The following is a 72,089-nucleotide window of genomic DNA, read 5'->3' as shown; positions in this document are numbered from 1 at the left end:
TTGGCATGTCTGTTTCCCTCTAGAAATGGTGTGTTTATTTGTAGGAGCATTTTTTCCCAGGAGTGGATCTGTATCTTTCATCAGACTCTCAAGGAATCTCTTAGGACCCCATGAAAATTAAGAATTGGGGGGCTTCCCTGGTGGCACAGTGGTTGAGAGTCCGCCTGCCGATGCAGGGGACGCGGGTTTGTGCCCCGGTCCGGGAAGATCCCACGTGCCGCAGAGTGGCTGGGCCCGTGAGCCATGGCCGCTGAGCCTGCGCGTCCGGAGCCTGTGCTCCGCAGCGGGAGAGGCCATGGCAGTGAGAGGCCCGCGTACCGCAAAAAAAAAAAAAAAAAAAAAGAATTGGGATTAGTTAGCACCATCTTAAGCTAATTCTCACGTTTCAGACATACCTGTCACACAGGTGCTGTGTGAGCGGGAGGCAAATATTTCTTTATAAAATTTTACTCAGAAGGGCCCTACACTACATGAAGGGAAGAAAATAAAAGCACAGTGGAAAAATGTAGGCTGACAGGTTAACAGTTTATTAATATTGTCCATTTTCTCCAGTGTTTCCTCCCACTTTTATTAATAATATTTGGGCAGATGAGGTTGTATGCATTGGCAAGCAGTTTGGTATATGGCATCATTTATATTTATAAATAAATGTGTATTTATCTTACTGTTTCAACCTTTGCTTTTTTTTTTTTTTGGCCGTGCTGCATGGCCTGTGGGTGGAATCTTAGTTCCCCGATCAGGGATCAAACCCATGCCCCCTGTAGTGGAAGCGTGGAGTCTTAACCACTGGACTGCCAGGGAAGTCCAGCCTTTGATTTAAAAAAAAAAAAAAAAAGTTTTTAGATTTCTTTGTTCCTAAGCTTTGGTGGACAATAAAATAGAAAAAAAGCTCTTCCTCTGGGATCAGAGTTAATAATCTGTTCCTGTAACCTAAGAGGTGACATAGAATTTGAACGGAGTGCTACTTCTTTTATAGTCTTAATACTACCTGCTTAGCTTGACAGGTAAGATGGGAGCCAAGATTAGAGGTACTTAGAAAATCTTGTCTGTATCTGTAACATTCCCTGTAGAAGTTATTTGCAGTAGCTGAAGCAAGTGCATCTCATCTCATCGCAGGTGCCAATGTTTTATTGTCAGGTACAAAAATGAGAGCTTTGCCAAGTTATTTTTTTATGGAAGATTTCTTTTTTTTTTTTTTTTTTTTTTTGCGGTACGCGGGCCTCTCACTGCTGTGGCCTCTCCCATTGCGGAGCACAGGCTCCAGACGCGCAGGCTCAGCGGTCATGGCTCACGGGCCCAGCCGCTCCGCGGCATGTGGGATCTTCCCGGACCGGGGCATGAGCCCGTGTCCCCTGCATCGGCAGGCAGACTCTCAACCACTGCGCCACCAGGGGAGCCCCTGGAAGATTTCTTTTTAAAAATGCTGAATCTTCAGAAAACATTATAGTGTGTAATAATCCGGTCGATTGGAATTCCAGGATGACATTTATAGAAGTACAATATCTTTTCTGATAGGAAAATATACTTTATTCCTCTTGCAAATGCTTAAGGAGGCAGGGCCTTGACCAGAGTGAGGGGCCTTGTGGAGCGGTTTCAGTGCTTTTACTAACCATGTTACATCTCACTTCATCCTCACAAAAATCCTAGGAGATGTGGGTACTGTTGTTCTCTTATGTTAAGTGAATAAAATATTAGTAAGATGCAATGATGAGGTTTGGATTCACATATTCTGACTTGAAACCCCATGCTTTTTCCACTGGACCACAAAGCTGGGAAAAGCGTTGAGGTGTCAGTTGACAGATGGCCCTAAATTCAAAGTTGAGCAGTTTAAATTCAGTCTTATGCTGAGTGGGAATTGTCAAATTAAAGTATTCTGGAAATTATGAGCTCATGCTCAGGAAGGGGTGATGAAGGCGTGGAGGCATGGAGACCAGTTTGAAGCATTTTCTGGTATGAGAGATTATGACTTGGGTGAGATATTGATGCGTGCCCAGGAAGCCACTTCTTTGTACCCCAGGAAAGTTGTTTGCTGAGCTCCTATCTTTCCATGGGGTGTATTGGGTGAAAGAGGGCAAAGAAGGTTAAGTCGGTTATAAAAGGAGTGTTTTTCTGCTACTGTATCCAGATGTAGTATCTCCTCCTCACCTTAGAGCTACTTCCCTGTCATACATTTGAATCAGGTGACACCTGGCAAGTTCCGACATAAATGGTTTATCACTTCAGCCATCCCCACTCAGTTTATACATAGGGTCATTCAGGCATTAGTTCTCATGCTAAGATGGTGGCTGTGGAAGTGCAGTAGAAGGGACCAGTTGAGAGGTATGTAGAAGAGGCAGGACCTGACAGTGAATCCACTGGCAAATACTTTCCGAGCACCTGCTGTGTAGTACACACTATATTTGGCATGTAGAAGAAAGGAAGAAGAGATTGGTGGATATTAGTGAGTGCTAAGTGATTTCTCAAAGAAGAAGCTTCTTGAAACAGCCAGAGAATGCTTTCTAGAAACATCACTTTACCTGGTCCTTGGGAAATAATCATAGATATTGAGGAAGTTGGAAAGTGTTGCTTACTTAGGGAAGCAGAGAGTGAATTCTTTTTTGATGTGTTAAATCTGAAGTATCAAAGGCATGGAAAGTGTGAGGTTTAGAAATCTTCTTCATGTAGGTGGTGGTTCACAGCCTAAGAGTATAAGAAACTCTTAAGGGACTGTATACAGACTGAATGAGTCTTAGGGGATCATTCAAGAGAAATGGTGGAGGAAAAAGGAAACAGTTACAGAGACTAGGATTCAGAAGACCTTGAGAAGCAGGGCAGCACCGTGAGGAGCTCTGGGCTTTGGAGTCAGGTGAGCCACGTGGGAAAACCAGGGTGGCCACTCACTATGTGGCCTTGGGCAAGTAACGGAACATCCACTGGTCTGGTCTGCTTTCTCCTTTGTCAGATGCAGATAATTATACCTGCCTGGTAAAGTTATGAGTACTAAGTAAAATAATTGTGTAAACTTCCTAGTATAAAGATGGCATGTAATAAATGGAAATTTTTATTATTAGCTGATAGACTCATGGAAAAAAAGGATCATTCCAAGGAGAAAGTTGACATCAGGGTCAGATACATTTTAAGGATTGAGAAGGATGCAGCCTGGGTTGCACTAGGGGATGTGAGAGATTTTTACCTTTAAGAATGGTGAATTCTGAATGGTGATTTTCCTTGTTCCCATGTAATTCTCTGCAGGTTTCCACATAGTTTCCTTTAGAAACAAATAATGCCTTACTTGATCTGCGTATTACTATTTTTTCTTAACTGAACTAGAAATTGGGAACATTGGCCACTCTGTTCATTTCCTGTGTCCTTAGTTAACATAACTTCTGCTCCCAATTCTCTGGTGATTCCATGGTTCAGGGAATTCTGGTTTTTCTTTAATATAGCCTGAATGCTTTTGGTTTTAAATTTTGAGGTATTTAAAGTGAAGCTTATTGAATAGTTTTATTTTTTGCTTTTGTTGACATTAGTCTGCTATGATTCATTACACCCTCAATTGCCTCAACAGATAAATAAGAATTGAATTTCAGTTATGTTAAGCTCTGTGTTTTCTAAAGCAATACCAAAGAGAAAGGCTTACGTTAGGGTCCGGAGTACAAAGGGAACTATTATGTAATGTTTGCCTCACTTTCTATTCAAGTGTGAAATAGGTAGGAATTCAGGAGAAGCAATTGGAATATCAGAACAGTTAGGAACAGAATATAATACATATATATTATATAAATATAATAAAATTTAACTGTTTTGTTTGTTGTTGTTGTTAGCCGTTAAAATAAGTGTTGAGCTCACGGACCCAGGGCCTTAACAAAATTAGGCACAAGCTGATGGAATAGTAGCCATCCCCAAATCTGCCCTTCAGGCTCTGGTGCCCAGCCCTGCCTACTTCCTTTCAGTTCCTTGAACATACTGTGTTTCTTCTTTTTATTTGTCTTTGGCACAAGCTGTTCCATGAGGCTGAAATACTCTTTATTCATCCTCTGGAATTCAGTTCACACCTCACTTCCTCAGGGAAGCCTCTGACCCTCCCCCCAGGAGGGTCACATTCCATTCTCCTGTACCCTGCACTTCTCCCTCTTAGAGAGCACTGATCACAACTGTATGCTCCACCAGGGCAGGGAACAAGTCTAGTTTATTCAGGGCTCTAAGCCAATCACTAAGAGCAGAGTACACAATAGGCACTCAGTAAATATTTGTCGAATGAAGTTCAGCATTTATTAAGCACCAAGTACCTCACTTCGTCAACTCCTCACAGTAACCCCTTTAGGTATTCTTATCCCCATTAACAGATGAGGCAAGTGACACTAGAAAAGTAACATGCCCCAGGTCACATAGTCAACGAATGGCACAGCCAGAACTTGACCCACGTCACTTTGATGCCAAAGCCAGTGTCCTTCTCTTCTTTTATTTCTCTCATTGCGTGCTATTATCCCACTGAAAAGCCAGTGTTCTAAGCGTGGCACTACGTGATGTTCCACAGAAAAGCCGGCAGAGGGTCTGATCAGAATGTAGCTTTGTACTTGTAATGCCCATTCGTAGTGTGCCTGCGTGCTTTCCCCAGTCGCAGGCTCTGCTTTCATTTGGAGGATATACAACTCTCCATGTCTCAGTCCACATGGTCTGGGTGAGCTCAGCCCTAGGGATGAAGCCCTGTGCCAATCAGCATGACCCATCCCGTTGAAATATGATGATTGATTCAGGGGTGGGCTTGTGACCTAATATTGTCAATAAGAGCCAATTGAGACTCAATCTAGAACTTTGGTTGGAGTCTTTGCAAAAGTGGACTTGATCTTTCCAACTGGCCATGGGCCCTGGAAGCATGAAGATTGGCATTACTTCAGAGACTCACCACCTGAAACAGAGAGGAGGGCAGATGTGACCCTAGACACTGTCTGGCTCCTGATAACATTATCTGAGCCTTGCTCAAGCTGTGCCTGAGGTTTTCTGCCTGAATACTTTTCACTAATTTAGTCAGTGGAGTCCTTTTTCTGCATAAGCCTTTTTGGATTGGAAGTTCTGTCACCTGCAGTCAAGGGAATCTAACCAACACAGGACCTAAAAGACACTGGACGTGTTTTGACTCTTTTCTGTTTCCATTTTGCACAGGCTTAGGTCACTTCCTTAGACTCTTTGAATGATCATAAATGTGTGTTTTCTGGGCCTGGGGAAGAAAGCAGTGAGAAGGTAGTACGGCAGCGATGCTTGTCAAAACAGGTGTTGTGGCTTTAGGAATTGTGGCCCTAGGACTTGCTCAGTAACTTGTGGAATGTAAGAAATTTCACTTACTTATTTTTCTGCATCTATAAAGAGTGAGGATAATATTTGCTACACTGGGGCTTCCCTGGTGGTCCAGTGGCTAAGACTCCACGCTCCCAATGCAGGGGGCCCAGGCTCGATCCCTGGTCAGGGAACTAGATCCTGCATGCCGCAACTAAGATCCCACATGCCAAAACTAAGACCCGGCGCAGCCAAATAAATAAATATTAAAAAAAAATTTGCTACCCTGTTTAAACGAGAGGGAGTTGATAAGAATGTGCCTAGTACTTTGTACTTTGGTATGACTCACCTTCCAATGTGGCAGTAACACTTCACCATGTCAACCTGTGGCTTTTCATATTTCTCAGTCCCTAGACTGACCTAACCAGTAGTGAGGTGGGTAAATAAGGAGGCTCCTACTTTTGGACGACCATAGAGGGAGGATATTCATGTTCCATAGCCCAGGAGGCCATAGATGCATGTCCTAACCTCACTGAAACATTAACTGTTTTCACGCTCAAGAGAGAATAGTAAGCTTTCTTTCTGCTCTATGGATTTCACAAATGCTGCGGAGCAACTAAGCCCATGCGCCACAACTACTGAGCCCTGGCGCGGCAACTACTGACGTCCATGCACCTAGAGCCTATGCTCCGCAACAAGAGAAGCCACCACAATGAGAAGTCTGTGCACTGCAATGAAGAGTAGCCCCTGCTCGCCGCAACTAGAGAAAGCCCACACGCAGCAACGAAGATCCAACGCAGCCAAATAATAAATAAATAAATAAATACATAAATAATATCTGCTAGCTGTATTTTAGAGTTACCTGGCTGTAGGAGGAAAAATCTGTGTGTTCAAATAGCTTAATTTTCCACAGTGAAGGAAAGCCCTCCCAGAGACACTAAGAAAAATGAAACCAGGCCAGCAAAGATATAAACCATTAATTTTATTTCCATTCCTAAAATGTAAGTGAATTTATTGATTTGATATTTAAAGTAGTCTCTTTGCAAAATCATCTCAGAAAATATTCTAAATTTATTAAAATGCATGCAAACTATTGCTGAAAATTCTAAGTCCTCTTATTGACCAACTTGTTTTCACAGCACTTGTGATGATTTCCCAAGGTTTCCATGGTTACAGGGAACAAAGAAATCATCTTGAGACCAGAGTGGAAATTTGATCAGACTAATCCGAACAGTATTTATCTACCTCTTTACAGACTCACAGCTTGACTATTTTGAGGCGGCTCTTACAAAGCGTATCTAGTTATTCAAGGTTTGTCTAATTACAGTGGGCCTTCTCTTTGCCTGCAATTTACTACATTCAGCAAAGTATACGTTAGATAATAAGGAAAATGAACCCAAGAACTCTAACTGCTTCATATAGTTTTATGGATATACTGAAGTGTCAAGTACAAACTTCATCTTAAGAATTGAAGACTGGAATGCAGGGAAACAAACTCTGGTGCAATACCAGAATAAACAACATAACAAAGCTGGGCAGAACTAGGTGTGGCATCCTGGTACATTAATGTTGAAAGCCAGCCCAATGATACTAAGGACAACAAATAGATTCAGATTTCTTTTTTTTTTTTGCGGTACGCGGGCCTCTCACTGTTGCGGCCTCTCCCGAAGCGGAGCACAGGCTCCGGACGGGCAGGCTCAGTGGCCACGGCTCACGGGCCCAGCCGCTCCGCAGCATGTGGGATCTTCCCGGACCGGGGCACGAACCCACGTCCCCTGCATCGGCAGGCGGACTCTCAACCACTGCGCCACCAGGGAGGCCCCGATTCAGATTTCTTTAAAAAAAAAATCTGTGCTGTTTAGGTTTGGAGTTTTCAACTAGTCAGTATTTCTTTATTTATTTTGTGAATTATTAAGATTTTTTTGGAATTTCCCTGCTGGCGCAGTGGTAAAGAATCCGCCTGACAATGCAGGGGACATGGATTCGAGCCCTGGTCCAGGAATATCCCACATGCTGCGGAGCAACTAAGCCTGTGCGCCACAACTACTGAGCCTGTGCTCTAGAGCCTGTGAGCCACAACTACTGAAGCCTGTGTACCTAGAGCTTGTGCTCCGCAACAAGAGAAGGCACCACAATGAGAAGCCCGTGTGCTGCAACTAGAGAAAACCCACGCACAGCAACGAAGACCCAACGCAGCCGAAGATAAAAAAATGAATTAATTTTATAGAAAAAGATCTTTTCACGTCTCCCTCTTCAAAGTCTTCTTTTGAGTGATTAACTGCTAATTAGCATCACCCTCTCAAAGAGAAGGTAAAATTAAAATCTGTTGGGTAATAATTTAAATAAGACAGAAAAAATTTGAAGTTACTGAATAAAGTAAGGTTTGAGGATAATGGTGGACTTCAATTATGAAAGCCCATTGTTTCCTTTAAGGGAGAGTTCAAAGCTGTTTTGTTTTGTTTTTGATTCTTTGGCAGACAATAGAAAATAGCTAAATAGGTTATAACATAAACTTTTAGTGATGAAATTCAAATTTACCTAAAAAAGGGGGTTCCCTTCTCCCAATTAGTTGTGTGTGTGTGTGTGTGTGTGTGTGTGTGTGTGTGTGTGTGTGTGTATGGCTATGTTGCGTCTTCATTGCTGTGTGCAGGCCCTCTCTAGCTGTGGTGAGCAGGGGCTCTAGGTACACGGGCCTCAGCAGTTGTATCCATGGCCTCAGTAGTTGTGGCTCGTGGGCTCCAGAGCACAGGCTCAACAGCCGTGGCACATGGGCTTAGTTGCCCCACGGCACGCGGGATCCTCCGGACCAGGGATCGAACCTGTGTTCCCCACATTGGCAGGCAGACTCTCAACCACTGCACCATGAGGGAAGTCCCCCAATTAGCATTTTAAGTGTAAAACCCAAACCTTAAATTATTCGAGCCCTTCAGGTTTCAACTTCTATTTCACAGCATATCCGTAGATGTGAGGGCGCAGGAGCTCCCAGGACAGGGGGGCCTGTAAGTGCTGCAGCTTCAGCTTGGAGAAGCGGGCCCACTCCAGGGCCTTCCAGCTCTCTCTGGTCAGGTTGCATCCATCAAACAGAAGGTACCAGACAGGAGTCAGGACCTGTTGCCAGAAGTAATTCCAGGTTGAAGGCTTAGCTGCTACATGCTCCATGAAATAAAAAGCTCCTCCCTGAGAAAGAAAAGAAAAGAAAAAAAAAAAAACACATCAAGGATTTTAGTTTGGGGGAAAAAATTTATAAGATGATTTTTTAAAAATTAATTAATTTTTTTATGGCTGCACTGGGTCTTTGTTGCTGTGCGCAGGCTTCCTCTAGTTGCGGTGAGCGGGGGCTACTCTTTGTTGTGTGCAGGGGCTTCTCATTGCGGTGGCTTCCTTTGTTGCGGAGCATGGGCTCTAGGCGCATGGGCTTCAATAGTTGTGGCTCATGGGCTTTAGAGCACAGGCTCAGTAGTGGTGGCGCATGGGCTTACTTGCTCTGAGGCATGTGGGATCTTCCCGGACCAGGGCTCAAACTCGTGTCCCCTGCATTGGCAGGCAGATTCTTAACCACTGGACCACCAGGGAAGTCCTATAAGATGATTAAATGTCAGATTTCAGTGGCCCCAAAGGCCAACTTCATGAGAAGACATGGAGAAATTCAAACTTACTACGATACTATTCTGGTTAATAGTGTCATCTTCTGTCAGATTTTATACAGAGTTGCCAATCTATATTTTCTGTTCATAAAGGTAATACATAATAATAGTTAGAATTTGAAGCAGTTACTGCATGCAAGACCCTGTCTGTAAGGCCTATCACATGTTAACTCAATCCTTACAATGTACTTATTTGGTAAGCATTATCATTCCTATGTTCTACAGATGAGGAAACAGAGTCACATAGAAAATAAACAACTTGCCCAAGGTCATACAGCTTACAAATGTCAGAATCAGGTTTTTACCTTGGGTGGTCTGGCTCCAGAGGCTGGCAATACTGTCTCACCAATATTATTTTAGAAAATTCAGAAAATACAGAAAAGTTTAAAAAGAAAAACAGTCAATCATCTTTCATCACCTCGAGACAACTACTGTTAAGATTTTGTGGAAGATGGTGGAGTAGAAGGACATGCACTCATTCCTTCTCGTGAGAGCACCGGAATCCCAACTAACAGTCATCGACAGGAAGACACTGGAATGCACCAAAAAAGATACCCCACATCCAAAGACAAAGGAGAAGCTGCAGTGAGATGGTAGGAGGGGTGCAATCAGAATAAAAGCAAATCCCATAACCACTGGGTACGGGTGACTCACAAACTGAAGAACACTTATACCACAGAAGTCCACCCACTGGAGTGAAGATTCTGAGCCCCACGTCAGGCTTCCCAGCCTGGGGTGTCCGGCAATGGGAGGAGGAATTTCCAGAGAATCAGACTTTGAAGGCTAGTGGGATTTGATTGCAGAACTTCGACAGGACTGGGGGAAACAGATTCCACTCTTGGAGGGCACACACAAAGTAGTATGCACATCAGGACCCAGGGGGAAGGAGCAGTGACCCCATAGGAGACTGAACCAGACCTACCTGCTAGTGTTGGAGGGTCTCCTGCAGAGGCAGGGGGTGGCTGTGGCTCACCACGGGGACAAGGACACTGGCAGCAGAAGTTCTGGGAAGTACTACTTGGCATGAGCCACCCCCTCCACCACAGTCTGCCATTAGCCCCACCAAAGAGCCTGTAGCCTCCAGTGCTGGGTTGCCTCAGTCCAAACAACCAACAGGGAGGGAACTCAGCCCCACCCATCAGCAGACAAGCGGATTAAAGTTTTACTGAGCTCTGCCCACCAGAGCAACACCCAGCTCTACCCACCACCAGTCCCTCCCATCAGGAAGCTTGCACAAGCCTCTGAGATAGACTTATCCACCAGAGGGCAGACAGCAGAAGCAAGAAGAACTACAGTCCTGCAGCCTGTGGAACAGAAACCACATTCAAAGAAAGATAGACAAGATGAAAAGGCAGAGGGCTATGTCCCAGATGAAGGAACAAGATAAAACCCCAGAAAAACAACTAAGTGAAGTGGAGATAGGCAACCTTCCAGAAAAAGAATTCAGAATAACGATAGTGAAGATGATCCAGGACCTCGGAAAAAGAATGGAGGCAAAGATCGAGAAGATGCAAGAAATGTTTATCAAAGACCTAGAAGAATTAAAGAACAAACACCTAGAAGAATTAAAGAACAAACAAACAGAGATGAACAATACAATAACTGAAATGAAAAATACCCTAGAGGAATCAACAGCAGAATAACTGAGGGAGAAGAACGGATAAGTGACATGGAAGACAGAGTGGTGGAATTCACTGCCACAGAACAGATTAAAGAAAAAAGAATGAAAAGAAATGAAGACAGCCTAAGAGACCTCTGGGACAGTATTAAATGCACCAATATTCACATTACAGGGGTCCCAGAAGGAGAAGAGAGAGAGAAAGGACCCAAGAAAATATTTGAAGAGATTATAGTCAAAAACTTCCCTAACATGGAAAAGAAATAGTAACCCAAGTCCAGGAAGTGCAGAGAGTCCCAGGCAGGATAAACCCAAGGAGAAACACGCCAAGACACATAGTAATCAAATTGACAAGAATTAAGGACAAAGAAAAATTATTAAAAGCAACAAGGGAAAAACAACGAATAACATACAAGGGAACTCCCATAAGATTAACGGCTGATTTCTCAAAAACTCTACAAGCCAGAAGGGAGTGGCATGGTATACTTAAAGTGATGAAAGGGAAGAACCTATAACCAAGATTACTCTACCCAGCAAGGATCTCATTCGGATTCGATGGAGAAATCAAAAGCTTTACAGACAAGCAAAAGCTAAGAGAATTCAGCACCACCAAACCAGCTCTACAACAAATGCTAGAGGAACTTTTCTACATGGGAAACACAAGAGAAGAAAAGGACCTGCAAAAACAAACCCAAAATAATTAAGAAAATGGTAATAGGAACATACATATCAATAATTACCTTAAATGTGAATGGATTAAATGCTCCAACCGAAAGACACAGACTTGCTGAATGGATACAAAAACAAGACCCATATATATGCTGTCTACAAGAGACCCACTTCAGGACACATACAGACTGAAAGTGAGGGGAAGGAAAAATATATTCCAGGTAAAAGGAAATCAAAAGAAAGCTGGAGTAGCAATACTCATATCAGATAAAATAGACTTTAAGATAAAGACTGTTACAAGAGATAAGGAAGGACACTACATAATGATCAAGGGATCAATCCAAGAAGAAGATACAACAATTATAAATATATATGCACCCAACATAGGAGCACCTCAATACGTAAGGCAAATGCTAACAGCTATAAAAGAGGAAATCAACAGGAAAACACAATAATAGTGGGGGCCTTTAACACCTCATTTACATCAATGGACAGATCATCCAGACAGAAAATTAGCAAGGAAGCACAAGCTTTAATTGACAATAGACCAGATAGATTTAATTGATATTTATAGGACATTCCATCCAAAAACAGCAGATTACACTTTCTTCTCAAGTGCACACAGAACATTCTCCAGGATAGATCACATCTTGGGTCACAAATCAAGCCTTGGTAAATTTAAGAAAACTGAAATCATATCAAGCGTCTTTTCCAAGCACAACACTATGAGATTAGAAATAAATTACAGGGAAAAAACGTAAAAAACACAAACACATGGAGACTAAACAGTACATTACTAAATAACCAACAGATCACTGAAGAAATCAAAGAGGAAACCAAAAAATACCTAGAGAAAAATGACAACGAAAACACGATGATCCCAAACCTATGGGATGCAGCAAAAGCAGTTCTAAGAGGGAAGTTTATAGCAATACAATCCTACCTCAAGAAACAAGAAAAACCTCAAATAGTCTAACTTTACACCTAAAGGAACTAGAGAAAGAAGAACACACAAAACCCAAAGTTAGTAGAAGGAAACAAATCATAAAGATCAGAGAAGACATAAATGAAATAGAAACAAAGAAAACAATAGCAAAGACCAATACAACTAAAAGCTTGTTCTTTGAGAAGATAAACAAAATTGATAAACCTTTAGCCAGACTCATCAAGAAAAAGAGGGAGAGGACTCAAATCAATAAAATTAGAAATGAAAAAGGAGAAGTTACAACGGACACTGCAGAAATACAAAGCATCCTAAGAGACTACTACAAGCAACTCTATGCCAATAAAATGGATAACCTGGAAGAAACAGACAAATTCTTACAAAGGTATAACCCTCCAAGACTGAACCAGGAAGAAATAGAAAGTACGAACAGACCAATCACAAGTAATGAAATTGAAACTGTGATTAAAAGTCTTCCAGCAAACAAAAGTCCAGGACTAGATGGCTTCACAGGTGAATTCTATCAAATATTTAGAGAAGAGCTAACACCCATCCTTCTCAAACTCTTCCAAAAAGTTGTAGAGGAACACTCCCAGACTCATTCTACGAGGCCACCATCACCCTGATACCAAAACCAGACAAAGATACTACAAAAAGAGAAAATTACAGACCAATATCACTGATGAATATAGATGCAAAAATCCTCAACAAAATACTAGCAAAGAGAATCCAACAACACATTAAAAGGATCATACACCATGATCAAGTGGGATTTATCCCAGGGATGCAAGGATTCTTCAATATATGCAAATCAATAAATGTGACACACCACATTAACAAATTGAAGAATAAAAACCATATGATCATGTAAATAGATGCAGAAAAAGCTTTTGACAAAATTCAACACCGATTATGATAGAGACTCTCCAGAAAGTGGGCATAGAGGGAACCTACCTCAACATAACAGAGGCCATATACCCACAGCAAACATCATTCTCAATGGTGAAAAACTGCAAGCATTTCTTCTAAGATCAGGAACAAGACAAGGATGTCCACTCTTGCCACTATTATTCAACATAGTGGCAAGGAACTCCTAGCCATGGCAATCAGAGACGAAAAAGAAATAAAAGGAATACAAATTTGAAAAGAAGTAAAACTGTCACTGTTTGCAGGTGACATGATGCTATCTATACATAGAGAATCCTAAAGATGCCACCAGAAAACTACTAGAGCTAATCAGTGCATTTGGAAAAGTTGCAGGATACAAAATTAATGCACAGAAATCTCTTGAATTCCTATACACTAACAACAAAAAAATCAGAAAGACAGATTAAGGAAACAATCCCATTTACCATTGCAACAAAAGGAATAAAATACATAGGAATAAACCTACCTAAGGAGGTAAAAAACCTGCACTCAGAAGACTGTAAGACACTGACGAAAGAAACGAAAGATGACACAAACAGATGGAGAGATATACCATGTTCTTGGCTTGGAAGAATCAATATTTTGAAAATGACTATACTACCCAAAGCAATATACAGATTCAATGCAATGCCTATCAAATTACCAATGGCACTTTTTACAGAGCTAAAACAAAAAATCTTAAAATTTGTATGGAGACACAAAAGACCCTGAATAGCCAAAGCAATCTTGAGGGAAAAAACCGGAGCTGGAGGAATCAGACTCCCTGACTTCAGACTATACTACAAAGCTGCAGTAATCGAGACACTATGGCACTGGCACAAAAACAGAAATATAGATCAATGGACAGAATAGAACGCTCAGAGAGAAACCCATGCACCTATGGTCAACTAATCTATGACAAAGGAGGCAAGAATATACAATGGAGAAAAGACAGTCTCTTCAGTAAGTGGTGCTTGGAAGACTGGGCAGCCACATGTAAAAGAATTAAATTAGAATACTCCCTAACACCATACACAAAAATAAACTCAAAATGGATTAAAGCCCTAAATGTAAGACCGGACACTATAAAACTCTTAGAGGAAAACGTAGGAAGAACACTCTTTGACATAAATCACAGCAAGATCTTTTTTGACCCACCTCCTAGAGTAATGGAAATAAAAACAAAAATAAACAAATGGGACCTGATGAAACTTAAAAGCTTTTGCACAGCAAAGGAAACTATAAACAAGACGAAAAGACAACCCTCAGAATGGGAGAAAATATTTGCAAATGAATCAACAGACAAAGGATTAATCTCCAAAATATATAAACAGCACATGCAGCTCAATATTAAAAACACAAACAACCCAATCAAAAAATGGGCAGAAGACCTAAATAGACATTTCTCCAAAGATGACATACAGATGGCCAAGGAGCACATGAAAAGCTGCTCAACATCACTAATTAGTAGAGAAATGCAAATCAAAACTACAATGAGGTATCATCTCATGCTGGTTAGAATGGGCATCATCAGAAAATCTACAAACAAAAAATGCTGGAGAGGGTATGGAGAAAAGGGAACCCTCTTGCACTGTTGGTGGGAATGTAAATTGATACAGCCACTATGGAGAACAGTATGGAGGTTCCTTAAAAAGCTAAAAATAGAATTACCATATCACCCAGCAGTTCCACTACTGGGCATATACCCAGAGAAAACCATAATTCAAAAAGACACATGCACCCCAATGTTCGTTGCAGTACTGTTTACAATAGCCAGGTCATGGAAGCAACCTATATGCCCATCGACAGACGAATGGTTAAAGAAGATGTGGTTCATATATACAATGGAATATTACCCAGCCATAGAAAGGAATGAAATTGGGTCATTTGTGGAGACGTGGATGGAGCTAGAGACTGTCATACAGAGTGAAGTAAGTCAGAAAGAGAAAAACAAATATTGTATATTAACGCATTTATGTGGAATCTAGAAAAGTGGTACAGATGAACCGGTTTGCAAGGCAGAAATAGAGACACAGATGTACAGAACAAACGTATGGACACCAAGGGGAGAAAGTGGGGGTGGGGGCGGTAGGATGAACTGGGAGATTGGGATTGACATATATACACTAGTATGTATACAATAGATAACTAATAAGAACCTGCTGTGTAAAAAAATAAAAAGCAAAAAAGCAAAAAAAAACAAAATAAAATTTTGTATATACATTTATATATTTTTTTTTCTAAAACTAGGATTGGAATATACATTCTGTTTTATAATCTGTTTTATTTTATTTATGTATTTGAGTATTATTCTAAAAGATGGTTTAAAAAACCTTTATGCAATATTTCACACCACTGAAGTTACCATCTCTTTTTTTTTTTTTTTTTTTTGCGGTACGCGGGCCTCTCACTGTTGTGGCCTTTCCCGTTGCGGAGCACAGGCTTCAGACGTGCAGGCTCAGCGGCCATGGCTCACGGGCCCAGCCGCTCCACGGCATGCGGGATCCTCCTGGACCGGGGCACGAACCCGTGTCCCCTCAACGGCAGGCGGACTCTCAACCACTGCGCCACCAGGGAAGCCCTACCATCTCTTATTTAACCATTCTCATTTAGGCTATTTCCAATTTTACATTGTTATAAATACTGTTACAGTGAACATCCTTATCCATAAATCTTTGTGACCATCTATAATTATTTCCAAATAAATAACTTGCTAAAAAGTGGAATTGCTGAATCAAACTTCTGTGCCTTTTTAAAGCTTTTGGTACAGGTTGTCAAATTGCCCTTTGGAAAAGTTGTAGCAGTTTGCATTCATGCTAGCAATAGATGTGAATGCCCATTTCCAATAAACTCTCATCAGTACTTTTTTCTCCTATATCTTTGTCAATTTGATGTGTAATATGGTATTTTTGATAACCTGCATAGCTTTAATATTCGTAATCGTAACATCTTTTACTAAACCTTATTGATTATTTGGATTTCTTGTTTTCTGATTTGTCTGTTAATGTCCATCCATTATCAGTTTTCTTCTTTTTTCTTTTCTTTATTTATTTGGTTGTGCTGGGTCTTAGTTGTGGCAGGTGAGCTCCTTAGTTGTGGCTCGCCGGCTCCTTAACTGTGGCATGCTCACTCTTAGTTGCGGCATGCATGTGGGATCTAGTTCCCTGACCAGGGATTGAACCTGTGCCCCCTGCGTTGCGAGTCTTAACCACTGTGCCACAGGGCAAGTCCCCACTATCGGTTTTCTAATAGGCCATTGGTTTTTTTCTTACTGATTAGTAAGGGCTTTTAGTATAATTAGACTACATAGACTACAGATGTTTTCCCTTGTTTGTTGTTTGCCTTTTAATTACAATTTTTTAAACTTCCCCTTTTATTAAAAAAAAAATCTTTAAATTCATCTGAGTATTGTTCTTAGGCTCTGCTTTGCAAACCTGTGGGTGTCTGAATCCATACCTAGTACTGCCTGGGACTAAATAACCATGTCTTATACTTTTTTTTTTTTTAGTTCATTAGTTCATGTCTTTTATTAACCAATATACAATAACCTGTCTTCTGGTTTGTTGAAACAATAGGTCAGACAACATTTGTCACAATAGGTTTGTCAAAGTGGCTGGCCATAAAAACTCCACACCACATTTATCTGAAGGGCACTCCCGATGAAGGTGACTGCTTTTGCCATTCTGATCCACCTTACAGTATTTCAGGACAGCCAGCTTAACCTTTCTCTCTCTCTCTCTCTTTTTTTTCTTTTGGCCATGTGGCTTGTGGGATCTTAGTTTCCCAATCAGGGATCGAACCTGGGCCCTCCGCAGTGAGAGTGCAGAGTCCTAACCACTGGACCGCCAGGGAATTCCCAACCCTCTTTCTCTTATGCTTGTTCTTCTTGGGAGTGGTGTAAGACTTCTTCCTTTTCTTAGTACCAGCACGAAGTCTCAACAGAAGATGAAAAGTAGACTCCTTTTGAATGTTGTAGTCAGACAAAGTACGTCCATCTTCCAGTTGCTTGCCAGCAAAGGTTAGTCTTCGCTGGTCAGAAGGAATTACTTCCTTATCTTGGATCTTGGCCTTTACATTTTCTATTGTATCTGAGGGTTCGACCTCGAGAGTGGTGGTCTTCCCTGTCCGGATCTTCATAAAAATCTGCATCCTGGTGGCGGCACCACCACAGGTGGTGGATCCAAAAAGCCTATGTCTTATACTTTTGTGCCATTGTCACAGGATGTAAACGATAGGATTTATTTTATTAAAATACTGAATCATCTAAAAGTGTTACTAAATTCATGGTTATATTTTGTCATTAGGTATTTTATTTGGTCAGTGGATGCTGTGTGTAAATTACTGTCATATAGGAGTTAGTAACTGCTGCTTTCATCTAGGACGGTCCTATACTTATGGGTCAAGTCTGGACACAGTAGAGGCTACACATTATTAAGGAGTCTTCAGAAGTTTTCTACTTATCTACCTCCGGGGTGAAGGGGGAAACGGACCAATGATTACCTCCCAGACCCAGGGTGACCATCCCACTCCTTAGCCTCTTCTAGCCTCCCTAGTGTTGGCTATCCCAGGCAGGGTTTAGAGATGGAGTTCCTCCAAATCTATGGGTAAGTGTAAGACCTGTGTTCAGGAATGGAAAACTTGACATTTCCTGATTGAAATATTTTTTTTCCATAGAAGAGGACAGGAGAGAAGAGGTGATCCAGGCCTGGGGAGGTTGCTGATGCCCTCTGGGTTACACAGGTTAAGCTAGAGATGCCTGTTACCCACTCAGGTGACTGTCGAGTAGACAGCTGGGTATGAAGATCTGGGGTTAGAAGAGAGATCTGAGCTTGATACTTAGATTTGGAAGCCATTTGTGTATGCGCGGTAATTGAAAACATTGGGGGTACATGAGATTGCACAGGGCGTGTATATAAGTGAAATGAGAGCTAAAAAAGAAACTCCAGCGTTTAGGGGATGGGCAGAGGAAGAAAAGCCAGCAAAAGTGGTAGAAATGTTGAAGTCAGATAAAAAGCCCCAGTGACAAGCACTGTGGTACAGTGATAAGAATATTTGCATTAAAGTCAGACATAGTGGCTGTGTAACTTGAGGCAAGTTTCTTAACTCCTCTGGGTCTGTTTCCCCAGTCCAACATGAAGGCAATACCTGCTTTAAAGGACTGTTTCCTACATGAGAATGTAGGAAAGCTCTTGGTTCTGTTCAGCAGAGAATGGGTGCTTCGGAGGAGCTAAGGAAGACCACCAAGAATATGATCCCCTAAGGGCACTCTCAGGGCTTAAACCAGAGATGACCGTTACTTGCTTTGCAGAGGTGTTGTGAGATTAGTAACACTGTAAGCAAAACCTCTAACTGTGCCCAGTCTTAGGACACAAGAACCCAGGATTTGAGTATCAGAATCAGACTTTTTTCAGTTACTACTTTGACGTTGGCCTATCCTTGAGCCAAAGACAGAATTACAGTTGGCCCTCAGTATCCGCAAGTTCTGCATCCTTGGATTCAACCAAATGCAGATCAAAAATGTTTGGAAAAAATCCAGAAAGTTCCAAAAAAGCAAAACTTGAATTTGCCACATGCTGGCACCTGTTTACATAGCGTTTACATCGTATTAGGTATTATAAGTAATCTAGAGATGATTTAAGGCATATGGGAGGATGTGCATAAGTTATATGCAGGTACTGCACCGTTTTATATAAGGGACTTAAGCTTCTGTAGATTTTGGTATCTGTGGAGGGGACAGGGAGGGACCCCGAGGAAATTGAGGGATGACTGTATATTAATTGCCTCTAAACACTATCTTCAAGTCCTTTTCTTCCTGAGGAACTTCCTCTGTTAGAAAATAAAACTGGGGATTACAGAACATCCATTTCCTCTAGTATAGTAAATTCAAATGTTAAGATACCCATACTTGAGACTCCCCTGGTGGCACAGAGGTTAAGAATCCGCCTGACAATGCGGGGGACATGGGTTCGAGTTCTGGTCTGGGAAGATCCCACATGCCGCGGAGCAACTAAGCCCGAGTGCCACAACTACTGAGCTTGTGCTCTAGAGCCTGTGAGCCACGACTGCTGAGCCCGCATGCCACAACTACCAAAGCCCACGCGCCTAGAGTCTGTGCTCCGCAACAAGAGGAGCCACCCCAATGAGAAGCCTTCACGCTGCAACTAGAGAAAGCCTGCGCACAGCAACAAAGACCCAACGCAGCCAAAAATTAACAATAAATAAATTAATTTAAAAAAGATATCCATACTTTATGTTCACCTATGTTTAGAATAAAACTATTTTAAGCTAGTTTTTAAACAAACAATAAAGGTAATATGTGAAAATTACATATAGGTATAAAGAATTTCAAACTATACAGAGAGGTATAATATGAAAAGTAATTCCTTCCCCTCATCCAATTCCCTTCCCAAGAGGTAACCACTGTTAATAGTTTCTTGTGTATCATTCCCATTAACATAAATACTTATATAGGTATATTCTCCCACACACACACAAATGGACTTATACTGTATATAATATTCTATGCTTTCATTGCTTTTTAATTTAACACTGTCTCTTGAGGAGATAGTTTTTTCATATCAACATAGGTAACTCTTCCTTGTTCTTTTAACAGCTGCACAGAAATCCTTTATACGATGCGACAATTTACTCAACAGCCTCCTACCTCCTATTGCTGGATGTTTAGGTTATTTCCAGTTTGTGGTATTACAAATACTGTAATGAATATTTTCTCATGTGAATGAGTTTTTGCACATTTGTGCAGTATAGCTATAGGATAAATTCCTGTTGGATGAAGGAGGAAGTGTCCTTGAAAATTTGATATTATCAAATTGCCCTCCAAAGAGGGCACTTCCTCCAACTGGGGTAATCCAGTCCCCCAGACTCACCCCAACACCATATTGAACTTAAAAGTCTCTGACAGTGTTAGGTAAAAATAGTATCTTGCTTTAATTTCTTCTTAATTGAAGTATAGTTGATTTATAATATTATATTAGTTTCAGGTGTATAACAGTGATTCAGAATTTTTATAGATTATACTTCATTTAAAGTTATTACAAAATAATGGCTATATTTCCCTGTGCTGTAGAATATATCCTTGTTGCTTATTTATTTTATACGTAGTAGTTTGTATCTCTTAATCCCACATCACTACCTTGCCCCTCCCCACTTTCCTCTCCCCTCTGGTAACCACAAGTTTGTTCTCTATATCTGTGAGTCTATTTCTGTTTGTTATATACATTCGTTTGTTATATTTTTAAGATTCCACGTATAAGTGATATCTTGCTTAAATTTGTTCTTTTATTGTAAGACAACATTTATATCATATATTGGCTATTTTTATTTATATTTCTGTTCCTGTGCTTTGCTTACTTTTCTCTTTTTTAAAAAACTGATTTAAGAATTCTATTGATCTTGACTTGTAATGTCTTTTATTTTTTTATTAAAATTTTTTTTATATTTATTTAGTTTTGGCTGCCCTGGGTCTTTGTAGCTGCACGCAGGCTTTCTCTAGTTGCTGCGAGCGGGGGATACTCTTCGTTGCAGTGCAAGGGATTCTCATTGCAGTGGCTTCTCTTGTTGCAGAGCATGGGCTCTAGGCGCACGGGCTTCCGTAGTTGTGGCACGTGGGCTCAATAGTTGCGGCTTGCGGGCTCTAGAGCGCAGGCTCAGTAGTTGTGGCACACGGGCTTAGTCACTCCGTGGCATGTGGGATCTTCCCGGACCAGGGATCGAACCCATGTCCTGCTTTGGCAGGCAGATTCTTAACCACTGGACCACCAGGGAAGTCCTGTAACGTCTTTTAATATGAAGTTAACGCATTATCTATCATCCTTGGCAAATACTTTTTACAAACTTTTTTGTACTTTAAGTTTTTTTACACTCCTTTTTTTTCTCTGCAGGAGTTCTAAAATTTTACATATTCATGTATTATCAATCTTTTCCTATATAGCTTCTTTTCCACTCTAAGATTTTTTAAAAAATTCGGCAGTGTCTTCTCTAGTAGTTGTACTTTTTATGTTAGGGTGTTTGATCTACCTGAAATTGATAGGGCTACCCTTGGTGATAGTGGTTACTACTAACCAGCCCTCACACCCTGTACTCACCGGCCTCAGCACCCTGCACACTTCCTGGAGGATCCGCTCCTGGTTCTTCACGGAGCACAGGACCAGTGTGCAGACCACCACATCCATGGAGTCGTCGGCCACCTGGTGCAGGTCCTCCCCGGCAGCCACCAGGAAGGGCTCAAACTGCAGGTGTCGGTTCTCAGCAATGCTCTTGATCAAGAACTTCTCAAAGTTGGGGTTGGGATCAATACAGGTCACCCGGCATCCAGGCGGGTAGAACTTGAAGTTGGGCCCTGTGCCGCAGCCCAGCTCCAGCAGGGAGAGCTTCCCGGAGGGGCCTGCGAACTCCTGTAGATTGCTGAAGAGCTCCTGCTTCTTGCTCGCCATCCGTTCGTTGTACATCACAGTAAACCTTGCCAAGAAGTAGGGGAGCGATTTTTTGCATATCCAGTTCCACAGGCCCAGGAAGTCCAGCAGGTACACGGGAAATGCCAGGATGCAGACGGCCAGCCGGAGGATAAAAATGGTCAGCGCCATCACTCAGAAGAGAAGAAAACAGATCAGCAGTTAGAGGCCTGACTCCTTTAATTGCAGGAAGTAGGTTTCTGGCCACATTCCAGAGCCAATCAGCTGCAGAGGAAAGAGCTGGTTGTGCTGGAGAGACGCAGCTGCAGTAAAATCTCGGGCGAGAGGCCCATTTCACCCAGTTAATAGATGTTTGCCAAAAGTTGCCTCATAGCTTACTTTTCATGAGGTAAAATGAGAAGGTTCTCAGCTTTTCCTTAGAAGGAAGGCTGATTACAACCCATTATTACAAATCTATTCCTGCTTGGAGACTACTGCAAGTTTCCTGCTGAAGTTTTAAATGCACAGCATACTTACAGCCTGTCTGGTTCTCCAGTGACCTCTGCTAAGAAAACAGAATCCGTGGGTGGAGCCTGGTTAACCCACACCAGAAAGCCACTGCCAAAGCCCATTTATTACGTGACCCCTCCTACTTCCCTTCCATTCCGCCCTCATGTTTTTTTAAACAAATTTTTTTTTCTGCTGATTTTATTTATTTTTTGTCTCTTGTGGATGCCTTTTTTTTGGCTGCATTGGGTCTTTGTTGCTGCATGTGGGTTTCTCATTCCAGTGGCTTCTCTTGTTGCAGAGCACGGGCTCTAGGCGCGTGGGCTTCAGCAGTTGTGGCACACGGGTTCAGTAGTTGTTATAGCAGCCTATATTTTGAAAAGCATTTCCCTCACCCCCTTTTTTTCTTCAGTCTCTGTAGGCAGTATTTTCGTTTTCTCCTGGGGTGTTTACATTTCAAAGACATTCACAACTTCAGGGACAGAGAAAGAATGACGTTTTTCTCCTAGGAGTTTTGGGGTGTATTTCTCTATTATCAGAAGTCTAGGGTGACTACTATTTAGATTTTTTCTTTGTATTAGGGGTTGGGCAACATGAGGCACTCTGTTTCAATCACCACAACATCTTCCCCTTTGCTCTCCTCACTTTCCCAGGGATTCTACCTCTTAGCATCCTAATCAGGCTTTCTCACAAGTACTTGGACCTTAATCTGCAGTAGCTTGTGCCCTCCTAGCTTTGCAAAATGGCACATGAAGGTCTCCAACTTATTATTCTGCTCTTGTACCTTGTCTGCCAGCCCCGAAGCTAGCAGAGTAGTGGACAACTGCATGTTCTTCTCTAACTTCAGCTCTTCTTCCAACTGTCTAACTCAAGCTTCAGCCTCTATTTGGGCATCAGTGGCCACAGAACTGCCCACAGTAGAGGACAGCCCACCGCAGCAGCCATTTGTTTCCCTTCTTTGCCACAGTGTGCTCTGCTCAGTTCCTCAAACAAATGCATCAACCCACCCGGCTTTTTCAGGGTGCCCCTGTACTCACACATTGGTCCACAAGCATCTAACATACAGGCCACCCCTCCTGACATAGAGGTTGATGTCTAACTCAGGATATTATCCTCAAATGCCTCTTGCCCAGGGCTTGTTTCTTCAGTCTCCTGGCTGCCTTATCAGTTGTTAGTTCACAACCTGGCTGCTGTACACCCTGAGCAAGGAGAGACTGAAGAAAGAAGCAGACCACTCCAGATTGGTAGCTGGCAGGTTTAATAAGAAGGGGGCTTCCTTATGAGGCTTGCCTTAGATGGCCACGAGATGAGTAGATCTCCACGCCCACCACCAGAATCATAAAAGTTTAGATAGAGGCCTTAACTGGGATCTGTCACCTCCACAGTCCAATGGTCTCAACACCTTACTCTCTCAAAGCTGTATCCTTGGAACAGCTCCCATTGTGGGGACAGTGGTAAGAATGGACATTTCAAGGGCAGTTGAGGGAATGAGGAACCTCTGATTGCCTGAGTCCAGCCCATCAGTCAATCACTGATTACGTCCTCTTGATGACCTCCTCCAATATACTTTGTGTCCTTTTTTTTTGACCACACCCCGGGGCATGCAGGATAATAGTTCCCCCACCAGGGATCGAACTTGGCCACCCCCACCCCCCGCCCCCCGCAGTGGAAGCACGGAGTCTTAACCACTGGACAGCCAGGGAAGTCCAGTTTGTGTCCCTTTTTTAGTCAGTTTATCTAGAGGTTTTTCACTTGTATTGATCTTTTCATAAAACTAGCTTTTAAGTTTTGTTAATTTTTCTCTAGTGTTTGTTTTCTATTTCATTATTTCTGGACTTTATTATGTTTTTTTCTACTTACATTGAATTTAATTTGATCATCTTTCACTTCTGAAGTTGAAAGCCTTAATAATTGATATAAGCCCCCCTTGCCTCTTCTAATGTAAGTATTTGAAGCTATAAGTTTTTCTTATAGCACTGTTTTAGGTGGATACACAAAGTCTGATGTACTGTGTTTTCATTTTCATTCAATTTAAAATGTTTTCTAATTTTCCTTGTGATTTTTTTCTTTGACCCCATGGATTATTTAGAAGTTGTTTAAATATTTGGGGCTTTCATAGGTATCTTTGTATATTGATTTCTAATTTAATTTTATTGTCACAGAACATACTATGTGGGCTTCAATCTTTTGAAGTCTATTTAAATTTGTTTTATGGCCCAGAATATATTTTTTCTCAGAAAGTGGTCCCTGTTCATTGAAAAGAATGTGTATTCTGAAGTTGTCAGGTGTAATGTTCTATAAATGTCAATTAAGTTAAGGTAGCTGAAAGTGTCATTCAGATCTTCTGTATTCTTATTATTTAGTTGCTCTGTCAATTATAGTGAGAGATGTCTTACATCTACAATTATGATTGTGAATTTGTTTTTCCCTTTAGTTATTTCAGTTTTTGCTTCATGTATTTTGAGACTCCATTATTAGGCACAAATACATTTATAATAGTTGTAGCTGCCTGATACATTTCCTTTTCATCATTATGAAGTGTCCTTCTTTGTTTTTAGTGTTTATTTTTGTCCTGAAGTCTATTTTGTCTGGTATGTATTTAGCCACTCCGTATGCTTTCTAATGTTTCCTCTTTCCAACTTTATTTTTTATTGGAGTATAATTGCTTTACAATGTTGTGTTGGTTTCTGCTGTACAATGAAGTGAATCAGCTATATGTATACATATGTCCCCTCCCTCTTGGACCTCCCTCCCACCCATCTAGGTCATCACAGAGCACCGAGCTGAGCTTCCTGTACTCTATAGCAGGTTCCCACTAGCTATCTGTTTTACACATGGTAGTGTATATGTATCAATCTTAATCTCCCAGTTCGTCCCACCCTCCCCTTCCCCCACTGTATCCACATGTCTGTTCTCTACGTCTGTGTCTCTATTCCTGCCCTGGAAATAGGTTCATCTGTACCATTTTTCTAGATTCCACATATATGCGTTAGTATACGATATTTGTTTTTCTCTTTCTGACTTACTTCACTCTGTATGACAGTCTCTGGGTCCATCCACATCTCTACAAATGACCCAATTTTGTTCCTTTTTATGGCTGAGTAATATTCCATTGTATATATATACCACAGCTTCTTTATCCATTCATCTGTTGATGGACACTTAGGTTGTTTCCATGTGCTGGCTATTGTAAATAGAGCTGCAATGAACATTGGGGTGCATGTGTCCTTTTGAATTATGGTTTTCTCAGGGTATATGCCCAGGAGTGGGATTGCTGGGTCATATGGTAGTTCTATTTTAGTTTTTTGAGGAACCTCCATACTGTTCTCCATAGTGGCTTTATCAGTTTACATTCCCACCAACAGTGCAAGAGGGTTCCCTTTTTTTCCATGCCCTCTCCAGCGTTTATTGTTTGTAGATTGATTACGGCCATTCTGACCGGTGTGAGGTATTACCTCACTGTAGTTTTGTTTTGCATCTCTCTAATAATTAGTGACGTTGAGCATCTTTACATGTGCCTCTTGGCCACCTGTCTGTTTTCTTTGGAGAGATGTCTATTTAGGTCTTCCATCCATTTTTTGATTGGGTTGTTTGTTTTTTTGATATTGAGCTGCTTGTATATTTTGGAGATTAATTCTTTGTCCATTGATTTGTTTGCAAATATTTTCTCCCATTCTGAGAGTTGTCTTTTTGTCTTGTTTATAGTTTTCCTTTGCTGTGCAAAAGCTTAAGTTTAATTAGGTCCCATTTGTTTATTTTTGTTTTTATTTTCATTACTCTAGGAGATGGGTCAGAAAAGATCTTGCTGTGGTTTATGTCACAGCGTGTTTTTCCTATGTTTTCATCTAAGAGTTTTATACTGTCTGGTCTTACATTTAGGCCTTTAATATATTTTGAGTTTATTTTTGTGTATGGTGTTAGGGAGTGTTCTAATTTAATTCTTTTACATGTAGCCGTCCAGTTTTCCCAGCACCATATATTGAAGAGGCTGTCCTTTCTCCATTTTATATTCTTGCCTCCTTTGTCATAGATTAGGTGACCATAGGTGTGTGGGTTTATCTCAGGGCTTTCTATCCTGTACCATTGATCTATATTTCTGTTTTTGTGCCAGTACCATATTGTCTTGATTACTGTAGCTTTGTAGTATAGTTTGAAGTTGGGGAGCCTCATTCCTCCAGCTTCATTTTTCTTTCTCAAGATTGCTTTGGCTATTCGGGGTCTTTTGTGTTTCCATACAAATTGTAAAATTTTTTCTTCTGATTCTGTGAAGAATGTCAGTGGTAATTTGATAGGGATTGCATTGAATCTGTAGATTGCTTTGGGTAGTTTAGTCATTTTCACAATGTCAATTCTTCCAATCCAAGAATATGGTATATTTCTCCATCTGTTTGTGTCACCTTTGATTTCTTTCATTAGTGTTTTATAGTTTTCTGAGTACAGGTCCTTTGCCTCCTTAGGTAGGTTTCTTCCTATATATTTTATTCTTTTTGTTGCAATAGTAAATGACATTTTTTCCTTAATTTCCCTTTCTGATCTTTCATTGTTATAGGAATGCAAGAGATTTCTGTGCATTAATTTTGTATCCTGAAACTTTACCAAATTCATTGATTAGATCTAGTAGTTTTCTGGTGGCATTTTTAGGATTTTCTGTGTATAGCATCATGTCGTCTGCAGACAGTGACAGTTTTACTTCTTTTCCAATTTGGTTTCCTTTTATTTCTTTTTCTTCTCTGATTGCTGTGGCTAGGACTTCCAAAACTGTGTTGAATAATTGAGGCGAGAGTGGACATCCTTGTTTTGTTCCTGGTCTTTGTGGAAATGCTTTTAGTTTTTCACCATTGAGAATGATTCTTGCTGTAGGCTTGTCATCTATGGCCTCTATTATGTTGAGGTAGGTTCCCTCTATGCCCATTTTCTGGAGAGTTTTTATCATAAATGGGTGTTGAATTTTGTCAAAAGCTTTTTCTGCACCTATTGAGATGAACATATGGTTTTTATTCTTTAATTTGGTAAAATCGTGTATCACATTGATTTGCATATATTGAAGAATCCTTGCATTCCTGGGATAAATCCCACTTGATCAGGGCGTATGATCCTTTTAGTGTGTTGTTGATTCTATTTGCTAGTATTTTGTTGAGGATTTTTGCATCTATGTTCATCAGTGATATTGGTATGTAATTTACTTTTTTTTGTGGTATCTTTGTCTGGTTTTTGGTATCAGGGTGATGGTGGCCTTGTAGAATGAATTTGGGAGGGTTCCTCCCTCTGCAGTTTTTTGGAAGAGTTTGGGAAGGATAGGGCAATACCAGCCCCCGCCAACTGGTAACCACTAGTTCTCTCTGTGACTCTGCTTCTTTTATGTTAAAAAATAATATAATTTAAAATTTGAGTTTATAAGTAGAATGAGTCCTTTGTTCTAGTAAGTTTTTCAGATGAAAGAAATAGGGTATTTATCTAATACATAATGATCTATATAATGAAAAGGGTCGTATGAATCATGGATGGGATAATAATAACAGTAAAAACAGTAACCAGTTATTGAACACCTTCAATATATCAAGAATTTCATATAATCAACTTATTTAATCATTCACAACAGTGGTGCCAAGGAGGTATTAATAATTGTCCAAACTCTTACAGTGACCAAGTTAACAGAAAGAAATTTGAAACAAAGTCTACCTTAGATTCCAAAGTCTTATCTCTTGTGGTGGAGAGAAATGTTACATAACTGAATTCTGGTTGGCTGAAATAAGTGAACTAAGCTGGGGGAAGAGGTAAGAGGTTACAGACAGTAGCTCCTGCCTGATTACAAAGGCAGACCCAAGCAGTAAGTAGGACGGACATACCTTTGAAGTGAAAAGCAAGGGTTTTTCCTCCAGTGCTGTCGATACATTTTAGAAGAGTTTCTTAATATCAACTAATATCCAGGGCTTATCAAGTGAATCTGAATGATAGTCAGGTAGAATAAACAGGAAATGACTAATGTATTATACTGATTGCTATGAAAGCATCACCAACTAATTCCTTATAAGACCTTGTTGGTGGATAAACTAGGGTCTCCTTCAAGAACGAACAGTCAGTATCCCCTCAGTGTTGCTCATAAGTCTATAAAAATCAGTTTTCTAGGGCTTCCCTGGTGGCGCAGTGGTTGAGGGTCCGCCTGCCGATGCAGGGGACACAGGTTCGTGCCCCGTCCGGGAAGATCCCACATGCCGCGGAGCGGCTGGGCCCGTGAGCCATGGCCGCTGAGCCTGCGTGTCCGGAGCCAGTGCTCCGCAACGGGAGAGGCCACAGCAGTGAAAGGCCCGCGTACCAAAAAAAAAAAAAAAATCAGTTTTCTACCCCTTGAATGTTAAACCAGTAATGATCCCCAAGGGAATTAATTGATGGAAAACTAATGCTTTCAGTTAAATCCTGAAATTAGGTTAAAGCCAAGCAAAACAAAACAAAACAACAACAAAAATACATGATCTTAGCTGGTTGAATGTAAAAAAGAAGGATGAGAAAATAATTATTTCTCCCTTACTACATGGGTTCTCCAAAGTTTAAGGGAGATGTGAGTTGATTAATAGTAGATACTAAACCAGTCAATTTTTTCTTTTGTTTTATATAATCCATATTAAAGATTAGTCATCATAAAGTTAATCCCAGGTTGGCATCCCTCCTTTCCCAGCATGCTCTTCTGTCACCTCTGCTCACAGTTAATTCCAGGGCCCAAGAAATACAGACCTTTCGCATGGGCTTCAAGAAAATAATGTTCAGAAAATAGGTTATAACGTTGCAAAAAAAAGTCACAGTATACACTTCTAAATAAAAAGTAAATTATTTGGGGATGTTTGCACCACAATTCTCTCTTGGCACAGGAAAGGAAGTATTAATATTAAATAGTTTTAATTAGAATTTGAAAAACAGGCAAATACTTACTTCTTCAAATATCCTTTGAGAACCAGAAACAAGATGATGATTCAAAAATATATATATCATACAAACAAATGTTTTTGAATAAAATAAAATCTAACTTAAAAATAAGGTTTGATTAATTTAACAAAAGAACATTTTTAAAATTGTTAACTCTTTATTTTGACATTTATATACATAAAGTATATATTTAACTGAATATTTTACACAAACTCTAGGAAGGTATTCCAAATGAAAAAGTATGATTATAAAGTACAACAAGATACCTCAAGGAAGCATGTGATTCAGTGCCAAATTTATAATCACTTATCTAATATGTCACAATCCTTTTATTCCAGAAAATGTCCACATGAGGACTCTAAAATGGGCAATTACTTGTCAAAAGAATAAATGATTTTCATTATGTAGAACACGGAAAGGGACACGAGGCAAAATAAAGATTCTTCAGAATTTCTTTATGGAGCTGCTAGTAAGACAACAGAACCTAAGGCTACAAGGACCTGTCCAAGCAGAATATTTATATTAAATATGCCTTCATTGCTTGCCTGGTAGAATTGATCTGTCAGCCACTTTTGGTAGAAGGATGGCCCACTATAGACACCAGGAAAATTTTTTCGCCCACAGCCATATCCGTAACTGGTAATTCCCATTACAAAATATCGTTCATGTTCTGGTAAGTAGCACATTAATGGTCCACCACTGTCACCCTATTAAAAAAGTCCCAAAATAGTATTAGTTACTTCCACTAGTCCTTAAACAACAGTAAAGCTGAAATAAATTAATCACATTAATCATACATTTATATATATATTTTCAAAATACCTCCAACTTACAAAGAACCATAGATTTTCAGTTTTATATTCTGACTAAAACAGGAGGTATTCAGTCTGGCCTGGTGTTTAGAGGCACCGTATAGCTGGTGGATAAACTTCGCACCTGCATAGTTTTGAACCAGAATACTATAAATCAAATTGTTTGAACTTTTTAGTGCAGTTACTCAGGAGAAATGTAATTTAGGAAGTGTGAAAAATACTGCAAATATTGTCTATTAGAATACTTCTGTTAATGCTGTGTGGGAAAGGTAGAACTAAGATATATAAAGGATTCATTTAGGGATGTGTGTGTGTGTCGTTTGCTAACTAGAGGACAGGAGTAAATTGGCATCTTGCAAGAGATGGCATCTTTCTAAGTGTTGACATTGGCTGGTGCAGGATAACAGGAATCAATGGCTAGTCCTCTTAATAGTATTACAAATAACAAATCTCTATCGTGGTTTATACAAGACTGTTAATGCACTGAAACACCTTTACTGAGGACTGTTAATCATTCAAAACAGTAAGGACGCTGAGATAACTGTTTCAGTGCCTAAAGTATAAGGACTGTGTTTCTAAGGTGTTTGCAAATTCTCTACATAAGGTAAGCATTGAATAATTATTTTTGAAGGTAAGAATGTTTCACTTAGGAATACAATTCATAAGTGAAAGTATGTAGATTGGATTCTTTCACTCAGCACGATTTTTAAGGAAAAGGACACAGGAAAGATAGACCCTGGATTGCAGAAATCAGAATGAGTAGGAAAAGATCAGAGCATGGGACACTGTTTGGGAGTGATGTGCTGGTAGATTTAGAAGCAGTGAAAAAAAGAGGAATAAAGAAAGATTCAAAAAGCACAAGGGACAAAACAAAAAATAGATAAATTGGACTCCATAAAAAATCAAAGACTTTTGTGCTACAAATGATAACACCAGGAAAGTGAAAAGACAGTCCACAGAATGGGAGGAAATATTTGCTAACCATACATGTGGTAAAGGACTTGTATCTGGAATATGCAAAGAATGTTTGTGACTCCATAATAAAAAGATAAATAACTCAATATACAAATGGGCAAAGGATCCGAATAGACCTTTCTCCAAAGACGATACACAAAAGACTAATAAGCACATGCAGAGATGCTCAACATCATTAGTCATTAAGTAAATACAAATTAGGGCTTCCCTGGTGGCGCAGTGGTTAAAAGTCCGCCTGCCGATGCAGGGGACACGGGTTCATGCCCCGGTCTGGGAAGATCCCACATGCCGCGGAGCGGCTGGGCCCGTGAGCAATGGCTGCTGAGCCTGCGCGTCTGGAGCCTGTGCTCCGCAGCGGGAGAGGCCACAACAGTGAGAGGCCCGCATACCGCAAAAAAAAAAAAAAAAAAAAGACATGGAAACAACCCAAGTGTCCCTCAAGAGATGGTTGGTTTAAGAAGATGTGGTATATATATGTACTATGGAATATTACTCAGCCATAAAAAAGAATGAAATATTGCCATTTGCAGCAACATGGATGGACCTAGAGAATATCATACTAAGTGAAGTAACTCGATAGAGAAAGACAAATATATATGTTATCACTTATATGTGGAATCTAAAAAAATAATACAAATAAATCTATATACAAAACAGAAACACGACTCACAGACATAGAAAATATATATAACTGAAAAAATATATATATAACTGAATCAATTTACTGTATACCTGAAACTAATACAATATTGTAAATCAACTATATTTCAATTAAAAAAAGATAGATTGTAAGAAATGCTGTAAAGGATGTGGAGAAATTAGAACTCTCATACATTGTTGAGATGGCCAAAAAGCACATGAAAAGATGCTCAACATCACTAATTACTAGAGAAATGCAAATCAGAACTACAATGAGGTATCACCTCACACTGGTCAGAATGGCCATCGTCAAAAAAATCTACAAACAATACATTCTGGAGAGGGTGTAGAGAAAAAGGAACCCTCCTACACTGTTGGTGGGAATGTAATTGGTACAGCCACTATGCAGAACAGTATGGAGGTTCCTTAAAAAACTAAAAATAGAACTACCCTATGACCCACCAATCCCACTCCTGGGCATATATCCAGAGAAAACCATAATTTGAAAAGATACATGCACCCCAATGTTCATTGATGCACTATTTACAATAGCCAGCACATGGAAGCAACCTAAGTGTCCATTGACAGATGAATGGATAAAGAAGATGTGGCACATACATACAACGGAATATTACTCAGCCATAAAAAAGAACAAAATAATGCCATTTGCAGCAACATGGATGGACCTAGAGATTGTCATGCTGAGTGAAGTAAGTCAGACACAGAAAGACAAATGTCATAGGATATCGCTTATATGTGGAATCTAAAAAAAGGCACAAATGAACTTATTTACAAAACAGAAATAGAGTCACAGATGTAGAAAACAAACTTATGGTTACCAGGGGATAAGGTGGGAAGAGATAAATTGGGAGATTGGGATTGACATATACACACTACTATATATAAAATAGGTAACTGATAAGAACCTGCTGTATAGCACTGTGAGCTCTATACTCTGTAATGGCCTATATGGGAAAATAATCTAAAAAAAAAAAAGAGTGGATATATGTATATGTATACTGATTCACTTTGCTGTACACCTGAAACTAACACAGCATTGTAAATCAACTGTACTCCAAAAAAAACAAACAAAAAAAGAAGTCTCATACATTGCTGGGTAAAAATGTAAAATGGTGCAGCCACTTGGGAATACAGTTTGGCAGTACTTCAAAATGTTAAACATTGACTCAGCAGTTCTACCCCTAGGTGAAATTTCCAAGAGAAATAAAAACATACCTACACATGGGCTTTCCTGGTGGCGCAGTGGTTGAGAGTCCGCCTGCCGCTGCAGGGGACACGGGTTTGTGCCCCAGATGGGGAAGATCCCACATGCCATGGAGCGGCTGGGCCCATGAGCCATGGCCGCTGAGCCTGCACGTCCGGAGCCTGTGCTCCGCAACAGGAGAGGCCACAACAGTGAGAGGCCCGCGTACCGCAAAAAACAAAAACAAAAACAAAAAAACCTACACATAAAAACGTACACAAATGTTTATAGCCACGTTATTCATAAAAGCCAAAAAGTAGAAATATCTCAAATGTCCATCAACGAATGAATGGATGAATAAAATGTGGCATATCCACACCATGGTATATTATTTGGCAATATATCAATGCATGCTGTAATAGAGATGAACCTTGAAAACATTATGCTAAGTAAAAGAAGCCAGTCACAAAAGACCACAAATTGAATGATTCCATTCATATGAGATTTCCGGAATAGGCAAATCTCTAGATATTAGTGGTTGCCTAGGGCTAGGGGTAGGTGAGAGGAGAATGGGGAGTGACTGCTAATGAGTAGAGTTTTTAGGGGCGGGGGGGTGACAAAAGTGATCTAAAAATTAGATTATGGTGATGGTTGCACTATTCTATAAATATACTAAAACCCCACTGGGTTGTACACTTTAAATGGGTGAATTGTATATATGTAAATTGTATCTCAATAAAAGTGGTAATGGAAAAAAAGATTCAAGGCAAATTTTGATTAAGGTTGACCATGATTGTAGAAACCAAGGAATCAGGCAAGCAAGACGATTTGGATTGTTGGAATAGTTAAAAAAGGAGAAAAACAATTTAGACTTGAGAATTAAGACTTCACCAGAAAGTGATCAAAGGACTTGTTCAAGTTCCGTTCTGTCTTTAGAAAGTATTTCTAAGGAAAATTATTTGGTCTTACCTTGCAAGTATCAACAACTCCATCTTCATCACCTGCACAAAATGAAGTGTAAGGGATTATATCCCCGTAACTCTTGTCAGAATTACAAAAACTTGGAGAAATATAATGCACTTCTGCTTCATGTAATTTTTTTGTAATATTACCTATTAACAAAAAAATACCAATAAATTATTTTGGAGAGCAGACATTTTGACAGCAATATAAAGTATTCCTGATGAACAAGTTTTCTTTCCATAGTGCCTGATTGAACAATTATGTAAAATTGTATCCATGTATGTATGTATGTATGTATGCCTAGAAAGACTGTGAAAGAAAGTTCACCAAATCTTAATGACAGTTATCTCTAGATAGTAGGAATTTCAGGTTACTTTTGTTACCTTTGCTGTCTTGTATTTCCTGGAGGTCTCACAGCAGGATCTATAGCTTTTTTTTTTTTTTTTAAAAAGGGTATTTATTTATTTATATTTTATTTTGGGCTGCATTGGGTCTTTGTTCCTGCAGACGGGCTGTCTCTAGTTGCAGCGAGTGGAGATGCTCTTCATTGTGGTGTGCAGGCTTCTCATTGTGGTGGCTTCTCTTGTTGCAGATCACGGTCCTAGGTGCGTGGGCTTCAGTAGTTGTGGCACGCGGGCTCAGTAGTTGTGGTTCGCAGACGCTAGAGTGCAGGCTCAGTAGTTGTGGCGAACAGGCTTAGTTGCTCCGCGGCATGTGGGATCTTCCTGGACCAGGGCTCGAACCCATGTCCCCTGCATTGGCAGGTGGATTCTTAACCACTGCGCCACCAGTATTTATAGCTTTTACAAAGTAAAACTATATAAAAATTGTCAAGGGTGAAAGAGGTAAATGCTGAGGTCTATCTTTCTTATGTTGTAAGCTGTGAATAATTTTAATTAAATTTTTAATGATGCTAAAGTCTTGAAGGATGTTGAATATGAAAATAAAACATTTTTAATTCATGCACTCCCCTAAATTCCCTGCTAATTCCTGAACATAAAGTGGTTCTTTGCTACAGAAAAGATAGGAAAATATAAGAACACTTCAGGTACTATTAAAGGACAGATCATTTTAAGGTTTATCCATAGAAAAGCTACTGTAACAGCAGCATCTCTTCTCATCAGCCTGTCTCAGAGTTACAGGTGTCACATGTGGTAGCTGAATATTTTGTGTGCCCCACATTCTTCCCTAGCTTTTCAAGTAATAGACATTTTACCCTTAGCTGCAAGTGGGTAAATGACCCAACTGTTCCATTCACAGAATTCCATTCTCCTGGTTGTGCTGATTGGTCTAGAGGTGACTATATTTGGTATAAAGCTAGCCAATTGGAATACTTATCCAGCATTTTAATTTTATTTTATTTTAGCAATATAGAAATACCTTTAATATCGTAAGTGAAAAATAAGTACATGAAATAGAATGCAGGCTATTATGACAGCTATATACAATTATGTAGAGAAGACCGAAAGGAAGCATATAAAATCATTTGTAACTTATTTAATGATAGTGGGATTATATATTTCCCCATCTATTTTTCAAATATTCTGCACTATTGTTATAATGTTTTAATAAAAATGTTAAATCAAAGATTATTAATAATATTCTTCACTTATTTCCAGTATGGCTGTAATGTTGGCTGTAAATATGAAACTTTCTTCCACACACCAATATTTTCAAGAATGGCATATTCTCACGCAGTATGTTTATCCAGCATTTTTAAACTGGAGCTTCCAGAGAAGAATCTGTTTCACCCTAGTCACATGACTGTTTAGCTATAAATTCAAATCAGTCTGCAGCCATAGTTCCAGACTTAAGAGGACAGGCAGCCTGAGAAAGTAAAGTCAACATACAGAGAGAATAGCAATAGGAAATAGAAATTAAATATGTCTAATGGCATCCAGATTCCTGGATCAAGGCTCCTAGAGGCCAGCCTTTCTGCGCTTTATTTATTTATTTATTTATTTTGCGGTACACGGGCCTCTCACTGCTGTGGCCTCTCGCGTTGCGGAGCACAGGCTCCGGACGCGCAGGCCCAGCGGCCATGGCTCACGGGCCCAGCCGCTCCGCGGCATGTGGGATCTTCTTGGACCGGGGCACGAACCCGCGTCCCGTGCATCGGCAGGCGGACTCTCAACCACTGCACCACCGGGGAAGCCCAATGCACTTTTTAAAAAAATAATTGAAGTAGTACTAGCTGTATATAAAAAAATATATATATATAACATATAAGTTATAGAATACAATAATGAAATGAACACGTGTAAATCTACCACCCAGTTTATGAACAATACTAATCCAGTGTGGTATTGGTATAGGGCTATTCAAAATAACCAGAGATTTTCAAAGTGAATAGGAGAGAGAGCCCAGAAGTAGATGTCTGGGTTTTCCATTTTGTTCCACTGGTCACTTAGAATATTCTTGCACAAATACAACACTGATCAATTACCATAGCTTTAGAATAAACCTTGATTTCTGGATGGCAACTTCTCCAACATTGTTTTCTTCCATAGGAGTGTCTTGGCTATTCTTAGGTCTTTTAGAATGAACTTTTTCATTGTCTTAACACTCATGTTAGGGTTTATCGTAACCTGGTGCTTTTCAGTTTTTCAGATAGAATTGACATCTTTCTTTTTTTTTTTTAATAAATAAATAAATTTATTTTAAAAAAAGCCAACAACAGTAGAAACGCACCCTTGCATGGAAGGAAGTCCCTGATATCACATGAAATAGTAATTCAGAACAGTCTGTGTGATTCTGTTTATGGAAATGATGATAATATATGATCATTTTTATAGAGGAAAAATCTGGAAGACACATCCAACTTGATAGTTTTATCTCTGGAGGAACTTTTTTTTTTTAGTATTTGTTGGTTTTTTTTGTTTGTTTGTTTGTTTGTACTGCAGGTTCTTATCAGTCATCAATTTTATACACATCAGTGTATACATGTCAATCCCAATCGCCCAATTCAGCACACCACCATCCCCACCCCACCGCGGTTTTCCCCCCTTGGTGTCCATACATTTGTTCTCTACATCTGTGTCTCAACTTCTGCCCTGCAGACCAGTTCATCTGTACCATTTTTCTAGGTTCCACATACATGCGTTAATATACGATGTTTGTTTTTCTCTTTCTGACTTACTTCACTCTGTATGACAGTCTCTAAATCCATCCACGTCTCAACAAATGACTCAATTTCGTTCCTTTTTATGGCTGAGTAATATTCCATTGTATATATGTTCCACAACTTCTTTATCCATTCGTCTGTTGATGGGCATTTAGGTTGCTTCCATGACCTGGCTATTGTAAACAGCGCTGCAGTGAACATTGGGGTGCATGTGTCTTTCCGAATTACAGTTTTCTCTGGGTATATACCCAGTAGTGGGATTGCTAGGTCATATAGTAATTCTATTTTTAGTTTTTTAAGGAACCTCCATATTGTTCTTCATAGTGGCTGTATCAATTTACATTCCCACCAACAGTGCAAGAGGGTTCCCTTTTCTCCACATCCTCTCCAGCATTTGTTGTTTGTAGATTTTCTGCTGATGCCCATTGTAACTGGTGTGAGGTGATACCTCATTGTAGTTTTGATTTGCATTTCTCTACTAATTAGTGATGTTGAGCATCTTTTCATGTGCTTCTTGGCCATCTGTATGTCTTCTTTGGAGAAATGTCTATTTAGGTCTTCTGCCCATTTTTGGATTTGGTTGTTTGTTCCTTTAATATTGAGCTGCATGAGCTGTTTATATATTTTGGAGATTAATCCTTTGTCCGTTGATTCATTTGCAGTATTTTCTCCCATTCTGAGGGTTGTCTTTTCGTCTTGTTTATGGTTTCCTTTGCTGTGCAAAAGCTTTGAAGTTTTATTAGGTCCCATTTGTTTATTTTTGTTTTTATTTCCATTACTCTGGGAGGTGGATCAAAAAAGATCTTGCTGTGATTTATGTCAGAGTGTTCTTCCCATGTTTTCCTCTAAGAGTTTTATAGTGTCCAGTCTTACATTTAGGTCTCGAATCCATTTTGAGTTTATTTTTTGTATATGGTGTTAGGGAATATAGATTGACATCTTTCTGATAACTGAGTCCTCCTATTGTGGCATAAACTATACCATTTCGTTTACTTAGATATTCTTTAATATCTTTTTTAAACGTTTCAGGATTTTTTTCTATAAAAGGCCTGCAATCTTTTGTTAGATTTGTTTTTAGCTACCTAATCATTTTGGTATTATTGTATTTGTTGACTTCCATTATCTTTTGTTACCAAGAATTGTCAAATACCCTTTATTCAGATTCACCAATTGTTTACTTTTTGTCACACTGCACTATCATTTTTATGTGTATGTGTATAAATTTTTCTGAATCATTTAAGAGTGAATGGCTGACATTGTGCCCCTATACCCTTAAATACTTCAGTGTGTACTGCTTAAGAACAAGGACATTCTTTTATATAACAACAGTACATTTATCAAGATCAGGAAATTTAACACTGGTCCAATACTATTATCCAGTTTAATCTCCATGTATTTTTAAATTTTCCAGCTATCTTTCTGTTATTGATTTATAGTTTAATTTCATTGTTTATAGTTTATTTCTAACCATTGCTTTGCTTTCTGTCTCTATGATTTGCCTATTCTGGACATGGCATCATATAAATGAAATTACACAATATGTGGGCTTTTGTGTCTGGCTTATTTCACTTAGCATAAGATTGTAGCAGGTATCAGTACTTCATTCCTTTTTATGGCTGGATGATATTTCATTGTATGAATATATCACATTTCGTTTACCCATTTATCAGTTGATGGACATTTAGATAGTATTCTTTTTTTTGCTATTATGAATAATGCTACTGTGAACATTCAAATACAGGTTTTTGTGTGGACATATGTTTTCATTTCTCTTGGGTATCTACCTAGGAGTGGAATTGCTGAGTCATAAGGTAATTTATATGTTTAAATTTTTGAAAAACTGCCAAAATGTATTCCAAGGCAGCTGTACCATTTTATATTCTTACTAGCAATGTATGAGAGTTCTAATTTCTTCACAACCTCATCAACACTTGTCTAACTTTTTTTTTTTTTTTGTCTAACTTTTTGATAAGTCATCCTTGTGGGTGTGACATGTTACTTTTAAAATTACATTTTCTAACTACTGATAGTGTATAGAAATGAAATAGATTTTGGTATATTGCTTTTATATCTGGCCACTTTACTAGACTCTCTTAATTCCAGTGGATTATAAATTCTTTTTTAATATAATGACATCATCTGCGAATAATGAATGTTTTGTTATTACCTTTCTAAGTCATATGTCTTCTGCATCTTTTTCTCGTGTTTCTGTACCTGGTAGAAGCTCTACTAAATATGGAATAAAAGTGGTGATAGTGGGGGAAATCACTGCTGATTTTAAAGGAAATGTTTTTCTGTAGTAATGATGTTTGCTGTAGAGGTAGATAACCTTTATCAGGTTAAGAAAGTTTCCTTCTATGTCCAGACTTAAGAGTTTTTAACAGTGTTTCTTCAGCACTATTGAGATAATCATGGGGTATTTTTTAATCCTTTAATCAGTTAATATGGTGAATTACATTAAGAAACTTCTAATATTAAACCACCCTGAATTCCTTAGATCAGTGGTCCCCAAACTTTTTGGCACCAGGGACCACCGGTTTTGTGGAAGACAGTTTTTCCATGGACCGGAAGCAGTGGGGGGAATGGTTTCGGGATGATTCAAGTGCATTACATTTATTGTGCACTTTATTTCTATTATTATCACATTGTAATATATAATGAAATAATTATACAACTGACAATAATGCAGAATCAGTGGGAGCCCTACGCTTGTTTTCACTTGCCATTCATGATCGGGTTTTGATATGAGTCTGCAAGCAATTGATTTATTATGGTCTCTGTGCAGTCAAACCTCTCTGCTAATCTGTATTTGCAGCCGCTCCCCAGCGCTAGCATCACCGCCTCAGCTCCACCTCAGATCATCAAACGTTAGATTCTCATAAGGAGCACGCAGCCTAGATCCCTCAGCATGCGCAGTTCACGGTAGGGTTTGCACTCCTATGAGAATCTAATGCCACCGCTGATCTGACAGGAGGCGGAGCTCAGGTAGTAATGTGAGTGATGCGGAGCGGCTGTAAATACAGATGAAGCTTGGCTCGCTTACCCGCCGCTCACCTCCTGCTGTGCAGCCCGGTTCCTAACAGGCCATGGACCGGCACCAGCCTGTGGCCCAGGGGTAGGGGACCCCTGCCTTAGTTAAACTCACCTTGGTTATGTGGAATTCTGTTTATACTATTCTTTTTTAAAATTAATTAATTAATTAAATTTTTTGTTTATACTATTCTTGATAGATTTGGTGTGCTAATAATTTGGAATGTCCACATTTATGATACTGGCATTTCTTGTACTATACTTACTTAATTTGGGCATCAAGATGATTATTATCCTCATATACTGAGTCGGGGTATGTTCTCTTTTTTTGGATTCTTTATGAAGATATTTATATAATACTTAAATAATTGCTGGTAATTATGGTTGACTCACTTGTTCTGAGTTCTGGTGTTTTATTTTTGAAAAAAATTTAATTACGGATTAAGTTCTTTTACTGTTTAAAGGACTATTCTTATTTAGTTAGTCAGTTTGGGTTAGTTAGAATTTTCTAGGAATTTATCCATTTTGTTTAAGTATTAAAATTGAGAGCATAACATTGTTTAAAGTATTATTTTAAAAAATTATTTATTTATTTATTTAGGCTGTGCCGGGTCTTAGTTGTGGCATGTGGGATCTTCCTTGCGGCATGTGGAATCTTTTAGTTGCAGCATGTGGACTTATTAGTTGTGGCATGTGGACTCTTAGTTGTGGCATGCGGGATCTAGTTGTCTGACCAGGGATCAAACCCAGGCCCCCTGCATTGGGAGTGTGGATTCTTACCCACTGGACCACCAGGGAAGTCCCTAAAGTATTATTTTTTAATTCATAATATTATTTATATTTGTGCCTTCTCTCCTTTTCTCATCAATCTTACCAGGGGTTTGTGGTTTTTTCAAAGATCTAGATTTTGGCCTTGTTGGTCCTCTTTTTTTCTGATTTTATTTTATTTTCATTAATTGTTGTGCTTATCTTTATTTCTTTTCTTCTGCTTTCTATGGGTCATGTAATATTCTTTTAACCTTTATAAAGGTGGACATTTAATGTATAACATTCAGCCTTTCTTCTTTATTAGGCTGAATATTCTAGGTCAAATATTTGCTCTTCCGTATGGCTGAACCTAAAAGTTTTAAAGCTTTATTATTTTTATTTTATTTATTTATTATTTTTGGCTGCATCAGGTCTTAGTTGTGGCATGCGGGATCTTTGTTGAGGCATGTGGGATTTTCCGTTGTGGCGCACAGGCTTCTCTCTAGTTGTGGTGTGCGTGTTTTCTCTCTCTAGCTGTGGCAGGTGGGCTCCAGAGCACGTGGGCTCTGTATTTGCAGCACGTGGGCTCTCTAGTTGAGGTGTACTGGCTCGGTAGTTGTGGCACGTGGGCTTAGTTGCCCTGCAGCATGTGGGCTCTTAGTTCCTCAACCAGGTATCGAACCCGTGTCCCCTGCATTGGAAGGCGGATTCTTTACCACTGGACCACGAGGGAAGTCCCTAAAGCTTTAAGTGTCCCTTTATGTAGTACCTTACTTGCAGCACTGAAGTTTTGCTATGTGGTATCTACATTACTATTCAATTATAAGGATTTTAGATGATTATGATTTCTTCTTTGATATAGGAGTTATTTAGCAGTATATGTTGAATTTTCCAAATGTGTGGTTTGAAAAAGTTTTTTTCTCATTTTTTAAAAAGCTTTATTGATGTTTAATTTACATAGCATAAAATTCTCACAGTGTAAGCACGCAGTTCAAAGATTTTTGTAAATTTATACAAGCCCCACATCTAATTTTAGGATACTTCCTTCACTCCAAAGAGTCCTCCTCCCGTGCCCATTTGCAGTCAGTTCTCACCTCCAGCCCCACACTCAGGAAATGATGGTTATGATTTCTGTCTGTGTAGGTTTGCCTTTTCTAGAAATTTTGTGTAAATAAATCAGTTGGTCATAAATATAAGTTGGGTTTTGTTTTGGACTCTGTATTGTGTTCCATTGATCTCTGTGCTATTTTTAAACAACCAGCACAGCAGAAATACAAAGGATCATAAGAGACTACTACAGGCAACTATACACCAATAAAATGGACAACGTAGAAGAAATGGACAAATTCTTAGAAAGGTACAATCTCCCAAGACTGAACCAAAAAGAAATAGAAAATCTGAATTACCGTACTGAAATTGAATCAGTAATTTTAAAACTCCCAACAAACCAAAGTACAGGACCAGACGGCTTCACAGGTGAATGCTACCAAACATTTAAAGAAGAGTTAACATCTGTCCTTCTGAAACTATTCCAGGAACTTGCAGAGGAAGGAACACTTCCAAACTCACTCTGTGAGGCTCCATCACCCTAATACCAAAACCAGATGAAGATATCACAAAAAAAGAAAATTACAGGCCAGTATCACTGATGAACATAGATACAAAAATCCTCAACAAAATACTAGCAAACAGAATCCAACAATACATTAAGAGGGTTATACACCATGACCAAGTGGGATTTATCCCAGGAATGCAAGGATTTTTCAGTATCCACAAATCAATCAATGTGATACACCACAGTAACAAACTGAAGAATAAAAACAATATGATCATCTCAATAGATGCAGAAAAAGCTTTTGATAAAATTCAACATCAATTTACAATAAGGACTCTCCAGAAAGTGGTCATAGAGGAAACATACCTCAATATAATAAAGACCATATATGACAAACCCACAACTAACATCATACTCAATGGTGAAATGCTAAAAGCATTCCCTCTAAGATCAAGAACAAGACAAGGATGCCCACTCTTGCCACTTTTATTCACCATAGTTTTGGAAATCCTAGCCACAGCAATTAAAGAAAAAATAAAAGGAATCCAAATTGGAAAGGAAGAAGTAAAACTGTCATTGTCTGCAGGTGGCATGATACTATATATAGAACATTCTAAAGATGCTACCAGAAAACAAACCAATACCATACAGTCTTGATGGCTATAGTTTTTAGTATATTTTGAAATTAGGTAGAGTAACTCTTTCAGCTTTGTTGTTCTTCAAAAATTTTTGGCTATTCTAGGTTCTTTGCCTTTCCATATACATTTTAGGATCAGCTTGTCAAATTGTATGAAAAACCTTGCTGGGATTTTGATAGAGAGTGCATTGAATATATAGGTCAATCTGGGGATAATTGCCATATTAACAATATTGAGTCTTCGAATCCATGGATGTGGTATGTCTTTCCATTTATTAGGTCTTCTTTGATTTCTGTATGTAATGTTTTGTAGCTTTCAGTATACAGGTCTTGCACATCTTTTATTGACTACAATGAGTCTAGGTGTGGATCTCTTTTTTTAATCTTAATTGGGGTTTATTGAGCTTCTTTTATTAATTAAGGGTTTTTTTCATGAAATTTAGGCAGTTTGGGGCCATATTTTCTTCAAATATTTTTTCTTCCCCATTTTTCCTTTCCTCCCTTTCCAGAAATCTCATTATATGTATGTTGGTACATTTGGTGTTGTGCCACAGGTCTCTGAGTGTCTGTTTTTTTTCAAAAATATTTTCTCTATTTTCTCCAGATGAGATTATTTCTATTGCTGTAGTTTAAGTTCACAGATTCTTTCTTGTGCCATCTCAAATCTCTAGAATTTCCATTTGGTTCTTTTTAAAATTGTCTATTTCTCCACAGACATTCCCCATTTGGTAAGTCATTGTCATCACATTTTTCTTTAATTCCTTGAACAATAATTCCTTGAACAATAATTTCTTTTAACTTGTTGAACATATTTAAAGAGCTTCTTTGAAATCTTCGTCTGCTGTATGCAACATCTAAACCTATTCAGAGTCAGTTTCTATTGACTACTATTTTCCCCTGAGTATATGTCAGTGGGGTTTTTTTGGTTTGTTTTTTATGATGTCTTACAATATTTTTGTTAAACTGGACATTTTAGATTAATGTATTGCAACAACTCTGGGTTTTGATTCCCTTTTCAACAATATTGTTGTAATTTTTAAAATAACTTGCCTGGACCTAAATTTTGTAATCTGTCTCCCCCACATTGCGTGATTGTTGATGTCTCTGCTCAGTTTTTTAATTCTGATTTTTTTTTTTTTTAACTTCTTTTGGCCATGGCTTGCAGCATGTGGGATCTTAGTTCCCCGACCAGGGATCAAACCCATGTCCTCTGCATTGGAAGCGCAGAGTCTTAACCACTGGACTGCCAGGGAAGTCCCTTTTAATTCTGATTTTTACCTTTTAACCTGGCTTCATAGAGCTTTCCCATGTGTCTGCATAGTTTACTGGTCAGTTAATGATTTAAACTTTCATCCTCTGCTGATGGATCTGTGTGTGGGTTGGGGAGTGCATTCAAAGTTCAGTCAGATTTCAAATCTACCTTGGTTTTCACTTTATGGTAAGCTGTCTCAGATTTTTTCCCACACATGTATACATGTATGTTTCCCAGTAAGCCAAGGATGTTTGGAGAGCTTATCTAGCCATTCTATAGCTGTCTCATTTTCAGGTTCTTCCTGTCAGATTTCTGACTGTTCCACTCCTGGCTGCATCTAGGACCTCAATCCCAGAACAGCAGAGCTGTGGGTTTCCCCCATTCATCTCTTGCTGAGTCTAATACTTTTTTAAAAATTTATTTATTTATTTTTTCGATACCTGGGCCTCTTACTGCTGTGGCTTCTCCTGTTGCGGAGCACAGGCTCCGGACGCGTAGGCTCAGCGGCCATGGCTCACGGGCCCAGCCACTCCGCAGCATGTGGGATCTTCCCGGACTGGGGCACGAACCCATGTCCCCTGCATCGGCAGGTGGATTCTCAACCACTGCGCCACCAGGGAAGCCCTAAATTTATTTTTAAAAATTTTATTTAGTTTTTTGAGTCTACTACTTTTATTGACAGTGCTGCTAGACTGGATTATCAACTACTGCTCTAAATCAAGTCCATCTCCTCTGGTACCAAGATCCTTTTTCCTCATGATCCTGGCAAAACTGTTGCACTGATTGATCTGAGAGGGGAGTTAGGAGCAGCCACAAGCAAGAAAACTACAAATTCCTCTTTTTACCCAAATTTCTAGCTGCTTATAATAAACAAATACTCTTCAATTTATTGTGCATTTTGGTTGATTTCCAGGGCTCTGAAATGGTTGCTTTTGACAATTTTTGTCCATTTTATACTTACATTGGGGGAAGAGGATTTTCCAACTCCTTATTCCATCATAGCCAAAATTCCCATCTCTCTTATTGCTAAAATAATTGTAATCAGAGTATATAGTCTGTACATTACCTATTCTTTGAATTTTGAGATTTGCTATATGGCCTAGTAAGTGGTCAATTTTTATAAAGTTTCCACCTGTACTTGAAAAGATGAAATTCTCTGATTTTGGGATGCAGAATTTTCTGATTTGGCTATTAAATCAAGCCTCCTACTTCAAGCATTATAAATCTTTACTAATTTTTCATCTGCTTAATATGCCAATAATAAAAAAGAGAGTTGTGTTAAAATTCCCTCCTATCATAGGGAAGTTATAATGTTTGCCATACAGTTCTATCTATTTCTCTTTACTGTTATCTGGGTCCTAGTTATTAGCCTCACAAGTCTAGAACTGTGCTATCTTCCTGGTGAGTTGAATCATTTCTAAACATATAATGACCTTCTTCACCCCTAATAATTCTTTTATCTTAAAGTCTATTTTGTCTGCTGTTTGTATAGCAATACCAGCTTTCTTTTAATTAGAATTTGCTTGGTATATTTCTTTCCTATTGTTTTACTTCAATCCTTCCATATTGTTACATTTTAAGTATGGCTTGCTAAAGTAAGCTGAATTTCCTGCTTCCTAATCTGATTATCTTTATTTTAACTAGTGATGTGGTCCATTAACATTTATTATGATTATGGATGTATTTGGGCTTGTTTCTAATGCCTTATATAGTTTTATTTTTCTTATGCTTCTTATTTCTCCTTTCTTGATTTTTTTAATTGAGATTTTATTTGCCTTTATGTTCTTATTCCTTTTGTTTCTACTGGTTTACAAGCTGTATCCTCTATTTCTGTTATTGAAATTTGACCATTCATGCTTAAAATCTAATGTTAATCAGTATTTTAACACTTTTCCTGAATAATACAAGGACCTGAGACCACTTTAACTCTGGTTACCCATTCTGAAGTACATGCTTTTTTCCAATTATTTAAATATCTTTTTTAAAATTCCACAGAATATGCAATGTTTTTATTTTATTCCAAGGTTTCTCCGTTTTGGCACTATTGACAGTTTAGGCCAGATAACGCTTTGTTCTGGAAGGTACGAGTACTCTCCTGGGTATTGAAGGATGATGAGCAGCATCTCTGGCTTCTACCCACTAAGAACCAGTAGCATGCTTATCCCCTGCCCAACGGTAAAACCAGAATTTTCTACAGACATTACCAAATGTTCCCTGGGGGCAAAAGTGCCCTCAGTTGAGAACCAATGTTGTATACAGACAATGTTTACTTACAATTACCTATGATTTTAGCTATTTCTTTGCTCACTTCTCTTTTTTAATTTTTATTTTAATTAATTAATTAATTAATTTGGCTGCACCATGCGGCTTGTGGGATCTCAGTTCCCTGACCAGGAATTGAACCCAGGCCACGGCAGTGAAAGCCCGGAATCATTTTGCTCGCTTCTTTCATTTCATACCTCCCTTTTGGCAGCATTGGCATCGTTTTCTTTCTCTCTGATATATTTCTTATTTCCTCTGTGAAAAATTATTGGTAGTAAATAGTTTTGTTCACTCTTATTTTTGAATGATAATTTTATTGGATACACAATTGTAGGTTCATAGTTCTGTCCTCTCAGTAATTTGATCATGATATCTTATTGTAGTTTGACTGTCATTATTGCTATTGAGAAGTTTTCTGAAAGCCAATCTCTAGTTATTGTATACGGATTTCTCTTTTATCTCTGGCTGTATTCAGCTCTTCTCTTTGTTTTTTCTCTTCTACAGTTTCATTACACTGTATGAAAAGGGATTACATTTTGTTTTGGCTCATGTTGTGCTTACTGTAGTATCTAGATTCATGTTGTCTTTCATCAGTGATAGAAAAATTTCAACCCAAATCCATTGAATATTGCCTCTCCTCTATTCTCTTCATTTGTTCTCTCTAGTGCTCTCATTAGGTGTATATTTGACTTTCTTTTACTTGACTTTCTCTCTCTCTCTCTTTTTATTTTTGGTTGTCAAATAACCCTTTATTAAATTATTTTTCTTTGCAGTTCTTAACTAGCTGGACATTCCATCACACCACTGTTGATGTCATCTGTGATGTCGTAAGGGTGGTGGCCATCAACATTGCAGCCCACAGACTGGGCAGTTCCCAGGATCTCTTGAATGGTTCCAGAGCGTTCTCTAGCTAAAGATCAATGCCTCATCTGTCAGGCATTGTTGACAATCTAATCAAAAGTGATGTTTCCACTATGCTTAATGTTTTTCTGCTTCTTTCTGTCTCTTGGCGGTTCCTCAAGGGCTTTGATGATCAGGGAAGAGGCAGAAGGTATCACCTCAATCTGGGCCTGTCTATTTTGAATGGTCAGTTTCATTGTAATCCTCAGACCCTTCCAATCACCAGTTGCCGTGGAGCAACTTGGATGCCTTGGATGTCATCACCAACCTTTTTTGTAGAGAGACCCAGGGGGCCGATCTTGGGGGCCAGGGCAGATGTGGCACCAATCTCCCCACTGGTGCACCTCAGGTATACGGCTTTGATCTCGCTGGGGTCGAACTTAGGCGGCATGGTGGAGGCCTCTGGTGTCGGATGAAACCAGATTCAGGATGACTGAAGAAAGTTGCACCTTGGCCTCCTCCGAGCCAAGAGCCAAAAGCTCTTTCTCTTTATTTTCTCTGTGCCACAGTCTAGGCACTTCTTCAGATACATCTCTGATTCACAGATTCTGTCTTCAGATGAGTCTAATAGGATGTTTATTTCATCCAGTGAGTTTTAAACTTAGGCAATTACGTTTTTCATTTATAAAGATTCTATTTGGTTCTCTTTTAAATCTGCCTGATCACTCTAGATCATCTATCGCTCATTTTTAATTCTACTCTTTTATTTCTTTAAACAATTCACATATACTAATTTTATATTCTATACCTAAAATATTAATATCTGAGATCTTTGGGGGGGCTTTATCAGTTATTTAATTTCTGTTGACTTTCATAATTATGATTTGTTTCCTTATGTGTTTAGTGAACTTTGACTGTGAACTGATATTTAGCTGATTTTAATCTGGGAATCCTAAGTTCCTTCTGACTTGGTACTACTTTAGCCATTGAATTTATTTCAATTATTGTATTTTTTAATTGTCACAGTTACGTGGTTCTTTTTCACATCTCTTTTCATTTTTTAAGCACATCTTTTATTCTTGTAATATCAATATATTAAACATTTAAAAAAATATTTATGTATTTATTTGGCTACACCAGGTCTTAGTTGCAGCATGTGGGATCTTTGCTGCTGCATGCAGGATCTTTAGTTGTGGCATTCTGGAACTTTAGTTGCAGCATGAGAACTCTTAGTTGCGGCATGTGGGATCCAGTTCCCTGGCCAGGGGTCAAACCTTGGCCCCCTGTATTGGGAGCACAGAGCCTTAGCCACTGGACCACGAGGGAAGTCCCATTAAACATTAAAATATATTATCTGATGATTCTGGTATCTGAAATCTTTGTAGGTCTTATTCTGATGTCTGTTGTGCCTTGTTTCCTTTGGTGTTTAGCAATTTAAAAAATTATAATCCATTTTCTTTGAAACTTTGGTGAAGTTCTTTGAGGTTTCAGATGACATTGGGTTTCTACACAAATTATTGGCATTTGATTCTCTCAGGCACCTAGAGAACATTAACAGTCTAGGAACTACTTAAACTAAATTCTAACCTTGAGGCTTTCTAGTCTACTCAGAGTGATTTGGGGCATATGAGTGGTATTTGTAGTTACATATTTTCTGGGAAAATTTCTTCATTTTTTGCCTTCCATTAAGCAGTTTTCCTAGCAATCCCGGGGGTGGGGTGGGGGTTGAGGATGCTTTTGTTATATATGATTCATTTTTTAAAAAAACTTTATTTACTAATAATTATAGTTAACAGGAAGTTGCAAAGCAAGTACAGTGAGGGTCAGTGTAATCTTTACCCAGTTTCCTATAATGGTTCTATCTGTATTATTGAAGTACAATATCAAAACCAAGAAATTGACACTGGAACAATTGTGTGTGTGTGTGTGTGTGTGTGTGTCGTTCTACACCATTTTATGGCATATGTAGATTCATGTAATCACCACCACAATCAAGATACAGAACTATTGCATCGTCACAAAGATCTCCATGCTATCTAACCTTCTTACCCTACAGCGATCAGTAATCTCTTCTCCATCTTTATAATTTTGTCCTTTTGTGAATGTTGTATAAATGGAATCACACAGTATGTGACCTTTTGAAAATTGCTTCTTTTCACTAAGCATAATGCACTTGTGACCCATCTAAGTTGTTGTGTATATCAATAGTAAATTCCTATTAACTGCTTAGTAATGTTTCATATTAAGGATATACTGCAGTGTATTTAATCATTCACTTATTGAAGGACGTTTAGGTTTTTCTAGTTTGGGGATATTACAAGTAAAGCTTTTATGAACATCTGTGAACAGGTTTTTGTGTGGACTTATGTTTTCATTTCTCTGGGATAAATGCCTAGGAGTGTGATTGCTGGGTTATATCGTAAGTGTATGTATGTTCACATATGTTTTTAAGAAACTGTATCTCTGCTGTTCCATGGTTACACACTTAGAATTGCTGTGTCTCCTTGGTGGATTTACCCTTATAATTATGTTATGTTCTTCACTGTCCCTGGTAATTTTCTTTGCTCTTAAGTCTACTTTATCTGATATTAATGTAGCCAGTTCTGCTTTCTTTTCCCTTTTTCCCCCCATTCCAGCTTTTCTTTTGATTAATGTTACCATGGTATGTCTTTTGCCATCCTTTTACTTACTTTTTTTAAAAATATTTATTTATTTATTTGGTTGTGCCAGGTCTTAGTTGCAGCAGGTGTGCTCCTTAGTTGCGGCTCGCCAGCTCCTTAGTTCTGGCATGCGAACTCTTAGTTGTGGCATGCATGTGGGGTCAGTTCCCTGACCAGGTATTGAACCCAGGCCCCCTGCATTGGGAGCACAGAGTCTTAACCACTGTGCCACCAGGGAAGTCCCCATCCTTTTACTTTCAATCTACCTATATCATATTTGAAATGAACTATGTATGTATGAACTATGCAGCTAGGTCTTGAGTCTGACTCAGTTTTAGAGTACAGCCCTGAAGCTCCAGCTTTATGAGTGTCTCCCCACACACACTCAAGCAGGCTTTGTTCTTCAAGCCTCTGAAGGCCTATGAAACCACAGAAATCAATATTGAATGTTACCAATTTGACAAATACCCTTAAGATGAAAGGCAGCTTTTGTGCTCCAGTTATCTAAGTTCCTGTCTTCACACTCAGTCCTTGACCTATGCATTTTCTCTTTAATAATTTTCAGTGGGAAGGTTGGTGTGTGCATGTAATCTGCCATGTTGCTGGAGAGCCAATATAATCCTCAAAACAACTCTCTGATAAGGTATTATTGCTCTCATCTTACAGATCATGAAAATGTATGACATTGTGAGACATGATATAGTATAATGGAAACACATGAGTTTGAGGCAGGCCGACCTAGGCTTGAATTTTTGACTCCTCACTTAGTTAGCTGTGTAACTTTGGGCAATTTATTTAATCTCTTTAAAACTCAGTTTATTCACCCATATTATAATATTTCTTATAGTGTTGTTGGGGCATTAAATGAGAAATACATTAAAATGCTTAGTATTTTATTTAGTACCTAGCCCTGAATAAATAGTAGTTGCTCCTATCATCATTGTTCTAACTGTTGTAAAAGATTCAATAACCGGCCCGTGGTAATTCAGCTAGTACATGGCCAGGCTGAGATTCAGACTTAGGTCTGTGATTCTAAAGCCCATGCTCTTTTTCCTGCACCATGTCACTTTCCTTATCTTCCTTAGAAAATATTCACAGAGAAAAAAAGAAAAATAATAATTCACAGACTTTTCATACATTTATTTCTATCCTATCTAAATAATCCACAAATATTTAAATGGCTAGGTTTGGTAGAGAATAGAAAAAAAAGAGTCTCAGCACTTGATCTCATATATTGCTAAACAGACTTCAATTCCCTCAGGAGCAGATTGTATTTAATGTACTACTTAAATATTCAGGCTTTAGAATAAAGAAAAAACTTAAACTTGAGTCCCAGCTTCTCAACCTCTAAGATTCACAATTCCTGGTCTGTTAAATGGGAATAACAACATTAACTCCCTAATAGGAGTATTGGGAGGATAAGATAAAATAAAGTAATATATTTAGAACAGGGCCTAAAACATGGTAAATGCTCCCAAATGGTAGCTGCTGTTATTACCAAAGGCAGAGACTGTTTTCTACATTTTTCATTCCTCCCATTAGTTCAGTCAGTCAACGATTTGTGCCTCTTTGTGCACTAAAGAAAATACATGGCAATCAACCTGTTTGATACTAAACAGTGCACTAAATAAAAAGTATACTAAATTTGATTCCTTATAGCCAGAAGCTTATTATTTAAGATAAGCAAATCTGCTACAGAGCTTGCTTCATCACCTAAGAGTCTCAGAAACTACAGAAATACTTGGAACCATCATTCTCTCTGAGAATGTCTAAAGGTTTAAGTATCTTGGCATGTATAACAAAAGAAGTCTCTATTTCTGCTTTGGAAGATAATTTTCTCTCTCCCACAAGCAAGAAAAAAAACACAGAAAATTTAAAAAGACATTTCCTTTTCACTGGTTTATAAAGACCTGTTGTTCAAACTCATGATATAAAGAGATAAAGACATACATATTCACCCTCTGCCAATCATCAGGAAAATCTGTATCAACAAAATTCAGATCATAATTACCTTCTTCTGTTGTTCTTCCCCATCCACTTATAAAACACTTCGTGTTTCGGTTCAGTCTTTGGAAAACACCAAAAGGTAGACAGATAGGCTGAATATAATCATTATATCTCACTGCTTTTTTTAAATGAAAAAGCGCAATATCATTTTCATAAGATTCCACATCGAAGTCTGGATGGATAATGATTGCTTTAACTTTCATCATCTTGGAGTGTGGCTGACGCCCACCTATATTATTAGTTCCAATCACAACTCTCCACATTACAGGATCTCTGAAAGAAAGTAAATGTTCTTATCTTAAACAGGTATTTAACTAAGTAAATATTCTTAATCTCCCACTAGTTTTTGTTTTTCTCATGTTAGATTAATAACAAAAAAATTAATCCTACTTTCATGTGACAAAGTCATAGCAAGTAAAAACCTAAATATTGTGATGTAGGAAAAGAGAAAAAGATCAATGGGACAGAAAGTCCCAAACGGATTCAAGTACATGAGAATTTAATATATGGTAGCAATTCTTACCAATGGACAAATGGATGAATTATTCAATAAATGGTATTGGGACAACTAGCTAACTAACAAACTAGTTTGAAAAGTGAAATAAAATTAAATCCCTGAAAAATTATTAAACACTAAAATAAACTCCAAATGGATTAAATATTTAAATGCACGAATCTTTTAAATAAAGACTTCCTATCTTTTAGAGATACGTAAAGTGGTATGTCTGAGATTTCTTTCAAAATAATTAGAGGGGGAGTTGGCAAGAATAAAGATGAAACAAGATCAGCCATGAGTTGATAAACTGAAGCTGCATATTATGCATATGGGAATTCATTAAACTATTTACTTTTACAAATTTTTGAAATTTTAGAATGAAACATTTGGATATTAAATTAGGATGAGAAGTTTAAAAATTAAACCAGAAAGAAAATATAGATGAATACATAACATTGTTATGGAAAGGATGCCACCAGGGAAGCCCAAATTTGCCTTTTTGTAATTCTATTTGAGCAAGTTGGAACATTCCACTGGACTATATCTCAGTGAGAAAGGACTTTATAAAGCATGACACTAAATATAAAAGAAGCAACTAATGGATCTTGACGTCTTTAAAAGCAAAAAGCAAGCAGAAATCAAACCAAACCAAAAAAGTCTTCTGTAGGTCAAAAATCAACAATTAAAACCCCAAGTGGTTAATACTTATTGCATGTGAAATTTACAAATGCCGAAATTCCTTTCACCCTTCAAATTGGCAGAATGTGTGTATTTAATGATTATGCTCAGTGCAGACAAGAGTCAGAGGAACAAAGTTACTCTTATTCACTGAGGAATATATAAATAGATAGGCACTCTGGCAGCATGGACCAATAGCCTATAAAAGTTGCATTGATTTTGACACTGCAATTCTACTTCCTAGAATTTATTCCAAGGAAATAGAAGATAATTAGCTATCTTAAAATTGGACTAGGTAACCTCTAAAAAGTTTGTAAAAATGTTTATACAGTCCTAGTTCTATTGTGTTTAAAAAGAAATTGTAGCTTAAATGCTTTAAGCTGCTTTAAAAAAATGATGTTTGGGCTTCCCTGGTGGCGCAGTGGTTGGGAGTCCGCCTGCCGATGCAGGGGACGCGGGTTCGTGCCCCGGTCCAGGAGGATCCCACGTGCCGCAGAGCGGCTGGGCCCGTGAGCCATGGCTGCTGAGCCTGTGCGTCCGGAGCCTGTGCTCCACAACAGGAGAGGCCACAACAGTGAGAGGCCCACGTACCGCAAAAAAAAAAAAAAAAAAAAAAAAATGTTTCTTTTCCAAATGTATACAATTTATCTTTCTTGAATTAAAATTTTTTCCCGTTTTATTGAGAAATAATTGACATACATCACTAAGTTTAACGTGTACTGCATGTTGGTTTGATTTACATATATTGTAAAGCGATTACCACAATAGGTTTAGTTAACATCCATTATCTCATATAGATACAATAAAAAGGAAAGCTGGTGATGAAAACTCTTAGGATCTACTCTCTTAACAATTTTCCTATATCATACAGCAGTGTTAACTATAGTCATCATGTTGTACATTACATTCCTAGTCCTTATTTCTCTTATAAGGGAAGTTTGTACCATTTGACCACCTTCCTCCAATATCCCCTCCCCCCACATCCTGCCTCTGGTAACCAACCACAAATCCCATCTCTTTCTCTAAATTTGGTGGGGAATTTTTGTTTGTTTATTTTTATTTGTTTCTACTTATAACTGAGATCCTGCAGTATTTATTTGTCTTTTTTTGTCTGACTTATTTCACTTAGCATGATGCCTTCACGGTCCATCCTCAATGTCACAGATGGTAGGATTTCCTCATTATTTATGGCTGAATTACACACACACACACACACACACACACCCCACGTCTTCTTTATCCATTCATCTATCAGTGGACACTTAGATTATTTCCGTGTCTTAGCTGTTGTAAATAATGCTGCTATGAAATGCGGTGCAGATATTTTTTCAAGTTAGTGTTTTCATTTCTTTTGGATATATTCCCAGAAGTAGAATTGCTGGATCTTGTGATAGTACTATTTTTAAGTTTTTGAGGAACCTCCATACTGTTTTCCATAGTGGATATACCAATTTACACACTCCCATCAGTGGTGCACAAGTGTTCCCTTTCCTCCACATCCTCCCCTTGATGATGGCCATTGTGAGGTGATATTTCATTGCAGTTTTAATTTGCATTTCCCTAATGACTAGTGAGTTGAGCATCTTTTCACTTACCTGTTGGCGATTCATATATCTTCTTTGGAAAAATGTCGATTCAGATCCTTTACCCATTTTTAAAATTGGATTATTTATTTTTTTGCTATTGAGTTGTATGAGTTCTTTATATATTTTGGATATTAACGCCTTATCAAATAGATGATGTGCAAATATTTTTCCCATAGGTTATCTTTTCACTTTGTTCATATTTTCTTTTTCTGTGTGGTTTTTTTAGTTTGATGTAGTCCCACTTGTTTATTTTTTATTTTGTTGCTTGTGCTTTAGGTGTGATTTCCAAAAAATCATTACCAAGACCTATGTCAAGGAGGTCTTTTTCCTGTGTTTTCTTCTAGGAATTTCATGGTTTCAGGTCCTACATTTAAGTCGTTAATCCATTTTGAGTTAATTTTTGTTAATGGGGTCAAGTTTCATTCTTTTCCATGTGAATATCCAATTTTCCCAGCACCATTATTGAAGAGACATTCTTTTCTCCACTGAGTATGCTTGGCTCTCTTGTCAATTATTAGTTGACTGTATGTGCTTGGGGTTTTTTTCTGGGCTATCAATTCTGTTCCATGGTCTATTTGTTTTTATGCCAGCACCATACTGTTCTAATTACTATAGCTTTATATATATCTTGAAATCAGGAAGTGCTTTATATATATCTTGAAATCAGGAAGTGCGATGCCTCTGTTTTTTTTGTTCTTTGGATTCAGGATTTCTTTGGCTATTCAGGGTCTTTTTTGATTTCACATAATTTTTAAGGGTGTTTTGTCTATTTCTGCAAAAAGTGCCATTGGAATCTTGATAGGGATTGCACTGAACCTATAGATGGCTTTTGGTAGTACTGACAGTTGAATAATATTAATTCTTCCAATCCGTGAACATACCTTTCCATTTGCTAGTGTCTTCTTTATTCCTAAGTATTTTATTGTTTCTGATGCTGTTGTAAATGTAATCAATTCTTTTATTTCTTTTTCAGAGAATTCATTGTTAGTGTATAGAAATGCTATTGATTTTTGCGTGCTAATTTTGTACCCTGCAACTGAATTCTTGGATTAGTTCTAATGGTTTTTTGGTTGTGTCTTGGGATTTTCTATATATAAAATCATGTCACTTGCAAATAGAAACAATTTTACTTCTTTTCCAGTTCTCATACCTTTTATTTCTTTTACTTGCCTTATTATTATTATTTTTTTGTGGTACGCGGGCCTCTCACTGTTGTGGACTCTCCTGTTGCGGAGCACAGGCTCCGGACGCACAGGCTCAGCGGCCATGGCTCATGGGCCCAGCTGCTCTGCGGTGTGTGGGATCTTCCTGGACCAGGGCATGAACCCGTGTCCCCTGCATCAGCAGGCGGACTCTCAACCACTGCGCCACCAGGGAAGCCCTACTTGCCTTATTTTTTTAAAAAATATTTATTTATTTATTTATTTTGGCTGTGCCAGGTCTTAGTTGTGGCATGCGGGATCTTTAGTTGTGAAATGTGGGCTCTTAGTTGCGGCATGCCTGTGGGATCTAGTCCCCTGACCAGGGATCGAACCCAGGCCCCCTGCATTGGGAGTGTGGAGTCTTACCCACTGGACCACCAGAGAAGTCCCTCTTTTACTTACCTTATTGCTCTAGCTAGGACTTCCAGTACTATGTTGAATGGGAGTGCGAGAGTGGGCAGCCTTGTCTTGTTCCTGATCTTAGAGGAAAAGCTTGCAACCTTTCAGCATTGAGTATGATGTTAGCTGTGGGCTTGTCATGTATGGTCTTTCTTATGTTGAGATATGTTCCTTCTATGCCTAATTTCCTAAGTATTTTATCATGAATAGATGTTGAATTTTGTCAAATGCTTTTTCTGTGGCTATTGAGATGATCATATGATTCTTTTCTTTCATTCTATTAATGTAATGTATCACATTGATTGATTTGCACATGTTGAACTATCCTTGCCTCCCAGGGAGAAATCCCACTTGATCATGGTGAACAATGCATCCTTTTAATGTGCTGCTGAATTTGGTTTGCTAGTGTTTTGTTGAGAATGCTGCATATATATTCATCAAGGATATTGTTCTGTAGTTTTCTTTTCTAGTAATGTCCTTATCTGTCTTTGGTATTTGTAATGCTGGACCTTGTAAAATGAGTTTTGGGAGGTTCCTTCCTCTTCAATTTTTTGGAAGAGTTTGAGAAGGACTGGTGTTAATTCTTCTTTAAACATTTGATAAAATTCACCAATGAGCCGTCTGGTCCTGGGGTTTTCTTCTTTGGGAAATTTTTGATTACTGACTCAACTCCTTACTAGTAATTGATCTATTTAGATTTTCTGTTTCTTTCTGATTCAGTCTTGGTAGGTTGTATGTTTCTAAGATTTTTTTCATTACTTCTAGGTTATCCAGTTTGTTGGCATCTGGTTGTTTACAGTAGCCTCTTACGACCCTTTGTATTTCTGTGGTATAAGTTGTAATGTCTCCTTTTTCATTTATAAGTTTGTTGATTTGGGTCCTCCCTCTTCTTTTCCTTGGTAAAGCTAGCTAAGGGTTTGTCAGTTTTGTCTATCTTTTCAAAGAACCAACTGTTATTTCGGTTAATCTTTTATTTTTATTATTATTTTATTTATTTTTGGCTGCATTGGGTCTTCGTTGCTGCGTGCGGGCTTTCTCTAGTTGTGGCGAGCGGGGGCTACTCTTCGTTGCAGTGCACAGGCTTCTCATTGCAGTGGCTTCTCTTGTTGTGGAGCACAGGTTGTAGGCACACAGACTTCAGTAGTTGCAGCACGCGGGCTCAGTAGTTGCGGCACGCAGGCTTCAGTAGTTGTGGCGTATGGGCTCAGTAGTTGCAGTGCACAGGCTCTAGGGTGTGTGGGCTCTGTAGTTGTGGCGCACAGGCTTAGTTGCTCTGTGGCATGTGGAATCTTCCCAGACCAGGGATCGAGCCCATGTCCCCTGCATTCGCAGGTGGATTCTCAGCCACTGTGCCACCAGGGAAGTCCCTGGTTAATATTTTATATTGTTTTTTTGTTATCTATTTAATTTATTACTGCTCTAATCTTTATTATTTCCTTCCTTCTAATTTTAGGGTCATCTTTTTCTAGTTCTTTAAGGTGTAGAGGTAGGTCGTTTATTTGGGATCGTCTTGCTTCTTTTTTTCTTTATTTTTTGCGGTACGCGGGCCTCTCGCTGTTGTGGCCTCTCCCATTGCGGAGCACAGGCTCCGGATGTGCAGGCTCAGCGGCCATGGCTCACAGGCCCAGCCGCTCCGTGGCATGTGGGATCTTCCCAGACCGGGGCACGAACCCGCGTCCCCTGCATCGGCAGGCAGACTCTCAACCACTGCGCCACCAGGGAAGCCCTGTCTTGCTTCTTAATGTATGCATTTATTGCTCTGAACTTCCCTCTTAAAACTGCTTTTGCTGCATAAGTTGTGTTTCCATTTTTGTCTCAAGATACTTTTTAATTTCTTCTTTGATCCACTGGTTCTTTTTTTTTAGGAGAGAGTGTTGTTTAATTTCCATGTAGTCATGAATTTTCCAGTTTTCCTCTTTTATTGATTTCTACTTTCATGCCATTGTGGTCAGAGAAGATCCTTGGTATGGTTTCAATCTTCTTGAAGTTGCTAAGACTTGTTTTGTGGCCTAACATATGGTCTGTCCTCGAAAATGTTCTATGTGTACTTGAGAAATACTCTGCTGCTGTTGGTTGGAATGTTCTGCGTATGTCTCTTAAGTCCACCTTGGTCTACAGTGTTATTTAAATCTGCTATTTCCTTACTGATTCTCTATCTGGATGATCTGTCCGTTGTTGAGAGTGGGATATTAAAGTCCCCAACTATTATCAAATTGCTGTTTATTTCTCCCTTTAACTCTGTTAGTTTTTGCTTTATATATCTAGGTGCTCCAACGTTGGATGCATAAATATTTACAATTGTTATATCTTCTTGATGGATTGACCCCTTTACTGTTGTGTGGTGACCTTTTTTTGTTTCTTTTTACCATTTACATTTAAAGTCTATTTTGTCTAATATAAGTACAACTACCCCTGCTTTTTTGGGGTTACCATTTGCTTGAATGTCTTTTTCTATCCCTTCACTCTCAGTCTATGTGTGCCTTTAAAGCTAAAGTGAGTCCCTTGTAGGCAGCATATTGTTGGACAAAAACTTTTCTGAACAGACAAAAGCTGAGAGAGTTCATTACCACTAGACTAGCCTTACAAGAAATGCTAAAGGAAGTTCTTTGACTGAAAGTAAAAGGACACTAATTAACATCATAAAGACATTAAAAGGTAGTGCAAAACTCACTGGTAATGGTAAATATATAGCCAAACTTAGATTCTGTAATTTGGTAATAGTGGTGCATAATTTACTTACAACTTTAAAAGTTAAAGGAATTAATATAGTAAAAATAACTATAACAACACTAATCTATTAGTTACACATTATAAAAAATATGTAAATCATAACAGCAATAACCTAAAATGTAAGGTGGAGGAGAAGCAAAAGTGTAAAGTTTAGGAATTCTATTGAAGTTAAGTTGCTAACAGCTTAAAATAGTGTGTTATAATTTTAAGATAGTTTATGTAAGCTTCTTGATAACCTCAAGGTAAAAACCTGTAGGAATTACACAAAAGGACTTGATAAAGAAATCAAAGCATACTGATACCAAAAGACATCAAAACACAAAAAAGACAGCAGGCTAAGAAACAGGGAACAGTGGATCTAGAAAACAACCAGAAAACAATTAATAAATGGTGATAGTAAGTCCTTACCTAGCAATAATTACTTTAAATGTAAACAGATTAAATTCTCCAATCAAAAGACATAGAATGGCTAAATCAACTTATATTACTTACCTATTTCAATTTATATTCAGACCGTGAGATTAAAAAACAGGTTATATACACTGAAAAGTACAAAACATTGCTGAAAGAAATTAAAGACGACAAATAAATGGAAAGACATCCCTTGTTCATGTATTGGAAGACTTAATATTGTTAAAATGACAGTACTACCCAGAATGATCTATAGATTCAATGAAATACCTATAAAAATCCCAGTGATGCTTTTGCAGAAATAAGAAACCCATCCTAAGATTCATATGGAATATCAAAAGACCCCAAATAGCCAAAATAATCTTGAAAAAGAAGAATAAAGTTGGAGGACCATACTTCCTGATTTCAAAACTTACTGAAAAGCTACAATAACTGAAACAGTGTGATACTAGCATAAGGGCAGATATATATACCAATGGAAAATAGAGAGCCCAGAAATACACCCTTGCATATGTGGCCAATTGATTTTCAACAAGAGTGCCAAGATAATTCAATGGAGAAAGGAAAGGCTTTTCAACAAATGGTGCTGGGAGAATTGGATATCTACATACAAAAGAATGAAATTGGACCCTTATACCATATGCAAAAGTTAACTCAAAATAGATCAAAGACCAAAATATAAGAATAAAGCTATAAAACTCTTAGAAGAAAACACAGAAAAGCTTCATGATATTGGATTTGGCAGTGATTCTTGGGTATGACACCAAAAGCACAGGCAACAAAAGAAAAAAATAGATAAATTGGACTTGATCAAAATTAAAAACTTGTGCATCAAAGGACACTTTCAAGAGAGTGAAAAGACAACCCACAGAATTGGAGAAAATATTTGTATATCATATATTTGACAAGGGATTAATATCTAGGATATATAAAGCACTCCTACAACTCAACATCCACAAAAAATCCAGACAGCCGAGTTCAAAAATGGGCAAAGGACTTGAATAGACGTTTCTCCACAGAAGAAATGTAGGACTGCCCTGTTGGTCCAGTAGTTAAGAATCCGTGCTTCCACTGCAGGGGGCACGGGTTCGATCCCTGGTCCAGGAGCTAAGATCCTGCATGCCACATGGTGTGGCCAAAAATAAAATAAACCTTAAAAAAACAGAAGAAATACAAATGGCCAGAAATCACATGGAAAGATGCTCAACATCACTAATCATTAGGGAAATGTGACTCAAAACCACAATGAGGGACTTCCCTGGTGGCGCAGTGGTTAAGAATCCACCTGCCAATGCAGGGGACCATGGGTTCAAGCCCTGGTCCGGGAAGATCCCACATGCTGTGGAGCACCTAAGACCATGCACCACAACTACTGAGCCTGTGCTGTAGAGCCTGTGAGCCACAACTACTGAGCCAGAGCGCCTAGAGCCCATGCTCCGCAGCGAGAGAAGCACCGCAATGAGAAGCCCATGAACCGCAACGAAAAGTAGCCCCCACTCGCCGCAACTAGAGAAAGCCTGCGCGCAGCAATGAAGACCCAACGCAGCCAAAAATAAATAAATTAATTAATTAAAACAACAGAACCACAATGAGATACCACTTCATGCTCATTCAGATAGTTACCATAGTAATAGTGTAAGTAATGAACTAGGGATATGGAGACTGGTATTCTGAATCTACTTCTCATCAGTGGGGAGTATTGGGGGACAAAAAGAAGCAAATTTAAGAGATACCGCACAGAGAGAGTCAGCTAACTGTCGAGGTAATGGGACTGTTGGTGAGGCTGTTATCTGAGAAAATAGAGAAGGGATAGAATTAGAGGGAAGATTTTTTTTTAATAAGATGGGAATTTAAACTTTATACCTGATTTTGACCACTTCCAGATTTAGCATGCCATAATAACACTTAGAACAGTTGATAGTCAGTTTTTAAAAATTAATTATTTTTGCCCGTGTTGGGTCTTCGTTCTGTGCGCAGGCTTTCTCTAGTTGCAGCGAGCAGGGGCTACTCTTTGTTGCGATGTGTGGGCTTCTCATTGCGATGGCTTCTCAATGGAGCACGGGCTCTAGGCAGGCTCAGTAGTTGTGGCTCTTAGGCTCTAGAGAACAGGATCGGTAGTTGTGGCACACGGGCTTAGTTGCTCTGCGGCATGTGGGATCTTCCTGGACCAGGGCTCGAACCCATGTCCCCTGCATTGGCAGGCGGATTCTTAACCTCTACGCCACCAGGGTAGTCCCAGTTGATAGTCATTTGACTAAAAACACAAGTTATTTATAAACCACTTAGTATGTATTCACTTTTGTATATAGATTGTAATCCAAGAAAAACAAAATGGTAAATTAAAAGTTCAGATGTCTTAGATAAGACTTGATTTCTGGGCTTCAGAAAGATGTGGAAACTTTTCCTGAAGAAAATTTTCTTTCTTGCTTGCTAAACTTGTCTTCCTTGCTTTGATGCAGGCTTGTTTCTCAATTCTCAATCTGACAAAACGTTTCACCTAGGGCACTGCAAAGAATCGTTTTCTATTGTTTCCTTTATTTAGGTACCAAGGTATAGGCCACTGCTTGAACTTGTGCCAGATGATTCTTCGAAAGATGTCTCTTCTCCAAGAACCAGGTCTAGCTTTTTCTTGACCAGTCTGAAGAATTCTGAGGGCATCTTCCGTTTCCTGGACAACTTTATCTAATGTATCCATGGAATCTACTACCTTTTCTAACTGCTTCAGACTTGGCATTGGCAATCTCTGCTGCTTAGCCTCCTGCTCTAGAGTTAGGAGCATGTTTCTTTCAGGAGAACATACCAAAGTTTATGTAAATCTTCATGACTTTTGTTCCTTAATTGCTGACAGGTCCATGAAGCTCCCTGTGCTAGCAGGGGCCTGAGGACTTATTAACAACCTGAAAGCCTTCAGGGCTGCTGAGACTGTTCTCTAGAGGAAAGAGTTTAAAAGTTCATGTTTGGACTTGTTGGGAATGTGACTCCAGTATATACGTATAGTAGGGAGCTGGAAATACGACTCAGCTGGAGAGACTTGGGAGTTGCCAGGACATGGTGACTCCTAAAACAGAAGTAGATGAGACATCTCTAGGGAAGAGTACAGATGATAAGGCAAGAGGATAGAAGGTGGAACTCTTGAAAATACTGCCACTTAAAAGAAGACAAAGACTCAAGGAATAAGGAAAAAAATTTTTTTAAGGTAGAGAATAGTGGTGTCTTAAAAATCAAGAAAAGAGATCAGAGGGAATTCCCTGGCAGTCCAGTGGCTAGGAATCCGAGCTTTCACTGCTGAGGGCCTGGGTTCAATTCCTGGTTGGCGAACTAAGATCCCACAAGCCGTGCGGCATGGCCAAAAAAAAAAAAAAAAAAAAAAGATGTAGAACAGCAGTCAACTTTGCCAAATGTTATACAGATGAAATAGGATGGGGATTGAGTAGAGGTCATTGGATCTGGCATAGAGGTGGGTCTTTAATAGTGTGTTCTGGCTACAAAAATCAGACTGCAATTGGGATTTTATGAGTCAATGCAGGTGAAGTAAAAGGGAGTCTTTCTTTCAAGGAGTCTAGTAGTGAAAGGAAGAATAGAAACAGGTAGGGTTTGTTTGCTAAATAACGATGAGGTGACCTAAACATGCTTGAAGGCTGTAGGGAAGAAGCAAGAGGAAAATATTGAAAAATACTAAAGAGACAATGAGGTGTAATGAAACAGCTATAGACTTGAGACTAGGTTTAAATCAATAGGTTGCCACTTTACAGCAATGTGGTCTTGGGAAAATTACCAAATATCTGTGATCTCTGACTCCTCAGGTGTGAAATGGAGATAACAGCTATCTCAGAGGGCTACTGGGAGGGCTTTTTTAAAATACAGAGTTATATGTAACATTCTTAAACAGTACCTAATCTCAGAGCGGGTCTTTCATGTTATAAGAAGGAATAAGGGATAACTGATGGTGCAAGGTTTAGGAAATGAGGGGGAACAGGAATAGAAGTGGCAGAGTCTTCTGAGACAGGAGGTACTCCTGAAAAATACAGACTATGCCTCAGTAATGTCGACTTCCTCAGCACCTAGCCCAGTCCCTAGCATATAATATACATTTAGTAAATGTTTGTTGAGTAAAGGGGTAAAAATATCAGTAAGATTTAGCCTTGAGAATTGTTAAGTGGAATATTAATATTATCTTCAAATGCTTGGAAGAGTAATGAGGTTTAATATATATGGCTTCAGAAGGCAGAATGAAAATCAAGACACTTAGTTCAACATAAGGAAAGGCTTTCTAAGAAATAAAGCTGCACAAAACTTAAATGAAATTCTTTCCAAGGTAGCAGTTCATCATCACAAGAGGTGTTTCAAGTAGAGAGCCAAATGATATAGTTATGGTTATGTGTGTGGATTTTCATTATGACACACCTGGATTTGATCCCTGATTTCACTGTTTTCCAGTCAGGGTCTCCCTACAGTAAAGAGTGGTTGTGAAGAGTAGTGGAAATTGTGTCTGAAAATATGCCTGACTCAATGAATTAAAGCAATAATTATTTCAGACTAGAGAACCCTTTACTTCAATATTTTAAGAAGGATTCATATACAGGACAGAGAATTGAACCACACCTTTATAATACCTCTTTGAACTCTAAGATTTTATGACAATATAACAAAGCTATATTATTTGACCAAGGTGGTATATCTAGTAGGTTCTGGAATCTTACTTAAAGCCACTGTACCACGAAGTGTCAGAGGAGGACTAGTATACAGGTCGCCCCTCTCCAAATGCATTGTTCTCCCCACGTGTCAAAGGAACAGACTAGGGCTTCCCTGGTGGCGCAGTGGTTGAGAGTCCGCCTGCCGATGCAGGGGACGTGGGTTCGTGCCCCAGTCCGGGAAGATCCCACATGCCGCGGAGCAGCTGGGCCCGTGAGCCATGGCCGCTGATCCTGCGTGTCCGGAGCCTGTGCTCCGCAACGGGAGAAGCCACAGCAGTGAGAGGCCCGCGTACCGCAAAAAAAAAAAAAGGAACAGACTAGTAAAGGCCCAATATCAGGACTTAATAGGTGAGAAGAGCTTTTCCAAGAATCTTCAAATCATACCAAGCAGGCTTTTCCTTCCTTGGTTTAAGATTTGAAAGCTGTTGAAAAGCAGTTTTTAAAGACAGCATTTTAGGAAAGAGTTGTAAGACACCCACACCTGAAAGACCAGAATTGATTTCTAACTCTGAAGCTGTTTTCTACATCTTTTTCTATACCCTTGGGTTTATACCTCAATAGCTTCCCATTTTTCTGATCTCTAGTCCTCAAGAGGCCAACTTATGGAACTGAAATGCATGTTTTTTAAATGTGGTAAACAGATTAAAAGATTAAAACCTTAGGAACCCCATCAGGCCAGTTACCCTCAGTTGAATTTTGAAGTTGTTGTTAGTTTTTCTTAGAGACTTTTCATTCTTCTCCCAGATAGCTCATAAAAATTAGAGACTAAAGAGAGACTGTATGACAGGTACCACGGTTTTCCACAGTATTTATCTTAGAGCTTCATTTTAAATGTTAGGAGGGTCATAAAGTTCTATTACAACTGTGGTGAATCTATTTCTCCAAGACTGACATCATCCATAGACTCAATAAATATTTATTATGTCTCCTGTAAAGCAGGCCAACTCCTGTATTAGTACCAGAAATACAAAATAAAACATGTAGTCCTTGTCTTCATGGACTTGTCTCACCATGATCTAATGGTGAGAAAGACAAATACATGATTACAATACAGTAATTTTTAAAGCTAAAAGAAATGCTATTTATTTTTTAAAGCAAGGTCCAACAAACTACAACCCACAGGCCAAATCTGGCCTGTCTCCTATTTTAATATAGCCCATAAACAAAGAATGTTTTTTACACTTTTAAATGGTTGGGGAAAACCCAAAATGACAAAATAGGATTTTGTTCAGATTTCAGTGTTCATAAATAGTTTTATTGGATCACAGCACACTCATTCAGTGATGTATCATCTATGACCACTCTGGTTCTACTGTGACAGAGTTGAGTATGGCCTGCAAAGCCTAAAATATTTACTGTCTTTACAGAAGACGTTTGTTGACCTCTGACTTAAGGGATTTATTTCAACAAATATTCAGTGTACTATTCAGTATAAGGCATTATGGCTACTTGGAAACATATCGCTTAACTGAACATGGCTGAAGTCAAGTGGTCCTCCGCCACTTCAAAATATCCCCCAAGAGCATAAAATAAGAGTTCTGTTCTGAATACATACCTAGTGTCCTTATTAGTGCAGTGGGCAGCCGTGAGGACCCATCTATTTTTCACTAAGCTTCCCGCACATACATGAACACGATATCTGCCAGATTGAATCTGTAGGCTAACTAGCCATGGCCATGCGCCAATTTGAGCTTCTGTGCCCCCTACAATCCGAGACCCCTGGAACATATTTGCAAGTGGTGCTGTTCCACAATCTAAAAATAAAAATGATACATTATTTGGACTGAACATATTATTATATGTATTACTTTATAATCTTAACACGTTAATGTAATATTTGAAATCCCTATTTAAAAAACGCATAAAGCAAGCTGGATACCTAAGCCATGCCCATATTTTGAAAAAAGATCTTAGAGAGCTAAGACAAACATGCCTTAATTGCTTACTCACAAATAGAAAGACATTAAATCAGCACAATTCATCCATTTTAAAACTCTTCTCCTGAGAAGTATAACCATGAGGCAAGTTTCTCTGGCCAGGTATCGTATTTTTCCCCCGTGTGAAACGGCCACTAAAAGAGCCTGGGACTGGTCAACCAAGAGCTACAAGTTCTAATACTTGCCATTTAACTTGTTGGGTTAATTCTTCTTAACTGTAGTATGAAAAAGTCACCTAACAGCCCTTTCATCTTTGAATTCCAATGAATTATTAGTCTGTAAAATGGGAATGACAAAGCCCAGAATGTTCTGAGGCGCATATACAGACGCAGAAGTGTATCGCATTTTTACTATTAGTACTACTACTATAGTCATTAAAATCGGGCTGCTTGGATCCGTAAATTTTTAGTTAAAGGCAGCTGGAAAAACAGAAAAGGAGGGCCCCAAATTCAAATACTACTTAAGTGGGGAAAAGGCAAGGACGACTGTCCAAAGAGAAGAACGAACAGATACTGCCTTTTGCGTTCAACCCTTCCTCTTCCGGGGCCTGGGTCTCCTGCGCCCTGGGCCTCCCACTCATGGCTTCAGGCCACCTCCGACCTCCGGCCTGTTCCCGCGAGGAGCCATGCCCACTCCTCTCAGAGAGTGAGTAGTGTTCTGAGCATATGAGAGCGCCCCCCAGAAACAACAGCGCTGCGCTCAGGAGTCCCAGCCCCATGTCGGAACTCCTGGTGGGCAAGATGGCGGCAGGCATTTCCTGCCCGCCCCCCTGCCCCCTTCCCCCAGCCCGCGAGCCTGTGCGCCCTCGGCCTGAGCAGCCCGGCAGAGGAGGTGGGCGAGGTGGGCGACGCGGGAGCTGTGCGGCTGGCTAGGTGCAGGGGGCGGGGTGGGGGGCGACGTCACACAACCGAAGTAGGCGAGGGGTTTTGATGGGGGCTGAGGCCTGTGAGGCTGCGGAAGTGCCTGGATGAGTCAAGGCCTCAGCCGGTGTTCTGGTTACCCGACCAATGAAATGTCTCGCCCTCAGCCAGGATCTGGGGATTCGCTAACTGGCGAGACCTTCCTGAGCCAGATCTACACACTTAGATGGTACAGTAGGACTGTTGTGGTGAGAGGGGAGCTGCTGGAACCTCTGGAGCAGCTCAGACTTCAAGGCCAGGAAGGCTTCCTGAAGTAAGAGCACCTAAGTTGAAGTGAGTAAGCTGGGGAAGGGAGATGTAAAGCAGAAGGCAAAGCAAGTGTAGAGGTTGGGATTTGAGACAATGTGGGCGTTGGGGGAGCCCAATTTCTGTAATGCACATTGATCTCATCATTAATTGTTCTGTAGTAGTTTACCTTCGACTGGTCACCTCAGGGTGAGCTGATTAAATCAAATGTAAGGACCTGCAGGGACATCCCTGGTGGTCCAGTGGTTAAGACTCCATGCTTCCGCTACAGGGGGCGCGGGTTCATGCCTCCAAGCGCACCCCCTCCACCCCAGAATTTAAGAACCTGCCTGGAAGTTGAGGACAAAGCCTGACTAAAGGTCACTGCACCCACCCCAAACACACACACACACACACACACACACACACACACACACACACACACACACACACACACACACACACACACACACACACACACACACACACACACACACACACACACACACACACACACACACACACACACACCCAGTCCCCAGCCTGAGAGGTACAACAAACACTGTGGGAAAAGAGCACAGAGAAGTGGCTCCAGTTAATCGATCCACGGAACACGTAGGTATTAACCTCATACTACGTACCATACACCAAAATAAGTATCATATCATGGGAGGTGTGTTAAGACCTGGCCCTCTGACCCAGAGAACTTTATAACTTGGCTAGAAGAGAAAATCAGGGGTAATTCACTTGGAGAACAAAGAAGGAAGCCGTGACACCCAAGCCTAATATGAATTCAGACACAAGGGATTGGTGTGGGCTGTGGCAGTCTGGGAAGGCTCCCTGCAGGAGGGGAATGTGAGCTGCACTTAGGTAGAGGGGGAAGATGAAGAAGAGGAAGGAGATGTAGTGAAGACAGACTAAGCAAAGGTATGGATATGTATTTGTGTTTCTCCAGAGAAACAGAACCGATAGGATATATAGAGATATATAAGAGGAGATTATTTATGGGAATTGGCTCTCCCAATTATGGAGGCCGAGAAGTCTCATGATATGCCCTCTGCAAGCTGGAAAACCAGTGGTATAATTCAGTCCCAAACGAAAGCCCGGAGAACCAGGAGCTCTGATGTGGGAGGGCAGGAAAGATGGATGTCCCAACTCAAGAAGAAAGGAGAAATTGCCCTTGGTGCACCTTTTTGTTCTGTCTGGGCCCTCAGTGGATTGGAGTGAACGATACCCATCCAACATTGGTGACGGCAGGTCTTCTTTACTCAGTCTACTAGTTCAAATGGTAATCTCCTTCAGAAACACCCTCACAGACACACCCAGAAATAATATTTTACCAGTGATCTGGGCGTCCCTTAGCCCTATCAAATTGACACATAAAATTAACCACCGTAGTAATAATAATACAATGTATAATTTTAGTTTTTTGGGTTTTTTTTTTTTTTTTTACTGTTTTCTGTTATCTTTCAGAGACTGAAGAGAGAAACCATGCCTTAAAATTTTTGATCAGGATATATAAGAGAAAAAACTAAGTTTAAGCCTTCTTCCTGGTTTTGTATTTGATTTGATTCTTTTTGGAGTCCAGGATTGTGTATGACCCTTCTTCCCTTTAGCAGAACCATTTACTATGGTTTTGGATACGCAGTAGTAGGCTTGGACCCTGCTTTGTACTTAGGGGTATAAGTATGCTCAGCATAATGAAGAGAAATTTTTCAGTGTGCAAAGGAGGAGAGAGAGGAAAGAGGTAGGCCGCCCACCAACATGGCAGAAGGCCAGGCCCAAGCCAAAAAGGTATCTGTGAGAGTTTCACTGTGGTGGGTTGACCTATGGTTTTTAAGAACAATGATGTGTAATGTTTGGTTTTAAATTGTTTTATCATTGCTATCTTGAGCTGTGCTAAAGGTTTCCTCAGTTAACCTGACTCCTTCAGTAACAAGGGCACAGTGTGGGCTTGTGGTAGTCTGGGAGGCTGGTCACATGGTGGGGAATGAAAGTAGGGGTCAGCAAAAGGACAGCGCTGTGCTCATATCATCCTCCTAGTTTGTCATGGTTGGCTGCATTAAATCAAAGGAGCCTATTAGTTGAGCCTTACAGGTGGTAACAAGTGGAAAGAGAACAGAAGCTCCTGGGCTGAGCTGAAATCAGTGGGAGGGAAGCAGGTGGTGTTGGATAAACAAGTTGCAGCATGAACTGACCTAACCCAGGAGCAGAACAGGAAACAAATTGACTTTTCCCCAAATAGTTGAGTGAAAGATGATACTTGAAAGGGGGGAGACACAGTTGGGGTGTGTTTCTGTGGGGGAGGGATGTGATCAGATTGGGGATGGCATTGTAAGCAGGGCAAGATGACTGGTCTTGCTGTGGCAGATGACAGACATTCAACAGATTTCTTTTCCACATCCTGATCAAAAACAGGTGCATGCAGCCAAGTCATGAAAGAGCAATGAAAAATGCAGTGGACCGGTACATGCAAAGGTCCTAGGCCTGGATTTCCTCTGCCTTCTCTAGGTCTTCACTCTTCTCTCCTGCATTGCTACTTCCTTGTTTTGTGGGATCACTCCAGTCCGCAGACATATTCTCTGGTGTGGTAGGCAGCCACCACGATGGCCTTTAATTAGCCTTGTCTTCTGGTATTCATACCCTTTGTTAGCCCCCTCCCCTAAGTTGGCAACTCTAAGTTGGCTAGATTTAGTGACACGCTTGTAGCAAACAGATGGTGGCAGAGGGGATGGGCTATCCCTTCCAAGACTAGATTATAAAAAGATTGTGACTTGTCTTGAACATTTTCTCTAGCTCTCTTGCTCTGAGGGAAGTCGGCTGCCATATTATGAGCTGCCCTATGGCCCTATGGAGTAGCTTACAGTCATAGTAGATCTAACGGCCTATGAAGAAGCAAACCACACCACATGAGTGAGCTAGGAAGCAGATCTTTCCCAGGTCAAACCTTCAGATGAGACCACAGTTCTGGCTAAGATCTTAAATGCAACCTCATGAGAGGCCTGAAGCCAGAGACATCCCCCAAGCCACACTCAAAATTCTTGACCCACAGAAATTGTGAGATAACAAAATTTTGTTGTTTTAAGCTGCTAAGTTTTGGAATAATTTGTAACATAGCAGTAGATAATGCATCTTGCTTCTCTTATCTTTGAAGGAGGATGAGGGCATTAGTGCTGAGCCTGGGGCCTGGGGTAGGGTGTGGGGGGGGGATGTAGGATGGTAGGGTTGATTGGGTCTGGAGTTAGGGGAGATTTTATTCTTCTTGGTTGTCCCTTGCTCCACTTGAGTTAGTGCTAGAAATCTTTTTTTTTGGATAGTGGATGAACAATAAATTTACTGGATGTCTGATAAATATGTGGATAGTCAATAAATGTGCCCCCAAGTATTCAGTGAATGCCAAACAAATATGTGCAAATACGGACGTCTAACAAATGAGTAAACAAAAATGAAAGAAGAGGTATGTGACTTGACTTAACCTCTCTCAGGCTCTATTTTTTTCAGCTGAAAAGGGGGATCCGATACCTAACTCATGGGAGCAAACCTTAAGAGAGGAAAGAACCTAAGTAGATGGTAGAAATTACTATTTTTCAGAACTTGCGTCCTGATTTTTAGTTCAGGGTCTTGAGCTCAACGTCTCGAGATTTATATCTTAAGCCATGAGAGGACCCTTTTAGAGTTTTTTTGTTGTTGTGTTTTTTAAACATCTTTTTGGGGTATAATTGCTTTACAATGGTGTGTTAGTTTCTGCTTTATAACAAAGTGAATCAGTTATACATATACATATGTTCCCATATCTCTTCCCTCTTGCGTCTCCCTCACTCCCACCCTCCCTATCCCACCCCTCCAGGCCGTCACAAAGCACCGAGCTGATCTCCCTGTGCTACGCGGCTGCTTCCCACTAGCTATCTACCTTACGTTTGGTAGTGTATATAAGTCCATGCCACTCTCTCACTTCGTCCCAGCTTACCCTTCCCCCTCCCCGTGTCCTCAAGTCCGTTCTCTAGTAGGTCTGTATCTTTATTCCTGTCTTACCTAGAAATCTTTTTAATAAAAATATTTTATTATGTAGACTTTAAATAATAACAACAAAATAAACTTCTGTGTACCCACAACCTCATTCACTATTTTTGTTTTGTTAAATATTTAATCCTTTTGAAGGAATGTTTATAGTACAGTTTATGTACAGATTAAAGAATAAAAACAATATAAGGATACCTATTTAAGAAAAAGAACATCATTGTTACTTTGGAAATCCCCCGTGTACCTGTCCCTGTCCCTTTCCCTTTCCCTTAGAAAAAACCAATATTCTGAATTTTGTACTTAGTATTCCATTGATTCTCTTTATAAACCTGACTGTACAGTATGGTGGTCACTAGTGACAGGTGACAATTTAAGTTTAAATTTAAATTAAATTAAAATTTAGTTCCTCAGTCATGTTAGCCCTGTAGCCAGTGGTTACCATATTGGACAGCATGTTTAGTTTTGCCTGTTTTTAAACTTTATATCAGTTGAATCATGCAGTTCATTTTCTTTTGCAGCTAGTTTTGTTTCATTCAGTATTGCGTGCTCAGCATTCATTCATGTGGTTATTTATAACTGTAACTCATTTATTTTTACCATGTGCATGGTGTGAATATGCCACGATGTATTTATCTACATTGGAATCTATTACTGATGAACATTTGAACTGTTTCCAGAGTTTTGCTCTTACAACTGATACTATTATGGATGTGAGCAGGAGTTTCTCTGGACTATATACCAGGTTAGGACTGCTGACTCTTACAGAATATACACCATCACCTTCTCTAAATAATGCCAAATAGTTTTCTGAAATGTTATAACAACATACTGTCCAACTAGCAGCACGTAAACGTTCCCATTATTTATATTATCATCGATGCTTTTTAATTTTTTACGAATCTTGTTGGTATGAATTGAGAACTCATGGTTTCAATCTGCATTTTCCTGACTCTAAATGAGTTTGAGTATTTGAATATCTTTTCATATATTACCTACTTAGGTCTTTTATGTGTTTATCTTTATGTTATGCATTTCATTAATGCAGCCACTCATCTTTTACTGTTTCCATAGTTTTGTCTTTTTCAGAATACCGTATAATACATACCTACAGTATGTAGCCTTTGCAGATTGGTTTCTTTTACTTAGTAATATGCATTTAACATTCTCCATGTCTTTTCTTGTTTTAATATTTATTTATTTATTTTTTTGGCTGTG

At 39.2% G+C, this 72,089-nt stretch overlaps 3 protein-coding genes and 2 pseudogenes across 4 annotated transcripts; all 5 read right to left on the bottom strand.

Moving 5' to 3' along the window:
* Positions 1-4,232: 4,232 nt before the first annotated feature.
* On the bottom strand, positions 4,233-21,994 carry TMT1A (thiol methyltransferase 1A). Of its 2 annotated transcripts, none has more exons than XM_060024770.1 (3): positions 21,139-21,955; positions 8,161-8,430; positions 4,233-4,888 (listed from the first exon to the last, which is right to left on the bottom strand). In XM_060024770.1, exons 1-2 carry the CDS (start codon positions 21,634-21,636, stop codon positions 8,194-8,196), a joined length of 735 nt encoding a protein of 244 aa, XP_059880753.1. In that variant the 5' UTR covers positions 21,637-21,955; the 3' UTR covers positions 4,233-4,888; positions 8,161-8,193. The 2 variants fall into 2 exon arrangements, with proteins under 2 accessions (XP_059880753.1, XP_059880752.1); XM_060024769.2 differs by lacking the exon at positions 4,233-4,888 and adding an exon at positions 21,982-21,994 and having other exon boundaries at positions 6,216-8,430; positions 21,139-21,638.
* Positions 16,624-17,182, bottom strand: LOC132433681 (ubiquitin-ribosomal protein eS31 fusion protein-like). The gene is made up of 2 exons (XM_060024771.1): positions 16,895-17,182; positions 16,624-16,755 (listed from the first exon to the last, which is right to left on the bottom strand). Exons 1-2 carry the CDS (start codon positions 17,180-17,182, stop codon positions 16,624-16,626), a joined length of 420 nt encoding a protein of 139 aa, XP_059880754.1.
* Positions 21,995-29,324: 7,330 nt separating the features above from the next.
* TMPRSS12 (transmembrane serine protease 12) lies at positions 29,325-66,463 on the bottom strand. The gene is made up of 5 exons (XM_060026216.1): positions 66,226-66,463; positions 65,328-65,526; positions 51,581-51,849; positions 33,469-33,611; positions 29,325-29,576 (listed from the first exon to the last, which is right to left on the bottom strand). The coding sequence occupies exons 1-5, from the start codon at positions 66,461-66,463 to the stop codon at positions 29,325-29,327; spliced, it is 1,101 nt and encodes a 366-aa protein (XP_059882199.1).
* Positions 46,846-47,429, bottom strand: LOC132434531 (large ribosomal subunit protein uL11-like; annotated as a pseudogene).
* On the bottom strand, positions 61,435-61,872 carry LOC132434530 (large ribosomal subunit protein uL29m pseudogene; annotated as a pseudogene).
* Positions 66,464-72,089: the final 5,626 nt, after the last annotated feature.

Source organism: Delphinus delphis, chromosome 11, assembly GCF_949987515.2.
Source record: "Delphinus delphis chromosome 11, mDelDel1.2, whole genome shotgun sequence".
In the NCBI taxonomy this organism is placed as follows: Eukaryota; Metazoa; Chordata; class Mammalia; order Artiodactyla; family Delphinidae; genus Delphinus; species Delphinus delphis.
The sequence above is the reverse complement of the archived record's forward strand: the minus strand, read 5'-3'. Positions and strand labels throughout refer to the sequence as shown.

Coding starts and splice junctions, on each gene's coding strand:
- TMT1A (XM_060024769.2), bottom strand. CDS start 21,636: ATGGCGCTGACCATTTTTATCCTCCGGCTGGCCGTCTGCATCCTGGCA. Junction 8,431..21,138: donor TGTGCAGGGTGCTGAGGCCG/GTGAGTACAGGG, acceptor TTTCTTTCTCAG/GGAGGAGCTTTTTATTTCAT.
- TMPRSS12 (XM_060026216.1), bottom strand. CDS start 66,463: ATGCCTGCCGCCATCTTGCCCACCAGGAGTTCCGACATGGGGCTGGGA. Junction 65,527..66,225: donor GGAAGGGTTGAACGCAAAAG/GCAGTATCTGTT, acceptor TTTTATTTTTAG/ATTGTGGAACAGCACCACTT. Junction 51,850..65,327: donor TGCACTAATAAGGACACTAG/GTATGTATTCAG, acceptor ACTTTCTTTCAG/AGATCCTGTAATGTGGAGAG.
- LOC132433681 (XM_060024771.1), bottom strand. CDS start 17,182: ATGCAGATTTTTATGAAGATCCGGACAGGGAAGACCACCACTCTCGAG. Junction 16,756..16,894: donor ACAAGCATAAGAGAAAGAGG/GTTGGGAATTCC, acceptor AGAGAGAGAAAG/GTTAAGCTGGCTGTCCTGAA.